At 39.9% G+C, this 72,089-nt stretch overlaps 1 long non-coding RNA gene across 1 annotated transcript; it reads right to left on the bottom strand.

The window, feature by feature from the left end:
• Nucleotides 1-34,843: 34,843 nt before the first annotated feature.
• Nucleotides 34,844-39,767, bottom strand: LOC144589653 (uncharacterized). The gene is made up of 2 exons (XR_013545901.1): nt 39,630-39,767; nt 34,844-35,712 (listed from the first exon to the last, which is right to left on the bottom strand). It is a non-coding gene; the product is annotated as an uncharacterized LOC144589653 (long non-coding RNA).
• Nucleotides 39,768-72,089: the final 32,322 nt, after the last annotated feature.

Below are 72,089 nucleotides of genomic sequence, written 5' to 3'. Positions count from 1 at the left end.
AGAGTGGTATTTAAAGGAAGGTTCGTTTAAAGAGAGTAGTATTAAACTTATTTTCTACTTATGTCTCACAACTAGCACTCAGCCAATTTTGGAGCAGTGTCTTCCACCTTAGAAAGGAACGCAGATCTCATGTGTTGGCCGAGATGAAAAGACCGTAAGCAGTGTTAGCATGTCCCCAAAGGGCCTGTTGCGAAATCTGTCCTTTATTTCCTCCTCACCCTTTGCTGTTGGACACAGGCAAAGAGCATTCCTCAAAGAGTTGTACATTATAGTAGAGGCCACGTGATTCAGGTGGTTTTAAAAGCAAACAAGTAACAGCAAAACCAGTTCTGGGCATTAAACAACACAAAGTATGTATTAAAGAATGCAAAGAACAATCAGGAGGTGTATTATGTACAAAACTGTTTGGTATGCAACGGTCCAAACAGGGAGGGCAGTTTATGATTCCAGGTAGGCCCATGATCTTTGTTCAATGAGGAGGACTGAGTTAGATTAAAACAACTGTATTATTCTCTTCAGGCTAGAGAACCATTCTGGAAAATTTGCTAATGCAAGCCTCTCTGTCCTGTATTTCACTCTTCAATACTGTGTCTGCCATACAAGGCACTGTTCCTCCCTAACCTCTGTGGAGGATTGCATTTCACTTCAGTCTTTGTGATTTTCAAGTTGGAACAACTTTGGCAAAATTGTGAGAGCTATGTTAACAGCTGGGTAATTAAATTAGCACAGAAGAATGCATTCATTATTAATCCATTTTGGAAGGATTCCGGGAGAGCAAAATAAAAGTTTAACAAGGATATTTTCATGGAGAGAATCTGAAAGGATTGCTTTATTTTCTAATCCCCATTTCTGTTTCCAGCTTTACCTCTAGTTACTTGTTCAAATTTGGCTTATTTATTATTTAATGTGTCATCTCTATGCTTCCCCAAAAACAGAGTAGTTGCTATACAAAATTTAAATGTCATGCTAGGGTAGTACTGGAGAGAGAGAACTCCCCCTAACCTTGGGGGTGAGCCCCGCCAACTCAGTTCATAAGCAGCTCCTGGCAACGTGGCAGTGTTCCCAATTGGTGAAGTTGGAAAAAAGTGGAGAAGCCACTTCTTGTGTATCTCTCCTGCCATCCTCGCAGTCTGCATTATGCACAGAAGGCATGCTTGTATGTTTCTCCTCCATTCCTCCTCTTTCACCCTCGTAGTAAGACGGTTTCTGCTACCAGTAACAATGCCAGCTGCTTGACTGAGCAAAGCAGATGCAACAAGGACAACAGAATTAATCACAGTCACGCAGTGCACATACGGAAATATATTTGATCATGGGGGAAAATGCTGATGGTGCCATAAAACCACTTAGAGCACATAAAAGTGATGCACAAATAAAGTGATGAGATCATATTTTCCTCTGCCTTCTTTGGATAAGATGCAAACACCCAATCCATGTTTATACAGCCAATTTGAGGGCAAATCCTACCCATACACAGTGTGGAGGAGCTGCCCCAAGCAAAATTCGCTGTGCATTCTCTCCCGATTGCCCACACAGTTTGTTGCCATCCATTCAAAGGCAGCACTGCAGGAATCCCTGCCTCATGTCCTCATCTGAGGAGCTACCTGCTGGAGGAGGTGGAGAAGGGAAGTCTGGGCTCCTGCGCATCCTGGAAGATCACAAGGCAGGGAGGGAAGGAGCAGCGAGTGGAGGTGCCAGCGAGAGGGGTAGGGGAAAGGAATGTGTGGCAGCTGTGCTGCTGTGCAGACAACTTATGACAAAGGGGTATGGAGTACTTCATGCCCATCTCTACTCAAGATGTTTCTCTAACCTATCACAGATAGGATTTCTCATTGAAAAAAAAATGACTCATGAAGCAAATGGGAAATCAGGCAGCCAACCAAAGCTAAGGTTTCCAACAGATATTTTATTTATTTATTCAATTAAAATATTTTTACCCCACCACTCTCCTTAAAAGGACTGAAGGTGGCTTATATCATTAAAAGACAATATTAAATCTAAAAACAGTGAGTATACAAATAACAATAAAAAAGATCAAACAACTACCATACTAAAAAAAAAACATAAGCAATATCAAAATACATTCAGAGCAGAAATTTACAGCAATCCATTTCAAGCAGCCACAAACTTAGAGAAAGCTTGCCTGAGAAAGCAGCTGGCATTGCTACTGGTTGCCCAAGAAAGCTTGCCAGAGAAAGCTTTCCACCTGCTTGTGGAAAGACAGTGAAGATGAGGCTGGGCTAGCCTACTGTGGGAAGGAGTTCCAAAGTCTTGGAGCAGCAAGAGAAAAAGGCTTCTCCCATGTACCCACCAAACACAACTGTGAAGGTAGTGGGGTCTGGAGAAAGGCCTCTCCTGATGATCTTAAGAATTGAGCAGGCTCATAAGGGGGGATATAGTCCTTGAGGTAGCATGAGCTCAAGCCATTTACATATTGTGTATGTGCATGCATCACTCTGCTATGATGAACACAAAGTGCTGATGCTACTACAGGGATGTATCATACCCATTTATGTGTTTGAGCAGAAAGCAAGCAGGCACAAGGCAAGTGGCAATGTAGCATTTGATGACACAGTTGTTTGTATCTTGGGGCTTCACACAAAATCTTGAGCGAACCCTTAGGTAAAGTAAAAAACTTTTGATTTATTCAGTTGTTCATCAGCAATGAATAAATCCAGTCAGCATCTGCATGTAGGAATAGTGAAAAGGATGCCGACCTGTTCTTGGGGCATCATGGGCAAGAAATTCAGTGCCATGATACTACTGTGATACAGAATCAGATAAAGTTCATCCCAGATAGGAGGATAAAATGTTTTGAGTTCCTTTCTCTTCTTTTATTGGCAAAAATCTGAAATCTGTCTTCACACATAGCTTGAATCTCTGGCCCTATTTCTCTTCAATGTTCAAATACTAAATTTGTCTCTAGTATGTTAACCTGTAAGTCAAGTTCCAACCTGCATATAAATTGGCAACTTTTTTATTATGGAACATGTGGGAATATATGACAGCTGTAGCTTGGACATGCCCAGCATAACCAGTGCTTCATGATTAAGATTTTGTCCTACAAAATTTATTTCTATTAACAATAAGTCTATGTTCCCTGTTTCTCTGGAACTTGATGGATGCTTCCATAGCCACTCTTAAATGCTAATAATCTTCAGTTCACCAGGGCTAACAGTTCTTAAATGTTGAGTGTTATCAGACGCTAGGGATCACAGGGTGGATACTGGTATCATGTACTAATTAAACAGGAGCATACCTAACAACAAGATCTCTGGTGTGTTTAACAAAAGGTACCAGGGTGGGAATGAGAAATTGATTCCTTCCATCTTTAGGAAGGTGAAAGTCTCTCTGAATTTTAAGGCATTTCTCCAAGTCACACACATATTTTCTTCTCTTCTTTCTTGCCTATAGCTTATGAGGTTTGTTCATGGTTTTTTTAAATTGAAATTTATGTATGTTTTTGTGCATTTTGTCTAATGTACATTCTTCCCATTTGATGAAACACGTTTTGATCCGTGGGTAATGATGTACAAAAGTGCATACATATTGGGGAGGGAGAGGATATGTAGCAAGATATTCAGAATTTCCATGCAAGAAGGGAACCCAGTATGGAACTGGCAAAGAAGGAAAATATCTGTGAAATTCTGGGAAATGCAATAAGAACATCCAGTGGAAACATCCCCAAAGCATAATGTATTGGGGCCCCGAAGAAAAAAGATATGGCTAATGCTTTATAACCCAATTGAGATACAAATCAATTCACTTGGTAAGTCACATCAAAAACCCGTAGCTATATGATTCTTTTGCCAAGCAAGCAATTGTAAGTACCCAACTTTATGCCACAATGGAAAAAGCACTAATTAAATGAAGTAAATGCCCTGCAAAATCAGACATGCTATAGTCAGTTAGACAGAACCATCAGTGAGAGCCATCCATCACTGCTTTAAAATGCTGGATGCTTTGGGCTTCAGTTCACTGCAGTTCACTTTTCAGATGAACTAGATTTTAGATCCCCACCTGTGTGTTCTTACTTTGAACTCATACAATACAGAGAGCTTCCTTGGGGGATGTTACATCTCAAAACCTTGTTGTAACAACAAAAGAAGCAGAGGACAAAGACTTTTTATATACACAGTGGACAGTACTGATGTACCTTATATCAAACATGACATCAATTGGGATGTGCTCCATAATGTGGCTGCAAAGATGAATCAGTTCAGAAATACAAGAAGTACAGTATTACCATTTCTTTTCTGAAAATTCTTACCAAGAAATGTAGTTTTGTTTTAGAAACTTTTCCTTCAGATTAGACAATGGGCAAAATCCTATGGGCTTAAATTTATGCTGGTAGAAACCAATGATTTAATTTAAATTAAATGAAAGCTTCCGATCAGGTTCTGAGCTCCACAGGGTTTTCTTTTGCCCTCAGAAAGCCTTTAATTATCAGTGAAATGGATAGTACTGCTGGACTGGCTAGGTGCTCCTCTCTAATCATGTAGATGAAGGTGGGAATTCTAATAACTGAATTGGGCCTTTCTCTCAGCTTCCATTTGGAATGACTTTTAAAAAGCGGCCAGGTTAACAAAGTGTTCCAGTGTGAAGTTCTGTTTCATCAGTCAGCCATGCCCTCCTCTACAGTAACTCAGTCCCATTCTGTCTGCCACCTGTCAATCAGTATTGTTTATCCACTAAGCACACTTTAGTTTGCATTGGATGCTCTCTACTTACAACATTTTTCCCACCCCTTTTTTTTTGTGGGATGGTGGGGAGTGTTACATACAGTTATGACCTCACCTGTCCGTCACTGCTAAAGCTGTGAGTCATCTACCAATGGTGTGACAGAGGGTGGGACATAAGGGGTGGAGCTGTTGTATAAATGGGAGTGAATGTGTGTGAGAGATTTTAGATAGGGACTGATAGGGCTTTGCTAGGGCTTGGATAGGGTTTAGAGAGGAGTTAGGAGATCTGTGATATATTGTGAGAGTCTGTGTATGCTAGTGCCTTTATTATAGTGATTGAACTATTATTTAATTATAAGTGATTTACCATTCCTTTTATTTGTACCCAATAAACCTGAGTTTTTATTTTGAATCATATTTTGGCCTGAAGCTACTTATTTGAGGGAATGGTTGGTGGCAGTGGAAAAGAAGAGTGATTTAGAGTGACGTAGCGACCCCCCTTTGTGAGGCAAGAGGGAGGCCGTTACAGGGAGAATGTCTGGTGAGCCTGTTCATGCTTCCATCTTGTGTCCAGTTTGCCCTCTTTTAAGTACCTAGGGAACTGGAAGTCTCCCCCAGGCACCATGTTACTGGCTATGCTGCTGTGTGAGCCTGAGAACTATAGTCCAAAAAGGAGCATTTGTTATCTCTGATCTACAGTACATAAGCACCAACATTCGTGGATGAGTGTCAGAAACAGAGGGAATGATGGCATGGAAATGATGAAATAGAGAACAGCAATGGAATTAGACTGGTCTCCTTCCCAACATTATATGGAGATGTTGGGGAATAAATGAAGTAGATACTCTCCTGTACCATTGAATTACAGAGTATGTAGAATAAAAAGAAAAAGAGGAGGAGAAGAAAGAACAACAAGGATAAGAAACAACTGAGGGGGATTCTACAGTTGGTATTTGTACTGCCTTTTTCTGCCCACCTCCCCCCCCCCCTTGGCACTTGGTTCTGAGAGAGCATGGGATTTACTCACATTTTCTGGGATTCATACCAAACAGTTTTCATATTTGCACATTCCCAAAGTGAAGAGCAGGCAGCTGTGCTTCCGTGCAGTATTTGTGCACTGAATTAGAAGTGCAGTTATAGGTCTGCTGTCACCTCTCACTCACTACAATCTTTGTCTTCTCAGCAATTCAAGCCACAGGCTATGAGCTCCTCAACCAGCATTGGCTGCCAAGTGCTCCTAATGCTGGGTCATCTCTTTTTTTCTGCAACTTGACACCTGGCTCCTCTCATCTCCCAGATTGTTTTTGTCATGGATTGTAGACTGGGAAAACTCTAGAGCACTAACTTTCCGCTCTTTTTGGATGTAGGTGGCAGGTAAGCTTCGGACTCAGAAAGGAAGCAGCACAAAAGGGGACAAAATAAACAAAGAGGTTTGGAAGGAGCATTAAAATAAAATAAAATAAACCCGAGAACTTCTGGGGTGGGGGGAAACTGTACATACTTGTATATCAAGATAAGGGAGGGGAATGGTATCTGGTTTTTGGAAGAATTTCTATTAAGATCAGTGCTTGATATGGAATGTAAGGAGGTTACAAATGCCTATCTAGAAAAGTCCAGGTACCAAAGTTAGCTTGTTTGCTGGTTTTTGGTGATGCAGTCCTACCCATTTTGCTGAAAGGTCAGTAGGAAAGGACATTTCCTCCAAGTAAATAAATATATCTAGACTCAGGATGTCTTGGTGGGAAGAAACTGTCTTGTTAGAATGGACAATTTCCTACTACATGTCATTCACACTTTCAAACCTAGAACACACTAACCTGGGGACAGCGCTATCTGAACAAAGGAAATCCCAGTTAGGTTAGAATTTGATTATTCATATCTGTTGCACAGTGCAAAGTCATAGATGTGTGTTAGATTTGTTTTGTGTTTTTTCACTAGGATTTCCACATTGAAATTCATCATGTTAGTTATGCTGCCTCTCGTGCAAAAGAAAGGTATAAATTTTGCGTACTCTAGGGTCATGTTTCTAACACTAATAAGTCAATTGTGTCTTAGCAGCAACTTAGAGGAAAGGAAGATACACTTATGGACTATGAAACATAATCCAGACATAGTTGAACACATTAAATTTCCATTTGGTAAAACATTGTATATCCATTTAAAATGGTATAACTTACATAAAGTGTGGAAAGTCCTTAAATGCTGACTTACATGTCGTCCTCATTGAAGAGAACCTCCCCCTCTTGAGTGTCATCATTATCACTCAGAATATTTTTTTTCTTCTATATAGCTCTTGAATGTCAAACAGGAAAAATAATTAATTATAGGAAAATATTGCATCTGAAAAGCTTTTAAGTAATGTTTTAGCTAAAATGCAATTTATATAAGTGCTGAACCTAATCTCAGAACTTGATTCAATGTCCACAGTCTCCTTCTGTCAATTTAGGTTCTGTAGGAGAAATGGCATTATCTGCAGTGGTATGACCCAGAATCTAAGTGGGAAATTCTTTCATCAGCATCTGCTGATTACAATCCGTGAGCATATGCAGCAAGGGATTGCAACAGGGACTCATTGGAAGCCACTAATGAAAGAGTTCTCAGCTTGGATTTCAGGTTGTGCCACTGCAGCTGGTGTCATTTCCTTTACGCCATATTAAGTTCATGAAAGAGGATTTTGACCAATGGGTTTACTCCAGTTCGGACTAGCAATTGGTTTTAGACCTCCTCTAGCCACCTGCTTCAAAACATTCTGTAATGTCATGTTTCTAACACTTGTTTATTTAAGACAAACTTCTTATTAAGTATTGACTTCCTATCCCATCACCCACTGAATGTCCTGCTCTAGCTGTTCATATAACCTTGCTGTAGTCGTGCCAGCTGTATCCTTAATCTGACAGACGACAAGTAGTGTACAGGGGGTCATGTCTCTGCACTGCCTCTCTCTGGTCATACATTCCAATTTAGCTGAGATAGGACAACACAGAGGCATTTGTTGATTCCATCCAACCTACCACATTCCCGATGGTTTTGACTCATCCTGGACTCCAGACTGCAGACAAAGAAATAACATGCTCTGAGAGAGAACTTACTGCAAAGGTTCAGCCCCCAAATACATGGTTTAATCATCAGAAATATTAAACAGGCCAGCAAGCACCTCTTTAACTAACCCAACTTATATGAGGTAGCATGTGGAAAATGCTGAGCAGAACTAATAGGAAACATTGGCTTCTGCTCATGTCACTCAAGCATGTTGGATTCAGCCCAATAAGAATGCAATAATACGTCTAAATATCTTCCAAATTTCAGCAGCAAGTGTCTTTTCACCCTCTATTTTGTGTCCTCAATTCAGGCAGCTCTTGGAAAGTTACTCTTTGGAGGAGAACCATAGGTACCCACAGTGTTGACTGGGGATTCTGTGGGTTGGCATCCGAAAAAAAAAAAAAAACTTTTCCAAGCATTGAGTTCAGGGAAGGTAGATGAGCAACATATATAGTAAACATATCAGATCATAAACTTTGCATCTTGCAAAGACAGCATAAATTCTGCCAAATGTTTCAACACACGAGGGAGGTTGCTCTGATTTAATTGTCTTTAATTGGTACTTCTCCAGAGTGGAGCCTTATCCAAAATCCTCTGATGAAAGGGACAATGTCTGTACTTAGCATAGATATAATTAGTGTGCATGGTTTAAAACTGCATGGAAATTATTATCAGCATAAACTAAAAGTAAACAGCAAGCCAGATGGGAAGCAGCTTTCTAGTAGTACGAAGAGTTGTCTGACTTCTTTGCACCTATTTGCCTGAAATAAAAGTGAGAGGGCTTTTGGCACATTCAAGACTAAGAAGAGGAACCCAGCACAAGCTTATACAGACTGCATCCCATCATGGTATATCTCAAATGAACCTCATATGCTATACAGCTTTTGCAGAACTGCTCTTTTTTTTTTTAATTAGTTGCTTTTACTTGCTTCTTCCATAATGTAGTAGTAATTAAAACACAAACCATGGTGGGCATATTGTATGGAATTCCAGCAGATTTATCATTATACCCCATGGAAGGAAGAACCAATGAAATAAATTATAAGGATGCTTGTGGGTATTTGAGCTCTGGCTTTCATTAATTTCTCAGGAAAGATTTATATAATAAGCAGCCATAAGTAATATAATATGTCTGACGGAGATTATGTTTCTCACCCAGACGAAGAGGAGCAGAGGTATTGTGGACGTCCAGGAAATTATGAAGAGCAGATGCAGTCCTTCAAAGGCTCCCAATGAGTCACCATGATCCCCCATCATAGGGGAAAAAAAGTCCCAAACACCCATGCCTCCAGAAGCATCCAGGGGTGCAGTTTCCATTTTAAGGTTATTGACACATGTTTGACCAGAAAATAACGTTAAATAGCAGCTGGAAACATAGATTGATGTATACTACAGGAATCAAAGATGGGGGATGGAGAATGGCATGGGGTGGTTCCTGGTATCTCTGCTGCTAAGTACTCCTGATTTAGACCTTGCAAAAAAGAGGAGAACCTGTTTCATGCACCTGGTGGGTGCCTATTCAGGACACGTCAATGAACCAGAAGTAGATGTTTTTCTGGAACTCTCTGGCTTTCTCCATAATCCAGCGCATGTTAGCAATTTGGTCTCTAGTTCCTCTGCCTCTTCGAAATCCAGCTGGTACTTCTGGGAGTTCTTGGTCCACATACTGCTGAAGTCTATCTTGTAGAATTTTGAGCATATCCTTGCTAGTGTGTGAAATGAATGCAATCGTACGGTAGTTGGAGCATTCTTTGACACTGCCCTTCTTTGGGATTGGGATGTAGACTGATCTTTTCCAGTCCTCTGGCCACTGCTGAGTTTTCCAAATTTGCTGGCATATTGAGTGTAGCACCTTAACAGCATCATCTTTTAAGATTTTAAATAGTTCCATTGGAATGCCATCACCTCAACTGGCCTTGTTGTTACCCACACTTTCTAAAGCCCACTTGACTTCACTCTCCAGGTTGTCTGGCTCAAGGTCAGCAATCCCATTATCTGGGCTGTCTGGGACATCCAGATCTTTCTGGTATAATTCCTCTGTGTATTCTTGCCACCTCTTCTTGATATCTTCTGCTTCTGTGAGGTCCCTACCATTTTTGCCTTTTATCATGTCATCTTTGCACAAAATGTTCCTTTAATATCTCCAATTTTCTTGAACAGATCTCTAGTTTTTCCCTTTCTATTATTTTCCTCTATTTCTTTGTACTGTTCATTTTAGAAGTCCCTCTTGTCTCTTCTTGCTATTCTTTGGAAGTCTGAATTCAATTTTCTGTAACTTTCCCTATCTCCCTTGCATTTTGTTTCCCTTTTCTTCTCTGTTATTTCTAAGGCCTTGTTGGACAGCCAATTTGCTTTCTTGCATTTCCTTTTCTTTGGGATGGTTTTTATTGCTGCCTCCTGTATAATGTTACGAACATCCATCCATAGTTCTTCAAGCTAGTTCTTCCACTAAATCGAGTTCTTTAAATCTGTTCTTCACTTCCACTGTGTATTCATAAGGGATTTGGTTTAGATTATACCTGACTAGTCCAGTGGTTTTTCCTACTTTCTTCAGTTTAAGCCTGAATGTTGCTATAAGAAGTTGATGATCAGAGCCACAATCAGCTCCAGGTCTTGTTTTTTCTGACTGTATAGAGCTTCTCCATCTTTGGCTGCATATAATCAATCTGGTTTCGATATTGCCCATCTGGTGACATCCATGTGTAGAGTTGTGTTGTGTCCTCCCAGTGTCCTTTGTTTATTTTCCCTAAACACAAGTCCCTCTGGATGCATTTCCTCTCTTCAAGCTGCCACCAATCAACCAGTGAATCTTATCCACACTATACCAAATAGATGTTATCTTAGACACGTGCTGCCAATACAACAGATTTATTGATCTTATAGTTGTTATGCAAATCACAGATGTAAATCACAGATGTTTAGGATCATTTATTAAATAGCATTTGCATCCACGTTGGTTTGTCTGTGTTTTTATTCACTTTAACAATCTTCTTAGACTATCTATTCTTTATACTTTTAACTCTTTTATCTCTAGCAATCCAACTTTCCAATCTCTGTCTTATTTTTCTCAGTTCATTCTCCTAACCCTCTCTCTTCCATTCTCTATCTCAAAACCTCTTTTCTCCAACTGACCCTCTAACTGTCTACCTGTCTAACTGTTCTTTTGGTTCCTCCCCTTCTGCCTTATCATAGGCTCCTCCCTTGAGCTCCCCATGATGGACAGGCATGACATGGGGCATTCTGCCACATACCTCCCCCCTTGGAAAGTTATTTTCATGGGGTAAAATGTACAGTGGTTTACCCTCATGAGCAATGTAGGTATTGGTTGTTGTGAGTTTTTTGGGCTCTTTGGCTGTGTTCTGAAGGTTGTTCTTCCTAACGTTTTGCCAGTCTCTGTGGCCGGCATCCTCAGAGGACAGCACAATAGTGGAACCAGTAGCTGGTGAGTGCTCCAACACTGAGGCATTCAAGAAAAACTTAGATAATCACCTGATATATATGCTTTGATGGTATTCCTGCATTGAGCAGGGGGTTGGACTTGATGGCCTTGTAGGTCCCTTCCAACTTCACTTTTCTATGATTATATGATTCCTTTGAATATGTTTTTGTTGTTTTTGTTTACCGTTTTTAAGTGTGGTGTTTTCTTGGGGCTTTTCGGTATTTGCATACTTACAGTTTTAAATTTAAATTTTGTCTTTTAATGATGTAAACAGCCTTTGGTCCTCTTTAAAAAGAACAGTGGGGTGAAAATATTTTAAATAAATAAATGAAATAAAAAACTGGCGGAGAGTCATCATTAAGGCCAGTTTGACAGGTAGCAGTATTTCCAGCCCAAGCAACAGATGGGCAGGTTTTAATAACCCCAGAGGAAAAGTAGTAGCCATGAATAACACAGGGATGAGTTTAATGCCTCAATGATTTATGCTTCAGACTGTGGATGGGAAGACACTGGCTTAACTGGTTTTCAAAGAATGCTAATCAAATTCTTGGGTATGTTACGACTGAAGGAAATCAGAGGTAGTAGGTTCCTTAGTTTCTGAGTGGCAATAGCAGGTTAACCTATTAAGTTTTTTTATGAGCTGCTTCTTTAGAGACAGCAGGTTGACTTAGGGCCAACTAGCAGTTTTGGAACCCAGGACAAGCTGTGCAATCTCTCATCTGTTCTGTCTTGCGGCATGGTTGCAAGCCCCAACCCCACCCCACCCAAAAAGAAGGCGAAAGCAGTGGCTCCTCAGAGAATTTTAAAAAAATCTACTTTTTTTTAATAAAGGAAACTGAACATGGCCAGGACATGTTGCTGCTTATTTCTATTCACCTCTGGATTGTGGTGCCATCTAAATTTTGCTGCTCTGGGACAATACCCTTGTTGCTGCACTCTAATTAGATACCTGGGTTGACCACTGTGAGAAGCAATATGTTTAACAAAATGCACTTTTATCTGATCCAGGTGGGTTTCTCTGACTTTCCTGACATTAAACCCTGAATAAGAGATATGGAATATAATCTTCATCTTCTTCATAATCATCAAAACTGCATTTGTAAAAGTTCTGTTGTTAGCTTTAAAGGTCTTCAGAAAATATGTGTGATGTTTATCAGCAATGCAAGAAATGTACACAATCTATGCAACCATCAACCATTTCTAGTTTATGGCCTGCATTTCCTCTCAGGCATGAACTGACACAAAAAATATCAGGTCAGTTGTGGAAGATATGTCATCTGCTAAGCACCTGCTTTTATGAGGGAAGCCAGGTGCTTCCTCTGCTTGGAGGTACTCCCATTTCTCTGTAGGTCCTATTCATTATGTATCTAGTGTGGAAGAATTCAAAGTAAAGATAATATATCAAAACTGAGGAGACATTTAAACATTAGCAACCTAAGGGATATGACTCTCACATATTACACATTTTAGATCTAGGTAGACCAAACACATTATTTCTCTAACTGGTGTGACTGATGCTGACTTCTAAATGGAAATTCAGATAATGGGTCAGATAAGTGTACATTTACACTGTTCAAATCGAAATAGCACACATTTAGAGTGATCTTGGGGGCTGGGTAAAATTTGCTATACAGATAAAAATGCCTTATGCAATGCAAATCATTGGTTAGGAAATATGACCACCCTCAAAACCTGTGTTTTTAGACTGAGAGAAATTTCTGTACTGTAGCTAACAACCCCCCCTCAAAATGTCATCTGTATCCTCCTCAATTATTCATTTATTTATGATAGTTTTATCCTGCTGTTCTCCTTAAAAGGACCCAGTACATCATTATTTAAATGCTAAGAACAAATATTTTTTTAAAAATTAAACAAGTATTACGTTTAAAATAGTAAATAAAATAAATACTAAAAACACATTTAAAAGCAAAAGAGCACAACTTCATGACTAATCCTTGAATGCCAAGGGAGAAAAAAAAAATTTCTGAATAATTGTGCTGAATAATTATATGTTAGCTTCTTGCAGGCCTTTCTCATAAGGGAAGGGCTCATACCTCAGTGCAAGGGCAAATGTTTTGTGAGTGACAATGAAAGGCCAGTTGCTGAACCCCTGACATTTCCAGGTAGGCAGGAACAATTCTGCTTTGAGGGAAGGCAGGGAGTTGCCCTCTTTGCTGTTACTGCCTCTGCAAAATCTTGATTCATATTTTCTGTCTCATATTCTCAGTCACCTTCATACAGGACATAATAGTTTATTTCCCACTTCTCCCATCCTGTTCTCATTTCTTCCTGCACTCCTTCATAATGTATAGTTTTCTGAGCTGTTTTTATTCTTTGGATACATTTTCACATGTGCTGAGTGTGTTCCCCCAATGACTGCACACCTTTTCTAATATATATCAGGCAAGACATTTGGGTGATCTGATCTGCATGTTTGCTACACAAGTCATGTAACCCACTCTTCATCCTAAAGCAGTGCTTTCCAACCTTGGGTCATCTAGGTCAGTGGTTCTTAACGTGGGCGATAATGCCCCCCAGGGGGCAATTTCATTTTTCAGGGGGGCGGTAGAACGAAAAGGGGCAGCAGTGGGGCGCTGGAGCAGAAGGGGGGCGGTAGGGGGCACTGGAGCAAGCCAAACCTGTGAAGATGGCTGCAACCTTTTTACAATGTGCATGAATATATATTTTCCTCCAATCTTAATTTAGTTTCAGAGTTTTCGTCTTGAAATTTTTAGTTCCTGCATTGAGGTTTGTTTTTATGCTTTTTTATATTTCTTTTTCTGTCTTAAAATTCGTTTGCAACTAAATCATTAAGTGTTACTTTTGGGGGGCATTTCATTTTCTTGGAATTGAATTTTGTTTTCAAGTGTCATTGGATTTAAGTGTCTTAAATAATAAATAAATAAATAAATAAATAAATAAATAAATAAATAAATAAATAAATAAATAAATAAATAAATAAGATATCATCACTGCGGGGAGGGGGGCAATTATAACTTCCTCAATGGCTCAAGGGGGTGTTTCTTTCAAAAAGGTTAAGAACCACTAATCTAGGTGTTCTTGGACTGCAACTCCCAGAAACCCAAGTGGTGAAGGCTTCTGGGAATTGCAGTCGAAGAACACCTGGGTACCCAAGGTTGGGAAGCACTGCTTTATGATGAAGAGTGGGTTACACGACTTGTGTAGCAAACATGCAGATGCACTGTTCTGATGCATCAAGTTCTGCACTGTTGGTAGTGGTTTCACAACCAAACACCAATACAGTGGTGCCTCGCTTAACGAGTGCACCGTATAGCGATGTTTCCGTATAGCGATCCCTTTTTTGGGATCGCTATACGGAAACATACCCGATCTTCGCAATGGGGAAAACCCGCATTGCGAAGATGGGGTATTGCGGCGGCCATTTTGGAGCCGCCGAACAGCTGATCGGCAGTTCCAAAATGGCCGCCGGAAGCCCGGAAATGGCTGCCGGCAGCCGTTTTCGCGCCCTGCCCTCGCTTAGCGAGGGCACGAAAATGGCTGCCGGCAAGGGGAATCCTCGCTGAACGGGTAAGTAAGCAAGGTATTGGAACGCATTAAACGAAGTTTAATGCATTCCAATACCTTTCCCCTACCCGTTTAGCGATGATTCCGTATAGCGAGGGTTAATCCAGAACGGATTAACCTCGCTATACGGGGCACCACTGTACACAAATAATGAACTATAGAAGTCTCATTAAAATTCTTAGAGCCAAACTATTTATTTTGGTTAGCGCATCAGTAGACACTAAAATACAGTTGGAATTCCAGACACATGATTCTGGTACATCTGTTCACCTCCTGAGGACCAATCACAAAATAAAGCAACCTGCTTTCCGTACTGCAAGAGGTGTGACAAGCTTGTTCTTGATATCTAGACACTGCTCAGCACTGCTCAGAGATTTCCCTGCTCTAATAATGCACTGTAATCTGTATGAAATTTTTGCTGCCACATATGGAAGCACAGTGCTCAACAGCACATAAAGCTTTTTTAAAAATATGTTTGTGTGTACCTAGAATTTAAGGAACACAACTTGAATATTTTCACACCATACACAGAGGCATAGAATTCAGCCTGACTTTTTAAAAAGCCTTTCAGGTATCATGATTAAATCTTGTTTTGAATTTGAATTTTAGAATTTGAAACAGCTTCCTTGAAGGAAAGCAATGAAGCAGCCATATATTTCCCCCCACTAGATTCAGTGGGAGAAATGTAAGAACATGCTGAAAACATTCAGCTGGTGCTGTTTTTTAGTGCAGATATGGAGTGAGGAAAGAAACTTCTTCAGTCAGCTTTTTCACTCTACATCACACCAGTATCAAGTTATTTCACTAAACAAAGCAATGTAATCTTTGAAAGTACCAGACATTCTTTAACCTTCAATACAGTATCATACTATATGCCAGCTACAACAAATGAAGTATAATTCAGAAGTCAACCCTAGTTGGCACTGGTAAATTAGCCGTGAATGTCAATAAACCCTTAATCAGAGGATTAGAAAGTAATGTGGAAATAATTGGAGAATCATGTCTGGAAAATTCAATTAGGATAAACATAAAAGAGATAGGCCATGGATGAAAAACAGTTGTTGAACTGCAGATATTAATTAGCTACCCCCTTGTACAGCACATATCCTGAGAAGTATGAGTCAGACATCAAGAAATGAAAAGCAGTATTGTACTATGGACTTGCTCAAAGAATTTTCTCAGCAATATTAGCCACTGTTCTCATGTCATAACATGCAAAGACATATAAGAATTCTGGAGATGGGGGGGGGGAGTGAAAATGAGCTCTGTTGATAACTACTTCCAATATTCTTGCATAAACTCTTCAGGACTTGGTTTCAAGTCAAAATATTTAACATCGGGTTTGTTAAAGTTCATCGCATGAGTCCGAATGTTTACTGTCCTGAAAAATTATGATTCAAGGAGGATCCAGAGCATGAAAATAGTTACTTTTCTGAACAATAACCCTGCATGGCCACTACCCATACTGCCTGAAGGATTCTGGGAACTATAGTTAAAAAAAAAACTTTTCCAGGCTTTAGGATTTACAAGCCTGATGTAATGAGTTGCTGGCAGTAATCCATTTTGATCTTTGTGAAAGCCATCAGAAAAAAAAGTGGTGTAAAAAGCACACCGATTACTGTTTAGAAAGCAAGCACATCAGAAGCCCCAGAAGGATGTGTATTAGAGATGGGGACGAATATAAAAACGGATCATTTTTTCTGATGAATATAGCCGATTCATTAAATATTTGTTGATCCGTATTTGTGGGTTCCCGAGACCCTCCATGAATATGAAGAGAAAAATATTCACCTGTTTTTATTTGTCCTTTGTATTAAAAAAACAAAAACAAAAAATACCATTCTGCCTACTGGCCGCTGGTCAGCTGATCAGCTGATCAGCAGCAGAAAGGCAGTCACCACCCCACACAGCCACCCAATACCACAGTCTAAACCTCCACCCCTTTTTTCCCTACCATAGGCCCCATGCCACCCCACCCCTGCAAGGTCTTCTGGCCTCGGAGCCACACATGTAAAAATGGAATTTGGCTGCCCTTTGCAAAGATGGCGACTGTGACTTCATTTATGGTAGGGAAACTGCAGCTACCATCTTTGCAAAGGGCAGCCAGTCTCCCTTCTTACACACCATGGCTGTGAAGGCCTGATGGAGACCTCAGCAGCAGCTATTAAGGTAAGGGGGTGTCGGTGGGAGTGCGGTGAGGCCTAAGGTAGGGAAAGGAAGGAGGTGTGGGGGTAGGCTGTTGGGGTAATGGCTGTGGCGGTGGTGGCTGCCTATCGGCTTCTGATCAGCTGATTGGCGGCCAGTGTTTGTGTTTAGTCGTTTAGTCGTGTCCGACTCTTCGTGACCCCATGGACCAGAGCACGCCAGGCCCTCCTGTCTTCTACTGCCTCCCGGAGTTGTGTCAGGTTCATGTTGGTTGCTTCGCAGACACTGTCCAGCCATCTCATCCTCGGTCGTCCCCTTCTCCTCTTGCCGTCACACCTTCCTAACATCAAGGTTTTTTCCAAGGACTCTTTTCTTCTCATGAGATGGCCAAAGTACTGGAGCCTCAGCTTCAGGATCTGTCCTTCCAGTGAGCATTCAGGGTTGATTTCCTTTAGAACTGATAGGTTTGTTCTCCTTGCAGTCCAGGTGATTCTCAAGAGCCTCCTCCAGCACCACAATTCAAAGGCATCAATTCTTCGGCGGTCTGCTTTCTTTATGGTCCAGCTCTCACTTCCATACATCACGACAGGAAAAACCATAGCTTTGACTATTCGGACTTTTGTTGGCAAGGTGATGTCTCTGCTTTTCAAGATGCTGTCCAGATTTGTCATCGCTTTCCTCCCAAGAAGAAGGCGCCTTTTAATTTCAGGGCTGCTGTCTCCATCTGCAGTGATCATGGAGCCCAGGAAGATAAAATTTGACACTGCCTCCATATCTTCCCCTTCTATTTCCCAGGAGGTGATGGGACCAGTGGCCATGATCTTAGTTTTTTTGATGTTGAGTTTCAGACCGTTTTTTGCACTCTCCTCTTTCACTCTCATTACAAGGTTCTTTAATTCCTCCTCACTTTCTGCCATCAGAGTGGTATCATCTGCATATCGGAGGTTGTTGATATTTCTTCCGGCAATCTTAATTCCGGCTTGGGTTTCTTCCAGTCCAGCCTTCCGCATGATGTATTCTGCATATAAGTTAAATAAGCTGGGGGACAATATACAGCCTTGCCGTACTCCTTTCCCAATTTTGAACCACTCAGTTGTTCCATGACCAGTTCTAACTGTTGCTTCCTGTCCCACATATAGGTTTCTCAGGAGACAGATAAAGTGGTCAGGCACTCCCATTTCTTTAAGAACTTGCCATAGTTTGCTGTGGTCCACACAGTCAAAGGCTTTCGCATAGTCAATGAAGCAGAAGTAGATATTTTTCTGGAACTCTCTGGCTTTCTCCATAATCCAGCGCAAGTTAGCAATTTGGTCTCGAGTTCCTCTGCCTCTTCGGAATCCCGCTTGTACTTCTGGGAGTTCTCGGTCCACATACTGCTGAAGCCTACCTTGTAGGATTTTGAGCATAACCTTGCTAGCGTGCGAAATGAGTGCAATTGTACGGTAGTTGGAGCATTCTTTGGCACTGCCTTTCTTTGGGATTGGGATGTAGACTGATCTTTTCCAATCCTCTGGCCACTGTTGAGTTTTCCAAACTTGCTGGCATATTGAATGTAGCACCTTAACAGCATCATCTTTCAAGATTTTAAATAGTTCAACTGGAATGCCATCACCTGCCAGTAGGCAGAATGAACTTCTGTGCTGCGTGGTAAACTCTCCTGGGAGGACCCAATTTGTGGATGAATAACTCGGATATCTGATACCCAATCTTCACCAAAGTTGGCAGTTGTGTTGGCGAAAGACATAGGAAGCTTTGTCATGATTCTGGATTCTAAGTACCTGGGGGGAGATTTTGGGGGGTCCTTTTTGTGACTATATAACTTAGGGGTCCATAATCCAATGTTCACCAAACTTTCAAGAGTTATAGAAGAGCATCTGAGGAAGTTTCCCTGCAAATTTGGTGTAAGCTCTACTTATGGAATTAATCCATATTGGAACGGTGGCTGCAGGTCGAAAAGTCTGTAGGTTGAGTCTCCATTGACCTACAATGCATTGAAAACCGATTAATCCGTAACCAGGCATTTTTGTTCTGTTTTTGTTCCATTTTGGTTTTTTTCTGGTCTGTAGGTCGATTCTCCAGCTGCAAGTTGAACCTAAATTTTGCGGCCAGAGAAATCTGTAACTCAAAAAGTCTGTAAGTTGAGCCGTCTGTAAGTCGAGGGTCCACTGTATCTAAGCCATTGGAGGCCAGTGTTATAACCATTTAAAATGCAGACAAATCAATGGATTGATCTGTCGATTCATCAAAGAATATTTGTATATTCGTATTCATTGATCCGTTAACTTTGACAAATAACGGATCAAAACAAATCACCATTTTTTAATTGTCCCCATCTCTAGTGTGTATCTTTGGTTTGTGATTAGAGATGACCACGAATCACTGCTTTGTGTTGGTTTGTCCATTGGGCGAACAGGTGTTCGGTGCATCGGTGCTTCCCAGCCCCACCTCCTCAGGTGGGCACTCACTCAGAAGTAGCACCTGGAGGAGGTAGGGTAGGGAAGCTGAGTCACTGCCTCTGAGTGGAGACTCACTGGAGGAGGGCAGGACTGAGATCCACCAAACACCGGTGTGTCCAAAGGACAAACTGGCACAAATAGTAAAACAGCAGTTCATGCCCATTTGTAGTTATGTTTAAGGACTATACATTTATTTAGTGTACTTTTAGTTCACCTTTAAATTGCAGAGCTACTAAAACAAAACTACGTGGGGGTTCCCTTGAACCTGACCTGGAGACTACAAAGAGTCCAGAACACAGCAGCCAGACTAGTGACTGGATTGAACAAATCTGACCATATCACTCCAGTTCTGGCTTGCCTGCACTGGTTGCCCATTGTATCAGGTTCAATGTTTCGACTCTTACATATAAAACACTCAATGGTTTGGGACCACATTACTTGTCAGAGTGTCTGACCCCAAAGCCAACTGATCCTCCCAGACCAGGCCTCTCCAGGTGGCCAATGGTCAATTACGTTTTCGCCCAAAAAATAATAATGTAGTCACATGAGAGCCAAAGGAAACATAATATATCCTCATTATTTCAACATGATACAGCACAAAGTTATTTTTCTATGTCGGGTTGCCAGGTCAGCAACATCATATTTCCTTTGATTCCACATCCAAAACTAAGGAGCAGATTGTTGTGATGTTACAAGGATGGATTCTTGTGATATCATGGAGATGGGACCGACAAGTGTTGCCCCTCCCCACAAAAAAATCTGTTTATTAGCCAACTGATTGTGGATACAATCACAGGGAAAAGCAGATTGGGGGAGGCAAGAATCTATGTGAAATCCAGGTAATCAGCTAATATGATATCTGTGTAATACATAGCTGGAAATATAATATATTGCAGTTGGAACTTGTGGAAAGTTAATCACCAGGGAATTTCTTTTTGTACTTTGCAACAAGAAGGCTCACAAGTAATGATAATGACACTTCATTCCCTGCCTCAGTGCAAATTATATGATAGGCCAAAGCACTTCTAATAGTTGGGATATCAAAGCTTCACAGAGCCCTCTTGCTAGTTGGGAATAAGTGAAAACGGGCAATTCAGTTTGTGATGAATGCCTACTTAAAATGTTCTCTTCCTTCACTGCAGCTCACCTTGAGATTTGTTCCTCCTCCCCCCACAGATGCTCAGGGGAGTACAGGAGTTCCTTGAGTATTCAGCTAATACCCTGAGACCTGACAATCATATTTATTAGAAAAGCTGCATTTTCTAACAAATAAAATAGCTGATTTTAACGTCCAACATTGGACCATTGGGAAGAGTGATGTCCTAGGTCTATAGAACCATTGTAATTTAATATTATTTTTTTAAAAAGTGGTTACTTTGAATTGTGCTTGAAACAATAACAGCGCACACCTTGCAACACAGGTATAAGATGTTTTTGTGGGGTTTTTTTGCAATATACATCCATCATGAGATGAACTTCTGCTTTCTTCATCAACTGCCATCAAGATTGCCAAAATCCTGTTAATTACACATGCTGCCCTAATTCCATTTATGCAAATTTCAGTTAAGATGTCAGCCTAGGCACTTCAAGGAGTCAGTGTATTATAGCAAATGCCTACCCTGATGCAACAATTCATTCCTGAAATTTATACTGATGAACGTATGCTACCATGAATTTATAAAGAGTAATAATTAGTTTGTGGACCACACCTCAAAATCCCTCAGCCAGTATGAATTTTAAAAATTCAAATGCAAAAGAAACTAAAACAGACAGGGTTTTTAGTGTTTAACTTTTAAATGTCAGGCTTGAATTGCTGTGTATTCAACTTGGTGCTCTTAAAGAGAGAGAGAGAGAGAGAGAGAGAGAGAGAGAGAGAGAGAGAGAGAGAGAGAATTTCCATCTTTCTTAGCTGCATCTTTGGTGCTCACCACGTTGCTGTTGCCGCCACCATTACAGTACCTAGGCAGAGAGTGTTGTCGAGGCGATGAAATGATACCCAAACTACTACCCTAACCTCCACGACTCACAATCAGTTTTTGAAGTCTGTTAGAGTCTTAGGAGTACTAGTCAAAAATCCTATTTGGGTTGCCATAAATTGGAAGCAACTTGGTGACACATCTCGCCTTTCCCGCCCGCCCCGCCCCCCCAACACACATACACTATGTACAACTCATGAACTCCAAATGAAAAAAATTAAGAAAGAGGCCTTCAAGAGAGATGTACAGGATGAATCTATTAAAGATGGGTTGATAGCCCAGCAGTATTTTGTCAAGAGGGCCTATTCCTTAAACGTATTTACTTTCTTTAGTCATTAACAGTCATTACTGATTTAAGATTGTTTCATTACTGGACTGTGGCCTGCATGGTCATATGCCTGGATTATATGGGGCATTATTGAAGGAAAAAGATGGTAAGTTAGGCTCCGTTCTACTGTATAGCATTACTAATTATGACATATAATATCACTCAGTAGTTATGCGATGTTTCAAACTGCAAATACATTGAGGAACTTGAAATATTCCATAAAGCAAATAGGATAAATGTTTCATTTGGTTTGCCATTCTTTATTCATAGCATGATTGTGGAACAAGACAGAACAAGGTTTCCTTGATCTATGGGGATTGTCTCCTTCCTTAAATAATAACTGAAAATATATTGTTTGTTCCCCATGCTCCACTTTTCTAAGAGAGTTCAAACAAATGTAATTTATACCCTTTCCTAAGGCTCTTGCTCTATAATTTATCTAAAATTAGAATCAGTAAGGCAAATTCATAACTAATGTCTAAGTTACAAGATACAGGTTTCAGAAAATCCATTTTTGTGTAAGATTATAGTTTCAGGGTGCAATCTACACCCTGTTGAAGTCAGAATAAACAAGGGTTGATGCTAAGGAATTCAGGAAATCATTGTATATGCTAAGAAGTACAGCAGTATTCTTGGGTGTGCCCCACATGGGGACCCCCTGAAGGAGGGCATTTCAAAGGAGAAATGTTTCAATGGAGACAATCTTCTAAAGTGATCTAGCATTTTACTGTATATGGAGGGGAGTTCTGTGCGTGCCAAGGTGCAGGCAGAAATCTCAGCCAATAGCTATGCTTCCCTGGTTCTCCAAGCAGGGTGAGAAGCACTGATGGTTTAGAAAATTAGTTTTCTGTTTGTGAGATGGCTTTAAGGTTTGTGCACCCATTTCCATCTATTCTCAACTGATGCTAGATCTCAGTGGATCACCGTGAAGGTGATTGTGTATTTATTTACTTCCTACTCAGCCATTTCTTACCTCATTTCTTGAACATTACAAAGACCTATCATGGCGACATTACAAGTGTCTTTCTCATGCTGTCACAAAAATTCAGTCCCAATCTCATGTTTGGCCCTGAAATTTTTTATGCTGGGTAAAAGGTTAGCAACTTCTCCCCCTTAGTTCCTTTTTCTTGTTACTAGAGTCTATATAGGGTCCAGTGTCAAATTGTGTTACAGCTGCTTTTACTTTGTGCTGGAGAAAGCACTATTTTCTTAATAAATGAAAAAGAAAGCAAGGAGCAAAATCTTGCAATTCATTCAATTTTCATTTTGTCAAGAGTTTAGGTGCCTAATGAAGGCACTGGAGCTCTTGTTAGCTAGCCCAGCCATCCCCTTTGAGTTAATATAATCATTTAGCAACAAGTCAAAAGGGGCACAGCTTTATTGTGCCTTTTTAAAACCTGTCCTCTGCTTGCCCGCTATTTCTGTTCAGGAGGGAAATATTAATCAATCAGCAGAGTGTTGTTGTTGTTTTTAGACTGAAATTTACAGGCAATAAAGCTTAAATAATTGTTTTTACAATTATTTTACAAAACCAGAACATAACACACCAGAAATCCCAATAGCTGAGTGATGTGACAGCATATGTTGCTCAGAAACCCATGAAACGTACACCTGGAAAAATGTAAAGGAAATACTCATAACTCCAAACAGTCATTTCATATAGTCTATAAGACCTCTTGATTACTATTTGTTTTCAAAAGATTTTGTTTGTTTTTGGTTTGTTTCTAGATATTTTTGGTATTTTTTAAAGCTGGATTTACCAAAAAAAATTTTTTTGTTTCATTCATTCATTCAGTCTCTCTCTCCCTCCCCCGCCCCCCTCCCCCCCCCCCGTATGTGAGTTTCCTTTCTAACTTACAGGTGAGCTTCCCACACAGAGCTCACCTGTAGCCCAATTATTCTGCTCCATTTCACTTCCATTGTTACAGCCAGTTTGGGGTTTCCTCTGTAGAAGGCTCCTGGCAGGCATTTTAAAAACTGAAGCACAATTTTGAAGTAAATTGAACAGTGAATAAATCTTCCAGGGGATTAACGTAGTGGGAGAAAGGCTAACAAAAGTAGTTCCAGTTTTGTACATGCCCAATACATGTTCTGTGTACTTCCTTCTCTGCAGGCAAAATATACAAACCCACACAACTAGTAGGAGTGTTTTCATGTTCATTGTCACATAGTCCTAACTAAATGGCACACTGACACCTGACCACTTGTACAGTGGAACTGCCTTCTTCACTCTTGCCAGTTCCGCTAACAAAGGAAGCCCATCAGCCCCATTGAATCCTGGTTAAAGTGCTGTTCAATTGACTCAAACCTAGACAACTATATGGCAGTTTTAAGACTAATGGGCTTAATATATCTCGGGTTTCATGGATTGCAATGTGCTTTTTGGATTGCAATTCATGGAAGTTTATGATACAATAAACCTATTGGTTTTGAAGATGCAGCAGAACTGTGTGTTGTTTTGCTGTTATGGACTGAATATTTGAATATTTCGGTGAGGGAGGGTGGTGATCTGCATGTTCAACATGATACACTTTCTGTTTCTTTGTTGTGTGGGACAAACATGTGCCAATATTTGTTAGTTCCCAAACAACTAGATTAGAGTAGGATTCTGTACACAAAGTCTATATCCATATAAATATTATTGATATGAATATGGAAAACATGAGTCAGTCATACATCCTATAATCACCCATTTGTTGGTGTCTAAATTTGGGAATTGCAAATGTCTTCCCTGGGGTGATATAGGAGTGCAAATTTATACCAAGCTCTAAGTAAGTCATCTGTTTTGATGTTCTTGTTGTTGTTTAGTCATTAAGTCATGTCCAACTCTTTATGACCCCCATGGACCAGAGCACGCCAGGCCCTCCTGTCTTCCACTACCTACCGGAGTTCGGTCAAATTCATGTTGGTAGCTTCAATGACACTGTCCAACCATCTCATCCTCTGTCGTCTCCTTCTCCTTTTGCCTTCACACTTTCCCAACATCAGGGACTTTTCCAGGGAGTCTTCTCTTCTCATGAGATGGCCAGAGTATTGGAGCCTCAGCTTCAGGATCTGTTCTTCCAGTGAGCACTCAGGGTTGATTTCCTTCATAATGAATAGGTTTGATCTTCTTGCAGTCCAGGGGACTCTCAAGAGTCTCCTCCAGCACCACAATTCAAAAGCATTGATTCTTTGGCGGTCAGCTTTCTTTATGGTCCAGCTCTCACTTCCATGCATCACTACTGGAAAAACCATAGCTTTGACTATGCGGACCTTTGTCGGCAAGGTGACGTCTCTGGTTTTTAAGATGCTGTCGAGGTTTGTCATCGCTTTCCTCCCAAGAAGCAGGCGTCTTTTAATTTCGTGGCTGCTGTCTCCATCTGCAGTGATGTTAGATATGGGTAAATACAGAAAGCAGATCATGGTTTGATCCTCCTTATATACTATACATATTTTATTAATATTCAAAGCTTCTGAGTAGGTTCTAAATTGCCAGGAAATAAAGTTCTACTAAAATAGCTTTTCATCATGCAGTTTTTCCAGTTGTGAAAAAGAAGAGTTGTGCTTTTGTTTCAAAGTTCTCAATTCTCTTGCCTCTTCTCAGCTCAGTTTATAATGCTGGGTGTTGTGGTCTATGTTTGTTTTTGTTTTTTCTAATGACAAAGTGTTGAACAATTTTGAGCAAAGTTCATTGAAGGCTTTGAAGGTCCTGCTTGTCTGGTTCACCAACAAAGTCAACAGATTGCCTAGTGCCAGACAGAGTTTTTGCATTTGTAGCCCCACATGTTTAGAAAAATTAATATATTCTTGTCTATATCTTTCTTTCAGTGGACCTTAACAAGTGTTTTGTATTGCTGTACATTTTATTGATCTACATGTTTATTAGCCATTTACTGATCTTCTCTAATTATTTTGATTTATTTTCATTTTAGTTACATTCTGGTTCATTCATTTATTAATTTTGTATCCTGCTGTTCCACTTAAATAGTACTCAAGACAGCTAATGATAGCAATAAGATTCAAAACAGATTATAAAATATATAAATAAATCCAGTAAAATATACAGATTGCAGAAACAGATAAGCATAGTTCTTGCCCATAGACAACACCTTATCTCTTACTGGACAGTTATTTGAATCCTATATAGCAATAGTAGCTTGCTAACAACCAGGGCAAAACAGCAAATGTCATAATTAGAAATGGGCATGAACCACCAAACTGGGAGTTCGTGCTGGTTTGTCCTTTGTCTGAACAGATGTTGAATGCTTCCCAGCCAATCAGAGGCTGTGCCCCAGCTTCCCTGCTCCTCCTTCTCTGGGTACTGCCTCTGGGTGGGCCCCTGTCAGGGCTGGGAAGTGCCAAACACCTGTTTGGGTGAAGGATGACCCAACATAAGCCACCAGTTCAGGGGGTCATGCCTATCTGTATTTTTAACAATAAATATAATAATCACCAGAGAATTATGGCATAATGGGGTTGGAGGGGCCTATAAGGCCATCTAGTCCAGTCTCCTGCTTAAGTCGAAATGTACCTGACAGATGGCTGTCTGGTTTTCTCTTGAATGCCTCCAGTGTTGGAGAGCTCATCACCTCCGAGGTAATTGGTTCCATTGCTGTTTTCCTCCAACAGTTAGGAAGTTTTTTTCCTGGTTTTCAGATGAAATATGCCTTCCTGTAACTTGAGACCATTATTACATGTCCTGCACTCTGGAATGATCAAGAACAGATCCTGATCCTCCTCCTATGACAAAATTTCAAATATTTGAAGAGTGTTTTCTCAGGGCTAAACATGCCCAGATCTTTCAGTCTTTCCTCACAGGGTTTCCACTTGCCTGATCATCACTGCTGCCCTCCTCTGATTTTTTTTCCAAGTTTGTTGGCATCCTTCTTAGAGATTTATTTATCAATGGAATCAAAGTCCACTGATAGCAATATGAAGCAATCATATACTTTCCAAATCCCATGTTATTTAATACCTACATGAAACTGCTATGACAGATTGTTCAGAGTTTGGGGGGTTGTTGTCACCAATATATGGATGACATCCAACTCTATCTCTTTTTGCCAGCTAAATCTGAGGAAGCTGGTTTGGCTCTAGATCAGTGTCTAGTATCAGCAATGAACTGGATGAGGGTGAATAAACTGAAACTTAATCTAAACAAGACAGAAGTGACTGACAAGGTCAGTCGAAAGGCAGATCAGAGAGCAGGAATGTAGCCTGTGCTGGATGGGGTAACACTCCCCCCAAAAAACCCAGGTGCATAGCCTGGGGGTACTCCTGGAATTATCTCTGTGTCTGGATGCCCACGTTTTGGCTGACACCAGGAGTGCATTTACACAGTTAAAACTAGTGTCCCAGCTGTACATGTTCCTGGCAAGGTCGGATTTGGTGACAGTGACATATGCCTTAGATACATCCCAGCTGGATTACTGTAACACACTCTACGTAGGGCTGCCTGTGGAAACTTCAGCAGGTCCAAAATGCAGCAGCCAGATTGCTAACTGGGGCTGGGCACAGGGATCACTCGAGCCCCTTGTTAAAGCAGCTCCATGGGCTGCTGATTCATTTCAGGCAGAGTTCAAATTGATGGTCAAAGCCCTAAATGGCTTGGGCCCAAGCTACCTTAAGAACCACTTATTCCTTTATGAGCCTGCCTGGGTGTTCAGATAATCAGGGTTTGTCTTTCACAGGTGTGTTTGCTGGAGACATGGAAGAAGGCCTTCTCTGTCTGGACCTCCCTCTTACAGGCTCCCTCTTTGCTGTTCTTCTGGAAGCAGGCAAATAACTTTCTCTTCAGCTTTTCCTGAGTGAATGACTGCTGAGTGAGGGTTTTTTTAAACTTCAATCAATCAATCAATCAATCAATTTATGAGTGACATATCAAAGGGAGGAGGTGTCAGGATAGATGTTAATCCTCCAGTTTCCTTTTCAGGATGAAATGTATTTTAATATGTCATTTTCCCCCTGTCTCCAATAACTAGTAAAATGGGGTGCTGGCATACCTGCTTGAATAGTCTAAACAGGGAGTGCATTGATTCAGGATAGCAGTTTCTTTTTTGTTGTTCAAGTTCACTGATTGTTATAGGGGACTGCTTTACCAGAATTCATTAGCTCCATAATTAGCTATTAAATTATATCCAAAAACCACACAGGTCAACAGTTTTAGATGAAATCTTAGCTTTCTCCTCTCTTTTTAAAGACATCCCCAATGAACATTTTAAGCTATGTGTAATATAATGAGGTATATCATTTCCTTCTTGGGTACATGGGGATAGTGAAAAAGCAGCATATGTACTAGATCTATGTTGTGTGCATGCAGAATTTCTTATTCTCACTCATTTTTTGACCATCGCTATGCTTATACCTCTCTACTGAGTCTTCCCCTGCTCAAGCGAAATTTCCTGGCTTTCTGAAGAAAAGGTTTTCACCTCTAATGCCCACCCGCCATTTTTTGCCAATTGTTCTGTACAGACAACTGCCAGGTTTTGCACAGCTTAATGCTCTCTCTGGGGACTCTGGCAGGAAATATGCCATTCTATGTAGTAATTGTAATAATCTAGCTCAGCTTGTCATTTCTTCTGTCCTTTCCAGGTGATTCTTGTGCAGGGACGTGGTGGCGCTGTGGGCTAAACCGCAGAAGCCTGTGCTGCAGGGTCAGAAGATCCGGCAGTCATAAGATCGAATCCACGCAACGGAATGAGCACCCATCGCTTGTCCCAGCTCCCGCCAACCTAGCGGTTCGAAAGCATGCAAATGCGAGTAGATAAATAGGGACCACCTTGGTGGGAAGGTAAACAGCGTTCCGTGTCTAAATCACACTGGCCATGTGACCACGGAAAGATTGTCTTCGGACAAACGCTGGCTCTATGGCTTGAAGAGCGGGATGAGCGCCGCCCCCTAGAGTCGGACACAACTGGACAGAAATTGTCAAGGGGAACCTTTACCTTTACCTAGCTCAGCTTGTCATTTCTTCTGTCCTTTCCAGGTGATTCTTGTGCAGGAAAACTGTCATTCTGGGCAGAATTGGTAATTCTGCACAGCTTGGCATTTCTTTCAGCAAAAAACCACTGTAACTTTCAAGAAAACTTTAGTTTTAAGTGTGTGTGGATCCAAACTTGCAGGTATTCTCCATGATATATCCATGTTAATGTTGTAGCACCACAAGTCTTCTGATTTTAATTGCTAACTTCTGTGGGGCATCAGCTGAATGTCAGTTTTCAACAAAACAGACATGTAAACATATATCTGAAACTAATGCTTTTTTTAATCTCCAGCTCAAGGAAATTACTAAGATACCAGACTGTAGAGCTGTCTCAAGAGTAAAGAAATTGTATTCTGCACATTACATGCAGCAGAGGGGGGAAGAGGCTCCAGATGTTTATCTGCCAGGTTTCACCAGAGTTGATGAGAAACAGTTCAGAGATCCAACATCAGCAAAGAGGAACCTGCAAACTAGAGTGTGCAGACACAGTCTGCTGGCCTAAAACTCAAGTATCAAAGACAGACTTAATGACAGAAGCAAGTTTACCTTTCTCCTAGGTTCTATGAGGCAAACTTGAAAATGAATATTACGAAGTAATTACAAAAGCTATATGTCTAACTCCAGTGCCAAGCAGTGAATAAGCAAAGGGAGTAAAGGGAAGCAGAACAGCCTAAGTTAAAAAAGATCAAGTTCTAGAAGAAATGAGTAGTTGAATGAATGAATGAATGAATGAATGAATGAATTTATTACGGTCTGGTGAGCAGCTCATAAAACATATTATATGGCTAAAATATACAAAGTGCAATTTAAAAAGTGAAAGGTAAAGGTAAAGGTTTCCCTTGACAATTTGTCCAGTTGTGTCTGACTCTAGGCGACGGTGCTCATCTCTGTTTCCAAACCATAGAGCTAGCGTTTGTCCAAAGACAATCTTCCATGGTCACGTGGCCAGCGTGACTAGACACGGAATGCCATTACCTTCCCACCGTGGTGGTGCCTATTTGTCTACTCGCATTTTACATTTTGCATGCTTTCGAACCGCTAGGTTGGCGGGAGCTGGGATAAACAACAGGGGCTCACGTGGATTCAATATTACGACCGCAGGTGTTTTGACCTTGTAGCACAGAGGCTTCTGCGGTTTAACCCACAGCGACACCACTTGTACAACAGATAATTAATTGTGTACTAGTTATAATATACGGGGAGAATCAGTTGCAGCAATTTTTATAGCTATCCTTTGTACCATTGGATTGTCTAGGACAAACTGGTTTAGACAGGCACTTTAGTCCTTCCTACATATTTGTAAACATTTCGTCCCTTCGATTGGGACCACAAAATTTCTCTACGCTCAACAATAAACCACGCTCATGCTAAAATCAGTCAACCTGTGACCTCAGGAGACTATAAGGGAACACTGTGCCATTGCTGCTGCACAAAATTTTACTGCAGAGCATGTAATAGTGGAGTATTGATTGGAAAGAAGTAGCTTGATGTAAAGTTCATCAGGTCTGCCTGGATATCTGAGAATAATTGGGCTCAAGACATTGGTGTGTAGATATCTGTTAAAAAGACAGTACAGTAAAACATGACCTACAGTTTCCACTTGGCCATCGTTACATGGACACAGGCAATCCGAGATAGGTATATGTTGAAATCTTCCCTCCATCACCTTAGAGGGTAGAATGTTAAGTCTCGTTAATGTGAAAGCTGTTCTGGGCTTTGTTGTCATTGTGCTCATCAAATATGAAGATATTGTAACAGCATTATTAATAACAACACTGTATTTGCTGGACTTGTTTGAGTGCTGTTTTAGCACCGACATGACCCATCGCCAAGTAGTTAGTAAATGCTTAGTCTAGAGCACATTTCTAGACTAAGCATTTACTAATTCTACATACTCTAGACTAAGCATTTACTAACAAGTAGTTAGTAAATGCTTAGTCTAGAGCACATTTCCCCTTCATAGATTGCTGCCTTGTCATGGCGAAGGAGCTTGAGTAATTCAGAGAAGCTATGGGCTATGTCGTGCAGGGACACCCAAGATGGACAGGTCATAGTGGAGAGTTCCGACTAAACACAATCCACCTGGAGTAGGAATTGGCAAGCCACTCCAGTATCTTTGCCAAGAAAACCCCATGAACAGAAACAAAAGGCTAAACGATATGACACTGGAAGTTGAGCCCCTCAGGTCGGAAGACTTCCAACATGCTACTGAGGAAGAGTGGAGGACAAGTACAAGTAGCTCCAGAAATAATGAAGTGGTTGGATGAAAGCTGAAAGGACGCTCAGCTGCGGACATGCCTGGAAGTGAAAGGAAAGTCTGATGCTGCAAAGAAAAAATACTGCATAGGAACCTGGAATGCTGGATGTGGTCAAGCAGAAGATAGCAAGAATAAACATGGACATCCTGGGCATCAGTGAACTAAAATGGACAGGAATGGCAAGATTCAATTCAGATGATTATCATATCTAATATTGTGGGCAAGAATCCCATAGATGAAATGCAGTAGCCCTCATAGTCAACAAAAGAGTGGGAAAAGCTGTACTGGGATACAATCTCAAAAATGATAGAATGATTTCAATACAAATCCAAGGCAGATATTTCAACATCACAGTAATCCATGTTTTCTGCACCAACCACTGATGCTGAAGAGGATGAAATTGACTATTCTGTAAAGACTTACAACACCTACTAAAATTGACACCAAAGAAAGATGGGTTATGGAGAAAGCCATAGAGTTCCAAAAAAAAAATCTACTTCTGCTTCATTGACTACGCAAAAGCCTTTGACTGTGTGGACCACAGCAAACTATGGCAAGTCCTTATAGAAATGGGAGTGCCTGACCACCTTACCTGTCTCCTAAGAAATCTATATGTGGGACAGGAAGCAACAGTTAGAACTGGATATGGAACAACTGATTGGTTCAAAATTGGGAAAGGAGTATGACAAGGCTGTATATTGTCTTCCTGCTTATTTAACTTATATGCAGAATACATCATGCGAAAGGCAATCTTAATTCCCAAGCCAGAATTAAGATTGCCGGAAGAAATATCAACAACCTCCAATATGCAGATGATACCACTGTGATGGCAGAAAGTGAGGAGGAATTAAAGAACCCTTAATGAGAGTGAAAGAGGAGAGTACAAAAAATTTGAAGCTCAACATCAAAAAAATTAAGATCATGGCCACTGGTCCCATCACCTCCTGGGAAACAGAAGGGGAAGATATGGAGGCAGTGACAGATTTTACTTTCTTGGACTCCATGATCACTGCAGATGGTGACAGCAGCCACGAAATTAAAAGACACCTGTTTCTTGGGAGGAAAGTGATGAGAAACCTAAACAGCATCTTAAAATATCACCTTGCCGACAAAGGTCTGCATTTTCAAAGCTATGGTTTTTCCAGTAGCGATGTATGGAAGTGAGAGCTGGTCCATAAAGAAGGCTGACCATGGAAGAATTGATGCTTTTGAATTGTGGTGCTGGAGGGGACTCTTGAGAGTCCCCTGGACTGTAAAGAGAACAAACCTATCCATTTTGAAGGAAATCAAACCTGAGTGCTCACTGGAAGGACAGATCCTGAAGCCGAGGCTCCAATACTTTGGCCATCTCATGAGAAGAGAAGACTCCCTGGAAAAGACCCTGATGCTTGGAAAGTGTGAAGGCAAGGGGAGAAGGGGACTACAGAGGACAAGATGGTTGGATAGTATTAGCGAATCTACCAACATGACTTTGACCCAACTCCGGAAGGCAGTGGAAGACAGGAGCGCCTGGCGTGCTGTGGTCCATAGGGTCAGAAAGAGTCGGACATGACTTAATGACTAAACAAGGAGCACAATTCGTAAAAAAACTTAAAAGTTTTATTATGTGGTCATAGACCCGATTATACAAAGATAAATACATATAATAAATGCATAGTATAGTATAGTATAAAATCTTGCTATAGTGTTTTGTGAATTCTCATAGCTGAAAATAAAAACTTAGCTACTAACTCTGTTATTATTTTAGTCTCTCTGGACAACAGAAACTTCAGATAACCTGTGGGAAGTAGACCAGTACATTTACTCATGATTGAACTAAGATATTGAATACATTTGTTCCTATATAAGCTACATTCTACAATGATGTGTGCCAAGGTCTCAATAATTTATTTCCACATTAGGAGAATCTTCTCCCTAAAATTCATGTGGGCCAGGCTAGAGGTCAAGCCAGAGGCCTACAGTCTATAGATCCAGATGGAGCTACATTGTCTCCCTTCGACACCTGATCTAGTGCTGAATCAGCTCTTGGGGAACAGAATACTGCTCCTCGATAATGCTGTTCAGCCATTAACATGCTGGAGTCTGGCTGGGAGGAATCACATTTTTTTACCCCATGCATTCCAATATAAGAGCAACAGGATGTCAGATGAATGCTAGCTTCCTTGGTTAATCTTTCATTACATCTAAACTTGCAGTGGAAACTTCAAAAATCCCTCCTATGTCACTTATTTCACATTTTCATGTCCTATTTGTCTGAATCCACTTTGAAAGATGAAATCCAGGATGATCACAACTCTAAGATTGCAACTCCAAGAATTGTCTAGCTTCTATGACCATTGGCTATGCTGGCCAAGGAGATCTGGGAAGAGATTTGCATTCCAAAAAAGTAACATTTCCAAACCCTACAAAACTGAAGTTTCAGCACACATACAGGATATTCAGGGAATATTATCTGCCCCATTCTTGGCAATGTTTGAAAATCTTTTGTTGCTACAGTGGATCATTCATAGCACTGGCACACAATGCAAGATGAATGATTCTCCAGAAACAGCTGGGTCCCTCTGAGAAGCTGTGACAACCTTTACGAAGAGTATCAAAGAAGTCTAGAAAGAGAGCAGAGACTGACAGAATATTCTGAACTTCATATGAGTAACTTTAAATGTATGTTCTTAAAGAATTGTCAAAACTATTTTCTACAGTATAGTGACAACCAGAAAAAGCAAAAACTTTATTCTTGTATTCAGAGTTTCAGACTGTGGGAGTTGTAATCTTATTACAAGTAAAAATTGGGTGGGCACATATGTTCTTGGAAGATCATACAAAAACCAAATGTATCTAAAACCAAGGCTTTTATTTTGATTGTTTGTTTTGGACCCAAGCCTGCTCCCCTCCCACTGCTAAAAATGTCATTGATTGCCTGGTTTGTTGAAGTTCTTTTAAACACTTTGAAAGTTCACTGTAACCTTTCAAACTTACAGTATATTCTTGGCAGCCAAATTTTAATTTTCCTGCTAGTAAAAACATATATATACACACAGATATATAGATAAGACTGTGTTTTTCTGTGTATGAGATTCCCCTCCCACTTTTTTAACCCAACATTTCTTTGCAAGAAAGTGGAGGGGGAAGGCAGGGATCAAAGCACTTTGATTCCTGCTTTCCCCCTGCACTTTCTTGGGAAGAAAGTGCCTTCCCTCTCCACTTTCTTTGCAAAAAGCTGCTTTCATGCTCCACTTTCTTTGCAAAAAGTGGAGAGGGAAAGCAGAAATCAAAGCGCTTTGATCCCTCTCCCCCTCCTTACTACCATGTATAAAACGACCCTCAATTTTCCCCTCTAATTATTTTAGGAAAAACTGTCATTTTATACATGGAAAAGTACAGTATGTACTGCAGTCTACAAATTCCAGCTGGGCCAGGTTTTTTTTTTTTTTCAGTTTTTTTTCCAGCTGGGCCTCGTACTTATGGAATTCATCTGGAAAGTTCAGGCTTCTTTGTAAGTGCCTGGGAAAGGATGTCTGGGAAAGATTGCGGTTAGTATCTGCCCAGTAATGAGAAGAGGGTAATACCTGCAGCTTATTTCTTGTGAGAGCAGCCTTCAAGGCCAAGTGGGCTTGTTCTTTGGTACTGCACTAGTTGGAAGATGATTTCAGCTTTGAAGGGAGGAGCAGAAAGTGCTCTTGGATTCATGAACATTTGAGGATTGAAGACCATCCGGAAGGGTCTAGAATGAGATGTTCAATATATAAAAAGGAGGTCAGCCGTTACTTTAGATGTATTCACGAAGGCTTTCACGGCCAGGATCTAATGGTTGTTGTGGGTTTTTCGGGCACTTTGGCCGTGTTCTGAAGGTTGTTCTTCCTAAGGTTTCACCAGTCTCTGTGGCTGGCATCTTCAGAGGACAAGAGTAGCACTCTGTGCTCTGGTGCAGTTTGTTTGGGAGTTGAGTATTTATAGCTGTTGGATCAGCTTTTGTCCTTTTCTGGAGATGAGTGATAATGGTGATCAGTGTGTTTTTGTTGTGGATGTATTGTTGTGATAAGGAGGAGAGATTATCTGTCACTGTGATTGATGGGTGTCATTAGCTGGTCTTTTGTGTGTAGTGATCACCAGTCCTTGTGGCTGGGTAGAGTTCATTGACCTTTTGCACACTGTATTTTTCAGTGCTGGGAGCCAAGCTTTGTTGAATTTTAAACCTTCTTCTTTCTTGTTGAAGCTCTGCTGGTTTTTGTGGATTTCAATGGCTTCCCTGTGCAGTATGACGTAATGATTGCTGGTGTTGTCCTGTATTTCAGTATTTTGAAATAGAATTTCATGTCCAGCTTGTTTTAGGGCATGTTCAGCTACTGCAAATTTTCCCAGTTATTTTAGTCTGCAGTGCCTCTCATGTTCTTTGATTCTCATGTGGATGCTTCATTTTGTGGTTCCAATATATACCTGGTCACAACTGCAAGGTATCCAGTATACTTCCGCAGTGGTGAGGGGTCCCTTCTGTCCTTTGCTGACCGTAACATTTGTTGTGTTTTTGTGGTGGACTTGAATACAGTTTGTAGGTTGTGTTTTTTCCCCAAAGTTTCCCCATGCGGTCCGTGATCCCTTTGATATATGGCATAAATACTTTATTTGTGAGTGGTTGTTTTTCTTCTTCAGTTTGGTGTTGTTTTCTTGTTTTTATGGCTCTTGTGATTTCATTTTTGGAGTAGCAATTTGCCTGTAGGGCCCAATTCAGTTGGTTGAGTTTGGTGCTGAGAAACTGAGCTTCACAGTTCCGATTTGCACAGTCTACCAGTGTTTTGATTATGCCTTGGAGTTTTTGTGTAGGGTGGTTTTCTGTAAACCTTGTGTCCCAATAGGAGGTCAGGTTTGCGTACGACCATGACATCTAAGAAAGGGACAAACACAAAAAAATTATTTATTTATATTATTTTATTATTAGTTTTATATGTTATATACTTTTTGTATTTATCTACTGATCATTGCCTAGTATTGCTATTCTTATTAATTAGAAATATTATTATTCTATTAAAATTATTAATATTCAATTATTATCAATTTATTATTCTGCTAGGCTAAAAGAAATTAATACCAATATTACTACTATAAATAAAATGCATACTCTATAGAAAACCTCAAATTTATTTATATATTTATTTATTTTATTTAAATTTTCTCTCTCTCTCTCTCTATATATATATATATGTGTGTGTGTGTGTGTGTGTGTGTGTGTGTGTGTGTATGTATATGTATATGTATATGTATACACACATATATGTATTATTATTATTATTATTATTATTATTATTATTATTATTATTATTATTATTATTATTATTATTATTATTATTATTATTATTATTATTATTATTATTATTATTATTATTCCAATAAACCTATTCCAAATAAAACACTCTTTCAGTGCACCCACCTGCAATTATGGATCTACTAATTTAATGAATATATATTGTACCAAAGACTATGTTCTAAACTGTAACTACTAAATTAATTTCCAGCCTAATTAAATTGGATCAGACTAACACCAATGGATTTATTAACTACAATGAGGAGAGCAATTATAAATTCTGAAAAATTGCACCAAAAACCAATCAAGATGGGAGGTGGGGGCAGGAAGCACACCCACTCGAGTGTCCGAACTAGGCCCCCATGCCCCTTCCTGAGTTAATCACCCCACACAACCAAATATGGATTTGTGTCTCTCTTCTTTCTTCTCTCTCTCTCTTTAAATAACCAGACTAAAATCACACACTCCCTGATTGTTGTGCGGTGTCCGTGCCAGCTGCGGGCAGCTCGGCCCGGTGACTGCGCCTTCCCCATGCTGCTCTTTTCCTCCCCTTTCCCTTAAAACCTTCTAAAGAAAACCAAAATAAGTTTAAAATATCCTGTAGGCACCTGTCCCAAAGTGGGATCGGGTAAAAGAATTCAAACCATGTGTGGGGGGGTACTGATGCAGCTCCCCATTCTCCAAGCGAGGTTCCAAGCTGAACACCAGTGACGCAGTTTGTAAAGCCAACAAACTGCAAGCTCCATTATCCTCTGAAGCCAAAAGCTAAGAGGATGAGCAGAGGGAGGAGTCTCCCTTAAATAGTGAGTTCCTCCCCACTCCTCCCAGGCTGCTAACGTGAGACCAGAGAGTCTCGTTCTCGCGATCCTCTCCGGTCCCTATCCTCCAGGCCTTCACGAGGTTCTCGCTATTCTTTCTTCTTCGCTGCCACCAGATATTAATGCTTTAATATCAAATGAGTACTGAAACACATGTGCTGTCAAAACCTAAGTCTTTTATTTAATCAGGGAAGTTAATGATCAATAAATATTCTTGGGGTAAATTACAGGCTGCAAATCACTTATATTTGAATCAGTTAGGATATTACTTCAAAACTCTTTTAACCCTCTGCTTCAGTTTACACTCTTACAGTTCTCTAACTCACTTTTAACTCACTTTTAAGCCACACACTGTCTCTCTCTCCCTCAGACTCCATCCACCAACCTTTTTATCCTGGTCCCTCCCCCTGGCTCCGCCTTCCGTTCACTCATTGGCTCCTGCATCACTGTTCAGCAGTGACGGGCAGGTGAGGTCACGGCTGTTCGCTACACTCGTGTTATCCAGGGAGGACAATAATGGTGGCCTGACAAGTGAAGGAGCTGGTCAGCGGACCGGACATACAGGCTGGCTCTTCTGTCATGCACAGTGGGTAACTGCACTTGTAATGTCTGCCTCTACAGACAAATACCTAACTCACTGAAGAATCCAACAACCACAGAATGTATACCCTAGTATTGCCTAATATCCTGTTGCCTAAATGTGGAACAGCTGGCTGGATAGCTCAGTGGTTTAGATATCTGGCTGCAAAGAAAGAAATTGGGAGTTTGATTCCCCACTGTGCCTCCCAGGAGAAAGCACAGTCTGTATCGCCATAAGCAAGCTACAAAGTCCCAAGGCACACCTGAAGATGGGCATAGTAAACAATTTCTTTGTATTCTATACCTAGAAAACCCTGGAAAAGGTTCCCATAAGTAAAAATTGACTTGATGGCACACAATTATTATTATTAAATGTGGAGCAGAAGTGAATCAGGTGTCCACTTTGACAAGCTCCCCATTGGGTGATCAGTTGCATGACTGATCTTGCAAATAATGTGAGAACAAAAGTATGGCAAGTAGCCTGCTACAGCAGGAGGAATGTCTGTGTGATTTCTTTTCACCTCCAGATTTAGGCAACAGGATACTAGCCATTCTATTTGAATTTCTGTCTTGATATTTCAGCACTGTGCATTATGTCTTGTTTGGATTGAGTGTGTTTACAAGATGAAATTTGTACAATTGTGTGGATACCAAGGATGGGGGGGGGCATGTATTCCTTCCACATTCTTGGTTCTTGTATCCATAAAGATTATGTCATCCATCCATCCATCCATTCATCCATCTCTCTCTCTTTCCCTGTCCTAATTTATGTCCTGCAAAGTAATACGAAGTAATGTCTAAGATGGCATATCATCATCATAAAACATAATACAGATACTTTTAAAACCAGTGCATTAGAATCCAATGAAAGTAGCTATAAGCATAAAAACCATTAAAATTGGTTACATCTGCAAACATTTAAAGTCATCACAATAATGGTTGTTGTGGGTTTTTCAGGCTCTTTGGCCGTGTTCTGAAGGTTGTTCTTCCTAATGTTTCGCCAGTCTCTGTGGCCAGCATCTTCAGAGGACAGCACTCTGTGCTCTCAATAAGTTAAACAATATGGTCCCATTAAAAAAGATATGACTTTGCGTCATCCCTGAAAGCAGAAAGAGTCGAAACTGGTAATAATTCTGAGGGTAGTGCAGGCCACAGTGTAGGTATCGGAGTTTGAAGGAAGAAAGTTCTTTCTCATGCACTCATCAAGCAGCTGATGCAGCTCTTGGTACTCCTGAAGATACTAATTGATAAAAACGTGCTGAACAGACAATCCAATTTTTGTAAATGAACTTAGATAACAGTATTTTCTTACACCTGGTTTATATAGGATAAAAATTTGTGAATTAGAAATAACTGAGTTTTTTGTTATGCTCTGAAATGAAAGGAAAATAAAAGCACATAATGAGACAGGGTGTGGTTTGGCTATACATCATTTCCTTTACCATCATGCAGTTGAAAAGATGGTTCATGTGTACAAATACCCATATGGTAACATATAATAATGCCACCATGTAGGCCTATTGATGTTCTGAATTAACTACAGCTTGGGAAACATTTTCCCCCTTAAGTATGCAAAGTGAAGAAATAGGATATTATGTGGAGTCTACAATTAATCTGATTTTGCCCCATTTGGGGCTTTCTGGAATGTATTTTAGCAGGTTGCTATAGTGACATGCTGTTGAAGATGCAAATTGAAATCTTCATCCATTAAAATTATGCCATGAAGTAAGTTTAAATGGATCCCATTTTATTTATGCTGCATAATGTGCTTTTAAGAAATGGAAGTTGCTGAAGAAACACAGACAAAATTGCCTCAAACTCTGTGTACAGGCTTTATATTAAAAATGAGACAGTAGCACATTTGACAGTGATAGCACAAGAAGTGAACTTCATAAATGAGGCTGAGTTCAAGGTTTTTTTTCCCTTTTGCATCCTTACTCTGAATTGATTATATTCTAATGCTGGCAGCCTCTCCAGCATCTCAACCAGAGGTTGTCTCCTGCTGTGGTATAAGATTCTTTAAATGATCATGGCAAAAATTTAGGTGCATTTAAAATATTCTTTAGATAGAACATATGTAACATTTTTTCTTTGTTAGCTGACCTGATCAGCTAAAGAGATGCACATCATCTGGCAACATTACATTTTGGACTACAACTTCCAGAATTCCCAGGCCTCTGAAAGAGAGAGAGAAAACAAACATGAGCACACAACTATGTGAAGAAGTCTGAAAGGTTATGTTTTATTAAAGATGCTGAAGAGGTCAAAAAGAGCAAAACAAAGTTTCAAAACAATTTTAGAAGTTTTAAAATGAAGATAAAAAATATTTTAGAGCAAATAACCAATTAAAAGCTTGAGGCTTTTAGCATTCTGGTATAGCTTCAGTATAGTCTCAGAGCACACACAAAGCACATTCCTTGCGGCAGGACAGCAAATGAGCATAGCATCTTACAAGAGGAAGCTAAGTAACTTTGATCCTATTTTTATATTTAAAGCTTCTACTTCTGAGCTCCTTCAGAGGATCTTCCAATCAGCCACAGAGTTACCATGAACATTCATGAAGAGAAGAGCAGTTTCTGCCCCTTCTTCTCACTCAGCTATAAACTATCTTCCCAATTAGCTCAGGACTTAAGAATGAGCTGGCCTTGAAAGCTGCTCTCATACTCAGTAAGCTGCAGGTGTTCCGCCCTTATTAGTGGTAGTCATTACCTCCTTTCCCTCAGCCAGTTCACTCCAAACCTGAATTTTCCAAAAGAGCACCAAAGTCCATGATTTGGAGAAAGGAAGAAACTACCAACCAGTTGTTCACAAACTATGTTTGTCCATTCTGCTCCTAGCAGGCACCAATTCACTTTTTCTAGACACCAAAAAATTATAAACAGAAAACTAAGGAAGAAATAGTTCTTGTGAAGATGGCTGAAAGCATACAAAAGCCATTAACTGGTTCTCCAACTCAGATGGAAAATGTGTTCAAAAGGGTAACTATATTAGCACTAGAAAAAGAAAGTACATTAGTGAGTTGTAAACATGATGTCATTAGGATCAAAAAATAGCATGATCTGAAGAAGGTCTATGTCCCCACAAACACATTTATAAGAGGGCTTTTCAGAAGGGGAGATGGAGGTACATTATCTCTCTCTCTCTCTCTCTCTGGCACATTGATTTCAGACACAACACAAATGGTGTGTGTATGTGTGTGTGAATTTGAAAGAGACTGCATGCCCGTCTGATTTAATGACCCATAAATTGAAATTCAGAGAAGACCTATTAGGTTTCAGGACGTTACTCATAGGCAAATGAGTATAGCATGTTTTCTGACTTTAGATTTAATGAGCACCATTGATTACAGAGTAGTATAATCGTTCCATGCAAAAGGGTGCTCATATGACAGGTATTATTGGGGTCTGTATTATAGAAAAGCAATTTTATCTTTATGAAAAAAGAAACATTTGCAATATAATGGTGGATAAAATTTGAATTCAGACAAGGTACTTACAATTTTGTACTGCAGTTATTTTGACATTGTGATACGAAGTGTAAGAGAGAAGATTCAGGAAAAAAAAAATCCTTTCCACTCCAATTCACCAGTCATGTTTTGTTCTTTATCTGTGAGGCAGTTTAGTTTCTTAGCTTAACCTTTTAGTCAAATCTTTGCTGATAAAAGGCTTGTGACATGAAATGAGCTGCTGCCTTCCTTTATAAGTCAATACTGGATTTCATATAGGCTATAAGATGTTGAAGCACTGATCTGACCCTCATTAATCTCCTTCCTGTCAATAAGAGGCAAGACATCTAAAACAGACATCTGAGCAGACCCTCAGGTGAAACAAACGTGAGTATATCTCATTTAACTCCATTTGCTATAAGGGCACAAAAATTTTCTATGCATTACATATATACAGCTAAGCCCCCTCTTGCTTTGCTTGCTCTGTAGAAACTCTTGAATTTGTGTGACTGATAAAGGATTCATCAACATTTTTATTTTGACAGAGTATTGATGCTGGCTTAAGAGATGGTTGTAGTGTAGATGTTGGGAGCACACTCTCTGTAAGGGCACAGCTGCCTCTACATTTGTTCCATTCTCTTTCTGCTTCAAGGCTTTACAACTAAAGCAAAAATGTACAGCAACTTGTTTTGCAAAAGGATCAATGCTGTTCAAGGATCCTTTAACACTGCATTTAGAGAAGGGATGGGTAAGAATTTCAGTTAAGTTCATTTTTCATAAGAATTTACCCAACTTTATAAATACAAAGAAAAGAAGTTGAGTTTCCAATAAACATGAATGTTTGTGTGTGGGGGGGGAGCAAACATTGTTAAGTTCAGCTCATAGGAAGAGATTTTTTAATGCCTAGTTTTGAACACATTGGTGTTAAAAATCCTATTGCTTAGTGTCATAAATCACTAGAGAAGGCCCATTGAGTCAATGGGGATTTGGTGAGTCAATTTCTCCATACGTTCCATTAATTCAAATAGGGCCGCCACAGGATATGCCCACATCATATGCTCAAAGAACCATTATCTCTGCTGTATTATCAACATTTCTCTCTAAATAAACAAAGTGGAGTCCAATATGTCAGAACCATTCATTTTTATGAACCAAGAGCAGCTTTAGATACAGATATTTTAGGCACTGAAGCTAGGGCAGATTTCCTTGGTTAATTTGAAATGGATAGTCCAATTCTTTTTTCTATTTCATTCTCATTTCATTAGTATAAAATTGAATGCTTTCTAATATCACAGTGTGTTTGCCAATTGTTTTGTGCATGCTAAAAGGATCGCATTACAGTCTATTTGAAAGACAATGCAGACCAAGCCCACTTTAAAGGAAAAGGATGGAGAACTTGCTTGTACTGTGAACAGCATTTGAATAGTAGACTGGAGCACATACCCATCACCTGACAGGAACTTTAGGTCAGATACAGACTCAAATCTGAAAAACCGAATCAACCTAGCAAAAATAGTGAGTGAAAAACTCAGTATTGAGTGAGTAAAAACAAGGAGACAAAGTGAGTGAAAAAGAAGGAGACAAAGGTCCCTCCCCACACAAACTTCTTGGGTGCAGCATTAATTTAAATTAATTAATTATTTGTAATGCTTTTAACTGCTTCTCCTCCCTGTGGTTGAGAAAAAGGAGCACTGTATTGCCCTTTGCTTCAGGGGCAATAGGGAAAAATCTTGGGCCAGCCCTGAACACTAGCCTGCATAGTGGAACATGAGTGAGATGACTTCCACTGTATGGTTTCCGTATTATTGCTTGTTTTGAAGTCTATGAAATAAATAAGGAGCATAAGGTGGCTACAGTCTCCAGATGGCCCACATTTCAGTGCTGTGGGAGTATTTATATCAGCCTGAAAGCAGCCTGGCTCTTTCTTCGGTTTGCATAATCATGTTTCTTTAAAAACTTATTTCCGTATGTCACTGGCTGGAAGCTAATTGATGTATCTTCGTTTTGACTGTTGTTATCAGAGACCAAATGTCTATGCTGTTGTTAAAACTCTCAGCAGTTCCTGTCTTCACCAATGGGAACAAAGGCCAAAAAAAGGAAGGCAGGAGGTACAAATTTACAAGAAAAATCAAATTAAATGTCTAATGAACACCAGTTTACCAATCTGAATCAAATTAATATTAAATATTAATTATGAATTTTTACTAGCAAAAGACAGAGAAACCTATACACATTTCACATTTATTAATTACAATTACATCCTAATTTCAGCCTGAAAGCAGCCTGTTTCCTTTGTTGAGATCAAGTGGTGTATAAACCACTTCTTCTCCCCATTTTATGCTCAGTCCAATCAGGCAGGTGAGTCAAAGAGAAACTGAACTCATTGGGCCAGTCATAAGAAATTTGCATTTCAGAGGGACACTGACCTTGGCTTAACTTTGTGCTAGCATGTTGGCTTTGAGTGTGGGCTGAGAAGAATTTGGATCTGCTGTAACTCACCTCCTTCCCTGTTCCTTCCCTCTTCTGCTCACTTTTGGCTCTTTTGCAAAGTAATTGTGCTGACAGATCCAGTTCTGCCAGCCGACCTGAAATGGGCTGTCACAAGGAGGTTGGGCTCACACAAGGGCAGTTTCTAGTCTTTCAAAATCCACTGCAGCTGGCATGTATTTGAATTTGTAATTGTATCACTCTGTTTGTCTCAGAGTCCCAGTCCAACACTCTAATTAAGATACTGCACAAGGCATATATTGTGCAGAAAAAGTAACATCCTTTAGAATGCAGTGTATCAGATGCTGTAAACATTCCATAAATATGTATGTCCATCTCTACATATTTTTAGTTGTACCTAGATGGGCAGCAGTCTAAAGTTATGTCTTCATTGTCCCACTGAAAATCTCATCTCTCCTGAAGTGCCTTAGTGTTTGGATGTTTAGCCACTCATCATGACAATCAAGAGCAGGTGTAAAGCAATCGGAGCTGTAATGTGTAATCAAGTCCAAGCTGCTGCAAAATCCTTTGCACTATAAGAGACATTCCTCACATTAATATCCATTTACAGCCTGAGCCATCAATCCCAGAAGCTACTGTGAGGATTATAGCTACATCTAAAAGGAACAGGGGGACCTGAGATTCCCTGCTAATCCAGAAGTCTCATTGAATGAACTCCGCAAGCCCTGACCACACTACATTTTCTTTGCTATTTTAATGAAAACATACTGCACGAGTAGCCTATGTCTCGCCAATTTTTCCCCAACAGAGCAAATAGCATCCTTGGGGGACATTTTTAAAAACTGGAAGATGTCAGGGGGGACAAAGTGGTTAATTCTTCCACTCTGAGGTCACATCTGGATCCGGATTATTTATGTAAATAAATAAAGCTAAAGACAAGGGAAAGATTACTTTTTAAAAACTACAGCTCCCAAAATCTGGGGATCACAGTCCTAAAACAACAACAACAACAACAACAAAACTGGCTATAGAAATGAGGACTCATCTCTGCCCCAATGTGCACTTTCACTTCAAGGTGCCATGTGCAACATGACAGGGATTTGTGACGTGTGTCCTGTCCAAATATGTTTTCAGTAAATTAGGTGTGTTAGGGACATCTGACTGCACTCTGACTATTACACTTTAAAAAAATACCCCAAGCTTCCACAATTGCTTCCTTGGTATACAATGTTCTCTTACTATACCAATTGTCAGATGCCTACTGACCTGCTGACTTCAATTACATTTGCATTGCTATTTTGCATTGCTTGGTTCATTTTCCACTTTCTGCACACATCTCAGCTGAGAGAAGTGAATGAGGAGGTCATTTTGAGGGGAAAAACCACCAATGTGTTCCTTTAAGTATAAGTGATGCAGTCAAACCATTTCTTAAATAAGAACTACCATATTGGAATTTTATCAGTCTCAACCTAAAACACAATTTAGATATACTGAATTTAAGATCATTGACAATGGCTTGTGGTTTAACTCAAAATATACTACTTTAAGGCATTGGGCTATTTATAACATAGTTTTTTGTAACATAATCTAAAAGACTACATGAAGCCACCTGCACTGAGTTGTGCAAATATATGAAGTAATAAATCAATGATAATTGAATTACTATTGTCTTAATTCGTTAATTTCATTTTTAGTTAAATGGGAAACAACTGGAATTTCTTCCCCTCAGAATACTTGCTTAAGAGACTGAAATTCTGACCACCATTTAAATTTTTTATTTATTGTATATTCCTGTTATGTTAATTCATTTATAGAGGAACATCATTTATTTCTGTTTTAGTCGAATTTAGACTTGGATTTTATCAGAAAGCTTACAACTGGCTTAGGGAAAAATAATATTGTATAGATATATGGGGTCAGTGCAATTTTGTGTTGCTGTTGATATTGTGGCGACCTATGGTTTTAAACAATAAAGTTTGTTCTGTTCCTCTTATTATGCTATCTTGTGATAATTGGGTGTTTGTACAGTTCTCATTATGGAAAGGTATCCGTAGCCTTGCCTATCTTGTTCATCTCAGTTTCTGCTCCATTTCCTTTCCTTTTACAAAATTATTACATCTGCACTGCACCTTCCTAAGAGGTGGCTATTCATACGAGCTGAGCAAGTCTCTGACAACTTAGCTTTAAGATCTGTTTCCTTTCCTTCAGTGTAAGATAGTTTGAAGGTGACTCCCAAAATAGTAGAACAACAACAACAAAACAGAAATGAGACACATCTAATCAAAGCAGCAGTAGTTCAAAGCATTAAATTAAAATAATTAAAGTAAAAATAATTTAGTTGCAATTCTTTTTTTTAAAGGCCAGGAAATATCTAAAGGGTTTTGCCTGCCAGAGCCAGGCATGTCCCTCCTGGAGATACAACTACAGACATTCCATGAACAGATTGAGAAGGTTCTCTCTCTCAAGTTCCCACCTGCCTCACTTCAGAGGAATGGGCATCCACCTGAGAGCTTCACAAATGAGCCCCATCCTTGGCCTGAGAAATGGATACAGTTCTGTACTGTATTATGGTATGCCACTAAATTCAGAGGTTTAAAAATGTTCATATTTGACTCTGGTGCCTGAAATCATGTTGGCATGACTAATGCCACATAAGGCTGATGATGTCACTAGCACCAGTGATTTCTCAAATATTAAACAATCCCATCTTCTTCCTCAAAGAGCCCAAAGCTCCTGTGTAAACACTTCCATTATCAGGAAGCTTTCAGACTCCATAGAACGGAAGGGGGAAGCCTTTAAGCACTTATATTTGATGACTTTACTAGTGACCATGATTTTCCAAAATTAACAGTTATTTTAAAAAAAAGCCTAATGTCATCAGCCATACAGAACATAAGTAAAAGGCAGCAAGATTTTAGCTAGGATGTCCTTGGATACATGGAAGGGCTATGCTGTAACTTTCGACAAACGCTAATTTTTTTAGTTGATATTTGTATTTTGTGTTGATTTGGTATGCCCAACTCAAAACTGGTATTTGCAAACAACTGCAGATTGGTTCTGCTGCAGTTTGGAATTATTCTGCACTCTACCGGGGGGGGGGGGGAATCAGCATTTGATAGATAGATAGATAGATAGATAGATAGATAGACAGACAGACAGACAGACAGACAGACAGACAGACAGATAGATAGATAGATAGATAGATAGATAGATAGATAGATAGATAGATAGATAGATAGATAGATAGATAGATAGATAGATAGATAGATAGATAGATAGATAGATAGATAGATAGATAGATAGATAGATAGAAGTGATGAAAGGGAACCAGATAGTAACAATACCATAAGGCAGACACTGAGGTGGTGCTGGATGATGAGAAGAGAGGAGACTGACAACTTCACCCTCAGTGAAGACCAGGGTCCTCCAGCCTTCTACAATTAGAGTGGTCTTTGAGACCAAATGGGTGGGGTTTTAAATCAAATAAATAAATAAATAAATAAATAAATAAATAAATAAATAAATAAATAAATAACCCAGAGTTTTGGAAGGGTCCCTGAATGAGGTCCCCTGCAACCTATAATCTCTCGCATACTGTATATGTGTACACAGGAAGGGGCCTGGCCCAACTCTGGTGGCAGTGCATTCCATAATGTTGTGGCCACCACCAAGAAGGCCCAGTTCCTAGCTGTTGATTTCCAGGTGCTTATATTCACTGAGATGACTGGCGTCAATGGCTGTCCAGGGTTCAGGCAACATTCTTTCCTAACACTACCAGAAGATCCATGGTATTCCTGGGAGGCTTCCCATCTAAGTTCTAGCCAGGCCAATCTTGTTCAGTTTCCAGAATCAGATGAAATTAGGTAGGGTGTAAGTGAAGCTGGGTAGGAAAATATCTTACCCCACAATTCTTTTCAATTAGCACTTGACAATTGCAATTGCTTAGAATTCTAGTCCTTGAATGAATGTGGTATCTAATTCTATCTGTTATTCAACTCATATCGCACAGACACTATTTGGTTGCCTAAAAAAAAACTCTTTGTTGATTTTGAATCTTAGCCCCCCCCCCCCTTCCTTCCTTCTCCAATTTTTCTTTCTGCTATTACAATGAAAACATGCCATGGTAGCAGAGATTATCCTAGGCAATAAGAACAGAGTTTCCTTGACAACATGTCAGTTGTTAAGATTTCTCTTCAAAACGTCAAAGATCCACATGCTGTTTGTGACTGCTGCTATAGGCCTTTCTGAAAGACAAATGCACTTTGTGGCTCTTCTACCCACACTGCAATGTGACATTCATGATTTCCTGTCTTGCTGAATGATTTTGAAAATAAAAATGGATATAAATTTTGAAAACTGGTTTGAATTATGTGTAATCATGATCCTCCATTAAAATCAACACACAACTAGTGAATGGAATTCATTGTCACAAGAAGAAAAGTGGGGAAAAAATTTAGTCTCAGCTTCATGGTGCTTCTTTGAATCCCACCTCCTTTCTCATCTCGTGCTTCTTATATGGAAAATACATATACAATTCATGTATATTTCCCTAATATATCTACACTACAATGCTGTCTATGTGGGGCTACCCTTGAAGGCAGTACAGAAGCTGTAAGAGGTACAAAATGCAGTAGCCAGGCAGATCTTACTTATCTTGAGATATGATCATATTTCCACAGTTCTAGCCTGCTGGCATTGGTTGCCTGTATGCTTCTGTGTCAAAGTCCAGGTACTAATGTTGACAAATAAGGCTCTTAATGGTTTTAGACTTCCTTAATGGAGTGCCTCTCTCTGAGATTGTCCAGCCATGCCACCCACTCCAACCAAGCTATGATGCTGTGGGCTACTGCCCCAAGGGAGACCCAGAAATTGACACCAGGCCTTTTCTGTTGTGGCTGCTAAATTATGGAATGCCTTGCCAGCAGAGGTGACCAGGCCCCTTGCATCCTAATAGAATTTAGAAAATCTGCTTTTCAGATAAGCTTTTCAAAACATCCTCCCCTCATGATAGTTTATTACGCTGCTGTGTTTAATTTGTTTTCAGTCTGCTGTCACCGCTCAGGGATTTTTCTTTTTGGGTATTTTCTCTCTTTAATGAGAGGTTTGTTTGGTGGTGTTTTTATGTTTATGTTTTATGTGTGTAAACTGCCCAGAATACTGGCATGCCACTAGATGGGCGGAATAAAAGTCAGATAAATAATTAAAAATAAATAAATTTGCATCTATTTCACCTGGTGTATACATTTTGTATGCATCTTCTCCATTAATTTCAACATTGTGACTGTGTGTTCTACAACTTTACATATGAAGTCTTTTCCACTTGGAAAAAAGGTAAAGGTAAAGGTTCCCCTTGACAATTTTTGTCCAGTCGTGTTCAACTCAAGGGGGCGGTGCTCATCCCCGTTTCCAAGCCATAGAGCCAGCGTTTTGTCCGGAGACAATCTTCCGTGGTCACATGGCCAGTGCGACTTAGACACGGAACGCTGTTACCTTCCCACCAAGGTGGTGCCTATTTATCTACTTGCATTTGCATGCTTTCGAACCGCTAGGTTGGCGGGAGCTGGGACAAGCGACGGGCGCTCACTCCGTCACATGGATTCGATCTTACGACTGCTGGTCTTCTGACCCTGCAGCACAGGCTTCTGCGGTTTAGCCCGCAGCGCCACCACTTGGAAAAGGTATGTATTTTTGCTTTCTCTCAAACACATGGCAAATCTTGTGAATGTTCAAATTTCTGAGTCAAAGTACACACAGGCTGGGTGAGAGACAGTCCCATTTGCCCCAACTGCCAGCATTTTTAGTCTCACCTCAAGATGCAGGTAGTCCACTGACTGCCCATTAGCTAGTCCTGGATTCAAAAGACTAATTCATAGTGGCTTGACCTATGGAGAGATATTAGCCATAAAAGATAGGAGGGAAGTTTAGATTCAGAATAACGGCTAAGCTGAATAATGTGTGTTGCTTAAAGCAGCTGATTTTCCCCCAATACTTTACAAAACTGTATTTTAAAAAAGGAGGCTTGCCTACAGGTTTGCAGTAAAATGCCGAGCGTACAGAAGGAAAGGAGAGAGAGAGAGGAAAGGAATAAGAAGAAAAGGAACAACTATGAGTGCTAGTTCTCCGTATAGATTTCTATTGCATCCCACTGAGGGAGGCAGATGTTTCTGGGAGAGGAGAAGCCATATCCCTTGTTTCCTGCTGATCTGGTGAAAAGGACCTTGATGTATCTCCAGCAGTTTCCTCCGATACAATGAAGTGGATTGGCTATCTGGAGGGCAATGGTAACAATGAAAAATTCTTGACCCAAAAGAGTAAAAATCTAATTAAAAAGTGCAGTTAAATCACTTTATAAGAAGTTAGCCATTATTTTTCTTATTCTGGAAAAATTAGAAATATCATTTTAGCACAAGGTTAATTGTATTGAACTTCAGCTTTTAAAGCAAAATTCTTGACCTTATCTAGGCAGCATGTGGAACTATTTTTAGTTTCACATGCTGCCTAGCATGTTTCTTATTTGAAGGACACTGAGTACTGAAAGAATTAATCATTTTTATTAGATGTGTAATATATTTTGTTTAACCTCAACACTCGCTTTTTAAAGGAAATGCCCTTTAAGAAAAACTATGGACGACATAGATCCCAGCGTCAGGTTTCTTCCAGAATACTGTCCACATATTTAGTTTAGAAACATGGTGGAGAATCTGTGGCTTTTCATATGATTTGGACATCAACTCACATAATCTAATCCTTTATCACTGGCCATGCTAGATGGAGCTAATGAGAGCCATAAGCTTAAACAGAGGATGGTTGAGGATTCTCCACCCCTGCTAGAGAGATAGTGGATGTTGCCCCTTCTATTCCTGCCTGGTCTTGCAATCAGACAAGAAAATCAAACTAGTAGTGCTGTCTATAGAAGAGGATGGTAACTCGTGACCCTCCAGGTGCACAGCATAGCCAATGATAAAGGACAATGGAGTTACAGCAACCGTCTATAGAACCACCGGTTGGCCAACTCTGTTGGAGGAGCTCTAACTTCTGAGAGATAAGGGGAGCATGTAACAATATTTTCAATTCAATCTGGCAGCTATTTCAGAGTTTTCATGCATTTTCTGGTAAGACAATTGAAGAAGGAATACAGTATTGGTCATTGATGGTACAGGAAACTGATAGTTTAAAGTCATTTACAGTAAGTGGTATGGCAACTTGAATATAATATGAATTAAATTACTATACTTTACTCTTCAGTTATTTGTTAAAATTATCAGATTTTATCCAGAGGCTTTTATGACAGCACTACTGTCATAATAGCCTCTGCACAAATACCGCTGGCCTAACATGATGCAAGAAAGTGGAGGAAATGAGGGTCAACCAAGTTAAGGTTTTCTTCTCCAGAAATCTGTTATTTACATAGTCTCTCTAAGGCAAATTCAGGTGGAATTGAAGTGGTTACTTTTCATCTTTAGGAGCAGAATGGTTTCTCCTCACCACTGGCATACATATTCAATGGCATCTGTCTGTTTTCATCCCAGCAGACCTTCCATAGTTAAGCATCACTAATTACTGACAATTAGGGCTCCTTAGGGACTGATAACTGCTAATAAAATAAAAATCAAAGCAAAATAGATAATTGCAGTGTTTACACTTACAGAGCACTTGACCTCAATTACAGACTGAATGCTGGCAGGGTTTTAGAGGAAAGTAGAAAGCATATGTTGAGAATTAAAGGGACCCTCAACCCCTGCTTCCTTAGTAACAATAGCTGAAACCACAAGGACCACACAGCCATGTTCTGATTTTTTTTTAAAAAAAAAAATCCATAGTAAGTCATAGGTAGAATGGGTCCATTGAATCAATGGGGATTTGGTGAGTCAACTTCTCCTTAAGCTCCATTGAGTCAAATGGGTCTCCTCTAGTTGTGACTTACTAGTGGGTTTCAGCTGGCATATACTTGCTGTATGTACCTTACTATTCTAATTGAAAATGTTCACAATGGGACAGGGATACCTGTGATTCTTGAGATGTTAGAATGCACTTCCTACCATTCTCTAGGCTAGCTATACAGAGGCTAGAGTTAATGGGAGTTACAATCCGAACATGTTTGTTTGTTTACACAGAGAGAGAGAGAGAGAGAGACAGACAGACAGACAGACAGAGACAGACACAGAGACAGAGACAGACAGACCGACCACCACCACCACCACCACCACCACCACCACAGCTATACAGTGGCTAGAGTTAATGGGAGTTACAATCCGAACACATTTGTTTGTTTGTTTGTTTGTTTGTTTACATACACACAGAGAGAGACAGAGACAGACAGACAGACAGACACACACACACACACACACCACCACCACCACCTAGTAGAAAACCACTACTCTGAGCAGTTTGCAGCCAGACAGAAACTCACCCACCCCACCCCCAACTGAAGGATAATTAAAAATATACAAACACAAATTGAAAAAAGAAAGCTCCTATAGTGATAGTTGAATAGAATTACAGATTTAAGCACTGTGGACTAAAAACATCTTCTACAGGGGAAGGATGTTTTTAAAGTTTTCATTGTAAAGCTCTCTTTTTTTTTTAACCAACTTTCTGAAACTTAAAAGGGAGGGGTCCCAGTGCACCTCCACGGGCAAAGTATTCCAGAAACATTGAGGCAACCACCAAGAAGGCCCAGTTCCTAGTACAGTGGGGTCTTGACTTGAGAACTTAATCCGTATTGGAAGGCGGTTCTCAAGTCAAAAAGTCTGTAAATCAAGTCTCCATTGACCTACAGTGCATTGAAAACCGATTAATCCCATAACATGCCGTTTTTGTTCCGTTTTGGTTTTTTTCTGGTCTGTAAGTCAAATCTCAGTGTGCAAGTCAAACCTAAATTTTGCGGCCAGAGAAGTCTGTAACTCAAAAAGTCTGTAAGTCAAGCCGTCTGTAAGTTCTGCAGACCTCCCTCAGGGTGGCCACTTATAACAGTGATGCCTGAGAGGAGCAGGTAGCATTTTAACCCTTGCTGAAAGAGAACATCCCCCACTACCACCATTTTAAACAGTTACTTTCTGAACTTTTTGCAGGACTCTTCAACTTTATCCTGCTATGAAGACACATCGGGATAAAGTTGAAGAATGTTGCAAAGCTGGGATTTCAATCCATATTGTTGTAGTCAGAGTAGCTGTTGATCATGGTCATGATTATTAATATAATATTTTACATTAAGCCTAACTCAGTCTCAGGTCTTGGGTAGCTTTGCCATGATAGTTCCAGCATTTATGTGACTCCAGTAAGACTGAGATATTATATCACATTTTCATCATGTCTCTTCTCCTTGCAAGCCAAAACTGATGAAATTTTGGTAACAGGTTGATATAATGTCTATGCACCAATCTCTCACATTTTCCAGTGCTGTCTTCATTGGGTTTATTGAGTTTTAAGTATGCCATTTTTAGAGATAGTTATGGATCCTGGTATTGTTAAGAGCAAGTTTTTTTTCATCACAGAGCCCTGAGATGCTTTAGAAGAAGGGCTCTGAGTGTGGCAAATGATCATGTCCTACTTTTAAGGAGGATAATGCATTGCACTTTGCTTCAAGAAAAGCTGCATGTGGCATTGAGAAATATCGCTCTTTTCTGGCAAATGACATTTACTGATACTACTTTACCAATATAAGAAAAGATTTCTGACATTTTCCAGTTAACAACATTGCTGTTCCTTTTGCTGCTGTCAGTAGTAGATACATTCTGTGGTAGCACCTAAAACAAGGTGCACTTATATTGCTACAACTGTAAACTGTGGTAGTTGTACTGATTAAGTTTTCTTTTTAGACAAGGAACAATGGAAAATATTAATTATGGCATAATCATATGCATATGTGTATCTGTCATTGTTGCATACCTTCAAGCTATTCCTGAATTATGACTACTTCAGTAAGATTTTTGAGAGAGGTCAGATGTTCAAGGTGTGATTTACTATTGTCAGATTCTCTCAGTGGATTTCCCTGGACAATCAGGGATTTGAACCCAGGTCTTGTGAGTTCTGTACACAGCATTTGCATAGCTGAAGGAGAATTCTCATATGGAACATCTCACATCAGGATTGTTACTGGAATCCTATTTCAGTCCAAGGCTCAATAAGCTTATCTTCAGTCATCCATAGGTGGGGGGGGGGGGGAATGTAACTTGTGATCAAAAATTCTCACTCAGCATGTAGCTGCAGACATGTCTGGAAACATTGTAGACTTCAGCTCCCATAATTCTCCAGGAATTCCCTGAATTTGGAAGTTCCAACCTAGACACACCTACAAATACTTTCAAACATCTGCCCAATCCACTGATGAGCTCTTCGGCAGTGTGGGCCACCATTATCCCATTCCTGGTATAGCACAAGACAGGGAGATCTCACAAGAGTGATTTGAGAAGGCAGAGGGAGAGTATTTAAATTAGAGCTCCTCCTACCACTGGCATCTTCCTTTTTGGCAACCCACCCCGCCCACCTTGAATGCTAGTGTGAGTCTCACTGGTCGCCTGTTGGGGCTGGATAGGATTTTGACCCACACCCTGATTGGCCTTTGGAAGCAGGGATTTTTCGCCTATCCCACACTGGCTGAGGTGCGCTGACATATTGACAGGTGGTCGAATTTGGTCACATAGGTGGGTAGTGTGGATAAAACAGGTTTTGGTGAGTCCCCTCACAAACACAGGTAAGGTATAGCTCATCTGATCTCCCAGTGCTGCAGATCATGCAGTTACAGTGCTTGGGGGGAGAAGATCCGCTGGAGCCAATCCCAGACCAGCAGTCAACAAGAGGGAGGGGACTTGAGGTCCGGGGCTGGTCAAATTTGGGCCTGCCAGGTTCTTGCTGTCTTCATGACTGCAAGATCTTGGAGCTCGGCACTCGCCCATAGTTTGGTAGGGGTCCAGTAGAGATCCCTCTGCAGAACCTGATTCCACACTACAGCAGACCCCCCTTTTTTCCATTGAGGTTAAATATGAATATTTAATAAAGTGTGGGCCATGTTTTATTCCATAACAGTTGTCTCATGTCTTATTCCAGGGTAAGGGGATAAGGTATTGTGCTCATCTGGATATTCATACAGGTTTGGGGCCTACTTCCTGTTATTAACATAGAAAAACTGAAGCTGTCACAGTACTTTCTGGGAATTCAGTGTCACTGCTCTTTGGGCTTCATAGAAGGTGCCTCCAGAAGAATTATGATGCTCCGAAAGTACCATGGCAAGTTCCACCTGGGGAATTCCTGGAAAATTCTAGGAGTTGGCATCCAAAAAGTTCAAATGGCATATCCCTAACTGTAACCAGTTCAGTTCAATATTTCTCTCCCCCAACCCTCACTTAAAAAGAAAACATGCCATTGAGCACAGGAATTTTAATAATCCTATGCAATGTGGCCTTCCTTCCAAAATAAAAATAAAATGAAGCTTCCAAAAAATCCCATTGGCAGCAACAGACAAGACCATCTCCCATGTACCCACCAAACACACCTGAGAAAATGGCAGAACCGAGAGAAAGTCCTCTCCTGGTGATGTTAATATGCTCATAAACGGAGATGCGGTCTTTGTGATAGCTTGGACCCCAAAAGTCTAGGTTTTTATAGATTAGCGCAAACAGTAGAGAGGGGGGCTGTGTATTCATATCTTTTATTTATTTATTTATTTATTTATTTATTTATTTATTTATTTATTTATTTATACCCCGCCCATCTGGTCTACAATCTGGTCTGATTACTTCCCACCCCCAGACCCCATCAGACCACTTACCACATGTGGCCAACGTTATCTTCTGCACCCCGATCACAGCAGTAACTTGGCTGCATCAGCTCCATCTCTCTTCTCGCCTAGCCACTCCATGGCTGAGCAGGGAGACTCATCCTCCCACTCCCTTGCCAGAGTGGCTGGGCAAGCAGGGATGAGGGGCTGCAATAGTAGAGCTACTGCTGTGATTGGGGCTCAGAAGATAATGCCAGCCATGCGTGCCATGTGCTGTATGGTAAGCAGTCCGGCGGGGTCTGAGAGTTGGAGGTAATCAGGCCAACCATCTGTGCAGGGGGGGGGGGTTGTTCATATTTGTATATGAATATGAAGCCCCCGTCTCTAACCAACACTTTAAATTCTTCCTGGAAACAGATTGGCAGCTAATGGAGCTGCTGTAACACAGTGGTTATGTAGTCCCTGAGACCAGCAATCTAGCTGTTACATTTTGGACATGCTGAAGTTTACTGACACTTTGCATCAGCAGCCTCACATGGAGTGCATTACACTAATACAGTCAGGATGTAACCAAGGCATGTGCCACCGTGGCCAGATCCGATCTTTCCAGGAATGGGTTCAGCTGGCACACTCATTTGTGCAAATGCACTCCTGGCCATCACTGAAACCAGACTCGGAAACAAATCCTGGACTATCCCCAAGCTGGGCTCCTGTATTTTCAAGAGGAGTGTAAACCCATTCAGCACTGGGTGAATGCATATCTGTTCCCTGATCTGCCTGACCCAACACATTGAAGGATAGAGCCTTAGAAGTACCTTTAGAAACCATCTTCTATTAACAGTGGAAAAGGTCAGAAGATTGTTAGCTAGAAAAAGGAAGCAAAATAATGTAATGAGAAGATATGGTCTCTGAAGAAGAGGGGAGATTTAATTTACAGGTTCACCGTTGCCTTGTCATACCCTCTTATATTTACTTTTCAAAAAATGTAATACCTGCAATTTATTCTGCCTTTCCCCATCCTGTTTGATAAACAAACTCTACTTTTACCTCATGTGTGCCTGGAAAGATTCCCAGTCTGCAAATTCTATTGAGGGATATTTTAATTTGAACAAGACAGCCACATGGCACCACTTGTTTACTCAAACTGAGATAAGCAGATTACATGCAATGCAAATTTAAGGCAGAGCCCTTCAAGTGTAATCAAGCAAGGATAATTCCAGGGGAAATGCTTTTTAGACATTTTGGAGAAAAAAGTGACACACATTTAAAAAAGAAACACAGTTAATTATTAATCCCCACCCTTCCACTGCCTCAAGACAAATGTTTGGCAATTTATTGCCCTGAGAAGAATCACAAACTGTAATTATAGCCTAGATTGTCTTTCTGTGGAGAATTCTTTGTTAAATACATCAATCATATTTTTTTCCTTGCCTAAATGGTAGATCATATAAAAAGGTAATAAAAATCAAATAATGTAAAATATATTATACAGTATTTAGATTTTTTTAAAGTTGTTGATCTAGAAGAAGCTCCTGTGAAGTAGACTATAACCAGAACAGTGTGATAATCTCATTGGATTAGGCAAAGTTCTATTTATATACATGAACCATAGCAATATATAGCATCTTCCTGTATAACCTAGCTCCCCTATGTTGAACAGGGAGGTTTGCAGGACATTTCTGCATGCAGTCTTCTCAAAAGAACAAGAATCTGACACAATAGGGGAACATGATAGAATAGTTTCTGTTTACTGTTTTCTGTTTGTTTTCAGGTGAATACAAATGCACACAGATTTTGCCTATAACAAAGTCATAGATAGATATTGACAACAGGGCTGGCAAACATGGGCCTATTCTACTGTAATATACTGCATTCAGACATAAAGCTGGACCATCTCTTTCCTCTTAATACCCAACAGCACACTATTATAACACTGATTTTGCCGTATAGCTCCGTAGCTTAGTGAGATGGTTGGGAGTTCAATTCTCCACTGTGCTTACTTGACAGGGGCTGGACTCAATGATCCATGGGGTTCCTTCCAGCTTTGCAGTTCTATGATAATGATGATGATTAAAGATTTCAGGCTGGTTTTTTTTAAAAAAATCTAGAATTGAAATAGGAGCCCTACCAGGGGCATCATTTATGATATTATTTAATGGAGTGAGATCAATAAATCTTGTGGCCTCTAAATTCCCCCATTCAATACTTAACTTGTCTGTCCAAATAATTCTGGGCAGCAGATCCTAGATTCAAGACATGGAGAACGTTCACCGAGCAGATCCTACAGTGTTAAGCTCTGATGAGCCACTAATGTGGTCTCCAACTTGGATGTGATACGGCACTCAGGCCTCATTATTTCTACCTTGACTATATTAAAAGCATTCATTATCTCTGTTCACTACATATGAATCTGCTCCTTGTACATAATGTGAAGATAAAAATGTGTGCTTGTCCAGTTCCCACTCTTCCTGAAAGAAACTGAGCTTGGTGGGGACAGCCAGTTCTGTTTATAAGCCCTGCCAAGTACAGAAGCACAAGGGCTCTCCACCATAATAAAACTTCAGCGAGGTTGTCTGTTATCTGGTAAGCTAATAAGGTTAAGTAATAATTGGTTAGACAAATATTGATGGAGGTTTAGTTAAGAGACAAATCCTTTGTGTGTCAGCTAGTACTCTACTGCTGGAAGGTATGAATTATCTTCTGTGTTTTAGAGCAGTAGTTTTCAACCTTGGGTAAGCCAGGTGTTCTTGGACTGCAATTCCCAAAAGCCTTCACTACCAGCTGTGCTGACCAAGGTTTCTGGGAGTTGTAGTCCAAGAACATCTGGGTTACCCAAGGTTGGGGACCACTATTTTAGAAGAATGATTATCTTTTTCATACTATTCATTGGACCTTAACAAAAGAGATTAGAAACCTGAGCTTTAGATTTTCCAGTGAGATAGCCATGTTAATGTCTTGCAGAACAAACAAGAAACAAGGCCCACAAGGTTTCTTTTTAGAGCCACACAGACATTTTGAAAGAAAGAAAAAACCTCACTTCAGAAAAGTTTGTTCTGGTTTTGAGATCCAACCCACCCACCAAGACCCACTCTGTGCCTAAATATAAGGCTCACAGATTAAGGCTAATCCACTCTGTGCACTTTTCATGACACCCTGATGAGATTTTTATAAATGTCTGTGGTGGCATTTCTGTGTGGGAACATATACAAGGCGTGGGAACATATATAGGTGGGCAATAACTTTATTACGATTAAGCGCAACTGCACAAAATATGCAAGTTCTCAAACTCCATACACCTCTTCACCAGGTTATACAGCAAAATATTTGGGGAGGATGGAAAAAGCATGACAGTCTGAGTACATGGGTTAGATATTTCTAGCCATGGAAAATTTCAAATATAGTCCTAGTGTAGCTAGATATATTAAACAGTAATGCAGATTATCATATGGTTCTGGCAAGACCCATTGATGAGGGAACAAGGTATAAATAAATTAATCTTCTCTGCAACTACAGAGAATGGCAATGTGGATCTGCCTTAACCATGGGCAAAATATGTAGGTTTTTGTAGGTATTCTGGAATGTTTGTTTCTTTGGCCAGACCTACAAAATGCAACAGGCACAAACTGAACCACGAACAAGAAAAACTAAGGAATCGGGCTGGTTTATGGTTCAGTTCCTAATCTGGTTCAGGGGTCCCATTTTGCTGAAGCTAAACAAAAAGCTTAACTTTTTTCTCTCTTTGTGCTTTGTTTTGCTTTGACAAAATGGAATGCCAACCTGCCCTCTTCCCATTGCCTCCATGACTCTCTACCTGGTCCTGCCAGTACCACCTCAGATGATCTTCAGAGGCAGCAGACCTGATTTCCCTTCCCAAAGCCAGCCTGCTGCCTCTCTGCATGCAGGGGTCTGAGTATCCAATGCCATGATAGGAAAGGTCCATCACTAGATATCCAAACTATAACATCACCTGATGTAAGACTTGTTGATTGAGTGACCGCTCTGATACTTTCAGTGATATACACTTTTTCAATCTGCCATCTGACTGTTTATATTCCCAGCTGTGTTGAATGCTTCGCCCAGATGGAATAGAGATAAACTTTCATCCATTTGAACAATAACCTTACTAAGTACTTCAGGGAGGGTGATTGCATGTCGACATGATTGCCAAGACTAAAACAACAAGCAGAAATGCTTGATTTTAATTGAGACACTCCTTTCCTTTCAAAATACTGTTTAAAAGCTGTCATGAAGCTTGGATGAAATAGGAAAATATAATTTTAGAAAGTGTAGCATATGTCCATTGTATACAAGAAACTAATGGCAAAAATATATGGAAAAACAACTTGATATTTGAGACATATCCTAATTAGGACATTTAAATGAATTGGAATGTAGATTTTTTTAAAGAGCACATTTGTTGCTTAAATCATGACAAATAATAACATTTGATATCGCTATTGAAATCTTAATATGTAAACATTCTATATACATTTTCCAGTCCTTTTTGTCAAGCAGTGTTTGGTAAGAAAGTTTGACAAAAGGAAAAGGTTGAGAAGTTGGCAAACTCACTCTGCATAAACAACATAAAGTCCTTTGAAACGTAAAGATGAAGATACTTATTATAGACTACATTTCCATGGAATTTAGCCCATTTGATCAGATGCATGAAAGTTTGTCCAGAACCTCATGTGTATAAATAGCACAGTACATGTTTAGCCAGTAGGGACAGAGCAAAATCAACAGACTGTACTGACCGTGAAAATTAATATTGCATTTTCACCAAGCTATCCTGTAGATGAAGAATGTCACAGTCCAGATGTTGCCAGACTGCAAATCATATGACTTCTTATCATTAATTGTGCAGGCTAGGACTGATGGGAGTTACAGTCCATAACCACCAGAACTTCCATTACTGATGTTCTGAGTGTGTGAAGGCTTTGCCATCAGAGCCCCCCATGAGCCATTTGCTCATTCTTCTTACCTCACTGAGAAGCAGGCACTTAGGACTCTTAGGAAGGCTGGTAGGAGGGGAGCCCAGTCTACATTCAGATGCCATAGATTGACTAGATATTGCAATCAGTTCTTGTATATCCCAGTTTACTTTCACACTCAAGTGAAAGTGCCCTTCTTATCCTTAAAGTATTCAATGACTATCTGAAGGACTTGCTCCCTCCTTTACAAGGCTGCCTTTTGCTGTCATCATCAGATGGTGCCCTAGTGCCCATCCTCCATCCAGCTACAGCATCACAGGATATAATTTCTTATCTACTTCTCAGGGTTATGGAATCTGCAGCTCCAATTTTATTCTAGGAGAACAACAATATTATTATTCAGAGCCTGAACATATGAAGTTGAAATGCCGATTACAGAGTCTAAACTGTTCCAGAGGAACAAGAATAATTTCTGAAATCCACTTAAGTGAAAATATTCAGATGGCCAGTAAGAGGACTGATCATATCTAAGGCACTGGTGTGGGTGAATGTATGCTCTTGCACTAAACTGTTGCTAGACTGTTGCTTGATTATTGTTTGCTGCTGTTCAATTGCTTTCGATTATAAGCCATATGGACAGAAGGTAAGGGATCCTTATCATTTACAAATAAGCAACCCTCACAACCTGTTCCAGATAAGCCACAAATAAAGGCACAGCTATGGAGAGTAGTTGGGATGATGGCCATTTTAATCAGAGGCAACAAAAGTAGCTATGGTTTTAAAGTTGAGTCCTCTGCCTCAGCCATCACAGTGTTCATCACATGCAGATGAAAACTCAGAATAGTGGGAAGAAAAAGCAGCATTCAATGTAGCGTCTGAACCTTAAGCTACTAGCATTTAAAACTTCAGGTCAGATCATTAGCAGTATTGCTTTCAGTGATATTAACCACCTCCAGCTGTCCTCCAGATTGTCCCCGTCTTTTCAGAAAGGGACCAGGAGTAATGTTTCAGCCTGAATTACAGATGCTGAATTTTCACAAGGCCAGCTCTCTAAATTCTCTTCCTCTGAAAGAACAGTGCAGCAAGACTCACAGAGCCTTCTTTGTACCCTGTGTTATATTTCCCTGGGAAAAAGAAACTGAATCTAAAAATAATACTTTCCATTTTCAGTCGACTCTCAGCACACAGATGAGGAGGAACTAAACTTGAAAAAAAAGCTTGGGAGAGGCTGAGATTTATTTCATTCTATACACAGAACTAATAAGGGTGAGAATTTTGCCTTGAAAACATGGTCCAGATAGAAAACAATATCCTCTTGATTACATGACCTGAAAAGTTGAGCTTGAGAGAGAGTTTGAGAGAAAATTGTTATTGTATATATTTTGTTGATTATGGCAATCAGTAGAGGGGAATAGTCTATTTGTCATGCAAATTTCATTGATTAGTATTCAGGATCATTACTCATAATGAAATAATTGGTAATTATTAAACCTTGGTAAATATTTGTTTGGTGCAGGCTCTTAAAAATGCAAGGATATGTCTCTTCCAAATCCTGTGAAAGCTTCCAGTTAGTAAGGCTTTTCTTTGGAAGCTCACATGGAGGCTTTGAGCCAGCCATTGAGTTCTGCTACCAGCACAAAGATAGATCTACTGCTATGCAATCATATGTCGGCAGAATGTTTAATTGAACTTGGCTGGAGTTTTGTTTTCTTGTTTTTAAAGCCTGCTCCAGTGACAAAAGGATGCTGTCAAGTTTGTAGCCAAAATAAGCACTGACTGGCTTAAAGTCTTAGGAGTTTTAAAGATTTACCTGTTGAGGTTGTCATTATGGTTGGAGAGATTCAAGACAGATTTTTATTCTTGTGTCACATCCATCCTAATGGAGCAATACTTATTATACAAGACGTTTTGGAGTTTTGTCTAAACAGCTCAAAAAAGACCAATTGCTAAGGTCAAGGTAAGTTTAAGGAAATCTGGGAGAGGTAATAACCGGGGAGAAATGTATTTGCTATCAGTTAGTTGCAGGCAGGCACACAAGCCCAAGTTGCAGTGTTTTGTCTCTGTTTTAATCCACCATGCTGCAGTCACTGTGGGCATCTCAAGGGCTGGGCATTAGTTCTCATGATGGGAACATTGTGCCCTGCTCCTGGGACACTTTTAAAAAAAAAATTTAAAGCTGTTCATATGCATCTTTGGATGTGCCTCTGCATGTGTGCATGGAGGTACAATGGAAAAAGAAATATCAAAGACACAAGGTGGTGGAGAGAAGAACAGGAAAGGATAGTGAATAGGGGAGGTGAGGAAGGGGTGAATAAGCCAACTAGCAGGGGAAAGGGGGTAATTCTGTATTACTCAAAACTGGGATATATCCATAAAACCTGGAGCAGATAAGAACCATAACTGGGCACCTTTTTGAACTGCATTACAGCAACAGGAGTAGCTGTGGATTCATTCTAGTTTTTCCAGAGAGTATAATTTCAGCCTAAAATAGTGTTCACATAAGTTTAGGGTTCTTCCACACAGAACATGTTATCCTTTAAGTGCTGAGTTCTGCACTGATAATATCAACATTTGCCCAAGATAACTTGGAGCAGAGCCTGAGGAAGATGAATTATCATTGAAATTTCACTTTGTTTTTTGTTTTTTGTTTTATTTTCTTAATGGTATGATAAAGGCACCACCTTGTTCCGCACTTGTATTTTATTTTGAGGACCATGCAGCCTTGTCCTGATTTTTTCTCAACATTTTCCCCGCTGTCCACATGAAGTTGCCCTTACTTCAGTTCCTATATTGCTCTTTTCTGTGATTTCCAGGTTCTGTGCAAATCTTCTGAAATGATCGGAATTTTTTTCCTATTGGTTTGTACCTGGGCAGAATTTATCCTTGTCATTATTTGCAAGTTACAACTAGACAAATAAAAAATGAATTGTGATATTCGTCTAAAATCACTGATTTGTTAAATATTCACCCCTTCATATTTGTAGGTTCCAGAGACCCCCATGAATATGAAGGGATGAATATTTTCCCATTTTTATTCATCCCCAAAATGAAGGGGGAGAAAGCCATCCTATGGCTTTTCTATTATGCCTACCAGCCCACTGATCAGCTGATCGACGGGCCGATGGGCAGCCACCCACCTCCACAGCCACCACTCCACAGTTTAACCCCACCGACACCCCCTTACCATAATTGTTGCCTTTGCTGCCAAATTCTCCATCAGGCTCCCGCAGCCACGGCCTGTAGAAAGGGACACTGGCTGCCCTTTGCAAAGATGGTGGCTGAGGCTTCCTTTAGGGTAGGGAAGCTGCAGCTGCCATCTTTGCAAAGGGCATCCTGGATTACCTTAAGTGGCAAGGCAGTGGGGGGTGGCAGTGGGGAGGCAGGGTGTGTGTGTGGTTTTTTTAAGTAAAACCCCCAACAAATTGATGAATAAATTCATTATTCGTTGGTTCATGGGGGCAACTTCGTTATTTGTGAGTCATCAACTTTCGACAACTCACAAAGTAGAATGACTCACCAAAATGGTGAGTCGTCCCCATCTCTAGTTACAACTGATGCCTGTAGTGAGCCTTAGTGTGATTTTTCAGGGTGCTCACAATATAAACCCTACCCCCAAAGTAAGCCCTAGTTAAGTGAAACCCTGCCCGCCACCATCATGCAGCATTGTGCAGCAACCAGAAAAAGAAGACATGACTGTATTTGAATAAATGTAGATTGTTGTATAAGAGAAAAATAAAACATCCCCTGAAAATAAGCTCTAATATGGGCTTTTTACATTCCTACTCATGAAAACTCAGTGTTTAAGAGTTACATCTAGATGCTTCATCAGGCACATTTTTGAACTAAAAATAAAATTCATTGCATTCAATTTTTATTCATATATCTAATTTTCTTTTGATTTTCTTCAACATAGAAATAGCATAGTTTATCAGCCTGAACTGTGGATGCCAGTTTATCATAACGTTCATAACCAACCCTCTAGAGCACCTTTTAATACCAACATACGTAAATATGCACTTTTTAATAAATATACGAACAAAAATTCAATAGTCCTTCAAAATGCACACTTCTCAAAATTGTTGTTTTCCAGTAAAAAATTGTGTACTAAAACATATTCACATCCTGTTCCCATCCAACAAAATCCTGGGACATAATCTGACCAGTCCATGATCAAGGCTTTAAAGTTTAATCATTAAACTAACAGTTCAGTGCTAGTCCTGAAATCATGTAATTAAAGTCAAGAACAAGTCCAAGTTAACTCAAACGACGGAGGTCCACAGCCAAAGTCAATGGGATCCAAAAAGGCCGCAAAGCACTATTGGCATAAGGCTAATTCTACAACAGCAAGTACACAAGAATATCGGCTGACTCAAGGAACAGACTTTAATCATCAGTGATGAAATTTCTTGCTTTGCAAAATATTCAGTTTCCCCACTGAGTTCTCATTATCCCCAGGTTCAAGTCATTCAAACTAAGCTCTTCCAGTGATAATGTGAGATTTTTTTGGGAGGGGAATATGCACAACAAGCATGTGTATTATCAAAATTGGCATTCAAAGGTATTACATTAGAGAAACTCTGCACTCTTTTGAAAAAACTGAACACACGATTGTGAACATACTCGGTCTTCAGAATGAACAGAATTTAAATTTGTGGGGTATAGAGACCAAGAAACTGGAAAAAAGCTGAAAGGGACTATGTTGTTCATCTCTTATAGGGATGTAGTGGTGCTGTGGGTGAAACCACAAAAGCCTCTGGGCTGCAAGGTCAAAAGACCAGCAGTTCAAATCCATGTGATGGAGTGAGCTCCCGTCGCTTGTACCAGCTCCTGCCAAAAGCATGTAGATGTGAGTAGATAAATAGGTACCACCTTGGTGGGAAGGTAATGGCATTCCGTGTCTAGTCATGCTGGCCACTAGTCATGCTGGAAACTGTCTATGGACAAACGCTGCCTCTATGGCTTGGAAACGGGGATAAGCACCGCTCCCTAGAGTCAGACACAACTGGGCAATTCTCAAGGGGAACCCCGTCTATCTCTAGTTGTGAAATAAAATGTATATTTTTGCATGACTGAAAATGATACTACAAGAGTGTACCCTAAAGCAGTGTTCACAAGATGTGCCTTTAGTTGCTGTGTACTAACACACGGCAGAAGTGAATACAGGAGAGGTGAATGGATTTTGCAGCTTGTTTCTATGCTGAATGAATGAAGGTCTGGATTGAAAGCTGGAGCACAAATGAGTTAGAGAATCTTTCCATTTAAATTTCAAATTGAATTCTGCAAATCAGTTGCCTTTGAAATCATTTGACCTTCAGTGTATCCTTTACTCTCAGTAACATATTTGTTATTAAGTACTAAGGAGGGCCACCTGTAAACAAATAAATATGGTAATGGTAAAATTATGATAATTAGGTTAGTAATCTAAATGTGATTATAAGAACTCATTAATGAACAGCTTATTCAGAGGATAAACAATTTCTTACTCAACTGCATAACAGAATAGAAAGAACTTTTCCAAGTTGGAAAGCAAAAGAAAGCACTTTTCTGAGTGGAATCATTCCTAATATGAAAAACAAAATAATTTCCAATTAGGTAGACAGGTAATATTCTCATTTTAAATGATGCCATATAATTAGTAGCATTCTCCAGGTATAGTCGTAAAGATTTGAAATGTGGGATCCGCAAAGTGTGAGAAGAGAATCCAGGGATTTGTTTACAGTGAAACCAAACCTTGGAAATATAAAATTGTGCTTATCATTCAGAAATTGGTCCCTGTTCTCTAGAAAGAAGGAGACACAAAAACAAAACAAAACTTCATAATGATGAAGAAAATTACCAGGTTTTGGAACAGTGGAAATAGATATTTGAGCTACATGTTTCCTATAAAATGATAAGCCTGTGTAAATATAAATTTAAATGGTAAATAAATATTGTACTTTCTAACCCAAATGCTTTGCATATCTTATGTATGGATGGGTAAATCTTTCAGTTGTGCTTTCTTGTATGATGAAGAAATTTATGATGTTGGTTAAATTCTCATGAAAGATTAACAGAATGAAACCTCACTAAATGAAATAGACCAGCCAAATTCAATAGTATGGGAAGTAATGTATTCTTGAAGGCTTTCAAGGCTGGGATCGGATGGTTGTTGTAGGTTTTTCAGGCTGTCTGGCTGTGTTCTGAAGGTTTTTCTTACTCTGTGGCTGGCATCTTCAGGGGACAGGAATCAGAACTCTGTCTATGCTCTGGTGCAGTTTGTGGGATAGCTGAGTATTTATAGCTGTGAGATCAGTATGGGAAGTGTCATTTCATGGATAAAATCTGGTTGCTTTGCATTGTTAAGCCACTGCCAGAGTAGGCTCACTGAATCAGTGGGGATCTCTTGATTCAACTCTTGCAGAAGTCCCATTGATTCTATATGGGTCAGTCAATATCAGCCTGCCCAACAGCTGTTAAAGATGTAATTTTAAAGAAGTAGTACTAATAGGATGATCATAATTTAAGATGGAGGGTAGGGGCACCTCATCCGAAAATTCACAAAATGACACTAAGCAAAGGGAAATCTCAGAAGCTCACTCCTTTTTTCTTCAGTAAATTTTTACACAAAGCAATTGTGAATGGTAGTGATTGAACTCAAGAGGGTATCCTGTAGACCATCTTGATTGCTGCCATTGGTGTTGTCAACATTCAGGTTGTTTTTTGCTATATAAAGCTTGGGATCCTTTTTCCTGCTGGCAATAAGGGCATAAGATTGTGCAACAATATTGGGCCATTTCCTGACTTTTTGAATCATGGATACAGAATCACAATATCCCACGTTCACAAAGTGGAGGGATTTATTTTGTTTTGGTTTGAAAAATTTAGTGTCCTGGCTTTTTTAAATGAAAATTTATGTATACATACAGTATACACACATTCCAACAGAAACTTCAGTCATGTAGTTTCAGTGCTAGAAGACAGAAGCAAGAACAGTTGGAATGTGGTTGTAGTCCCTTTATGCCAAAATATTTTGAAGGACTGTTTTGGACTTAATAAAATGGTGAAGCAAAGGTGTGAGCAAATGCAATACATACAATAGAGAAGCATACTCACTCTTTATCCTTTCAGTAAAGTAATGGTATTATGCCTGCTCCATAGAATGCAGATTTGAATGATATGTTCCAGTTTCCAAGCCCTTTCCTTGAGGTACGCAACCTGAAGACAAAAAGCTATATCAGACCAAAAACTCTATGAACATGTTGTGTGCTAAAGATATTCCCTCTCCTTTTGAATATATCTGTGAAGATTCTCAATCATCCAGGTGAGGTTTCGATACTGAACAATAAAAAACCCACTAATTTCACAGCTTAAACTATTGAGCTTTATAATATTTGTTTCTATTCTTTTTACCATATGTTTTAAAATAATTTTACAATGAAATTTTACAATGAATTTTCATTTTTCAATGAAATCCCTTTGCCAGCACAAATGCCTCTTTCACCAGAAAAGAGTTAAAAAGTTCTCTTCCTGAGAATCAGCTAATTGGGTCCTGACAGACAGGATCAAAAGTTCAGATTGCCCCAGACTTGGGACTGATTTCCCCTTTAAAGACTTAAATCAGAGGCCCAGTTTTAGAAATGTTTACTGAAAGCAGTCAAGGCTGGACAAACACAACACAATGTCTCTTTCTAGAAAACTGTCACTGTGTCACTTTCTTAAAAGCTAGCCTTTTTTAAAAAAGTCTTCAAAGAAAACCTTTCTTTTGACTATTTCTATGACCTTTTATTGCCTTTCAAACATCTCCCTTCCCAGCCACAAAGCTGCATCCACATATCTACGTAGGAACATTCTTGCAGGTAAGCATGTTCCATGCATGTTCTGTTGATAAGAAAATCACTGTATAAAACGTTCATGGGTTTCCAGTTGTGTTAATACACGTTTATTGTTTAAATAAACAAAAAAGTGTATTGTTTAAATAAGATCTCCTGTATGGAGAATTAATGCAGGGAAAATAGCCCCAGAGGGAGACCACAACTGCGATACAAGGATATCTGCAAGTGGGATCTGAAGGCCTTAGGAATGGACCCCAACAGATGGGAAACCTTAACATCTGAGTGTTCAGCCTGGAGGCAGGTGGTGCAGCATGACTTCTCCCATCTTGAAGAGACACTTGTCCAGCAGGCTGAGGCAAATAGGCAGTCCTGAAACCAGCAAAATCAGGGAGCTGGACAGGGGACAGATTGTATTTGTTTACAGTGTGGAAGGGATTGTCACTCTCGAATTGGCCTCCTCAGACACACTAGATGCTGTTCCAAGTCCTCTATTCAGAGCACATTACCATAGTCTCTCGAGACTGAAGGATGTTTAAATAATCCAAGATTTCAATGGCAATATCTTGCACCGTCTTCATCAGGGAAGGCAAAATACCAACTAAAACAAAGAGAACCTTAATTACAACAGGGTACAATCAAAACTAACTGGGTAAATTGTTCAGACCAAATTCAGGCAAATTAACCTTAAAGAACCAGTTCCCCCACACTGGCCAGTATTATATATATTATATAAGGGCAACCTGCCAAGTCTATCCAGTTTCCAAAACAAAGTTTTCCAGCTGGTTTTGATGGGTGGTGGATAAAGGCCTCACAAAGTCACAGCCATCATCATCCAAAAGCTGAGATTAATTTCAGTTAACTCACTAGGTAGTAAATAGCCAAATTAATTACAAATTATTGTGTTGCTTGGTGGGTTTTGCATGTGGATGTTATTCTCAGTTGCAGTCCAGCTTGATGATGTTTAAAGTCCATTAGTCCATGTAGTATCCTTGATGTTGCTGAGGCAGCATTTTCTAGGGATCATCAAAAGTTCAAAAACAAAACGAAACTCAAAAACCCAACAGAGAGAGCTGTGTGGTCCTTTACACAATCTAAATTTAGACCACTAAAAATCATAATTCTCTCCTCTGAGGCTCTCAGATATGTAATACCTAAAGGTTTTGAGGAAAAGTAATCAACAACAAGTACTCCACTGGATGTGTTGGGATGCTGGACATTATTTAGATTTGTTTGCTTCCAAAATGATACCTTGGAGTCTGGTTCCTACCAGGTTATATTCAAAGAGCTGCTTGGCTATATAAACCATGACTAGTGAAAGGGTAAATGTTCCAGGTTTTATATAAAAGAGACTCCATTAAAATAACTTGTGCAGCCTTCAATGGGAAAAAGCCTTTCATCACTGCTCTTAGAAATCAGGGGATCTTCATCTGGAAACACAATTTCCTTTGATGTTCTAACCACTGGACTGATTTATAGCCTCCTATTACGGAAAGTTCTCAAAGGGCTTTTCCTTTCCTTCTTAACTCCTGGGTTAACAACATAGTACCTCTCTCCCCCTCTCTTCCCCACCTCTTTTTCTGGCAGGTTAAAATGCCAGCATATTTTATCTGTAGCCTAGATAAAGCAAATGCGGTTTCTAAGATATTCACAACAAACTGGGTCACATGATTCCCACTGCTTGGGATTTTGCTCCTGTAAGGACTGATGCCTAAGAAGAGAGTCTAGTATATGTTCGCCAAAACAGATCTGAAGAAGCGTTGTGAACGAAGCTGAAGAAGGGTTTTAAGGGTGAATTTGTAGGGGTGAATTGACAAACATAAGGTGATTGACTCTCATAAATATTTCCTCTTCTTCAAAGATCTTTTCTCCACATTTAAATTCATTTCCAAACTGAAGAAAACAGAGAATGCTATCAGACAGCTACAATGGTGTGTGCCTGATTGCACCAGAAAGGGGCACTTTAACAGGAGTGATCTCCCTGAAAGTGACCCTTCTATCTGCCATGGAATCACTGTAGCCACGCTCAAAAAAGCAGTTTCTTTTTTCTTTTTTGTATTTTATTTGATATTAAAACTAAAAGACAAATACAATAATAACTACGTACAATACACATTGGACTATCTCCATCCATGCCACCTTCAAAAAGCAAAGGCTGTACAGCTGGACCAAAAAGATCCAGCTTGGGCATGGACTGGGGTCAGGCTGGGATACTTTTCCCCATGTGTCTTGTGAATGCCAGGAAATAGATCGTGCAGGACTACTCCAGAAGCGGTTCAAATTCTGATCTGTTTCCCTCTGTGATGCTATTGTCTGGGAGTCACAGTTAGATAATAAGAATGATTGAACAGTAGTTACTCTAGAGGTTGCCTTCTGAATTCCCTATTTAGAACCTGAATATGGAATATCATGTGATATGATACTAATATTGTATCTAATTATGCATGCCGGGACTAGCTTAGATACCAGTTTATTTTGGCACATGAGGCATAAAACCTCAACTCTGGCAAAATGAAATAACTAATAATTTTCTGCCCTGTTGCGGGACCCCAAATCCACAGATAGCTCATGGCCAGGGCAGAGAGTGACCCCAGATATTTGAGTGGAGCACACTTATCACAGTCCACAAGCCACCCTGCCCCACACTGCTGCCCTAAGATGGCTATTTCACCCCACTTATTAATAGATTTGTTCCCAAGAATTGTCTTTATAAAGTAGAACACTAACCCATGTTGTCTTTGCCAAGGCTTGTATTGTTTTATGTATCTGGCCATCCCAGAGTAAGAGTCTTTTGGATGCTAAACAGACAAACATGCATTACGATATACTTTAAAAGCAAAGCGTGCTGCTTTAAAGCAATATAAACTGTTATAAATGAACATGCAGTAGATCTACAGAATTTTAAGCTGTGAGTCTTAAGTAGAGATGGGCACAAATCAGAAAAAATGTAATTTATTTCGATTTGTGATTCATCAAATTTGCATTTTTTTTCTGAAGAATTGACAAATCAATTTGTTGATTCATTTTGCCTTTAAAACCCTATAAAATGCCACTCCTGGCACCTAGAGACACCAAGTTGTGGAGAAACTTCTCCTGACTCTCGTCTACAATTCCTTCAAGTCTGGTGAAGATTGGGTTTCGGACATCTGAGTTATACACCCACAAAGTGGTTCCCCCAAGAAAGTCCCCTTTAATAGCTGGTTTGTGGAAAAACCAGTCTTCACCAAACTTAGAGGGATTGTTGAGGAGAGTCAGGTGCAGCTTATCTACAATTTTGATTCTCTAGGTGCCTGGGGAGACCTTTTCTGTGATGCTCTATTTGTGGGTGTATAACTCAAGACATCTGAAACTTAAAATTCATGAAACTTGCAGGCCTTGTAGAGGGGAGTCTGGGGAAGCTTCTCTACTATTTTTGTATCTATAGGTGTCTGGCCAATGAATCAACAAATCAAAAATCTCTTAAAAATCATTCATTTGTACTTGTTGGGGCATCTCCTCAGATGAATAGGAATGGACAAATTAGTGATTTTTGATGAATTTTCCAATTTGTTTTTTAATTTATTCCCATCTTTAGTCCCAAGCAAAAATACTTTTTATAAAAGACCTGGTTCAATACCCTTTCTACAGTATGTACAGTATGTATGTGTTTGCTTAGTACCCAAAGAAATGCACCTTGGATAGACTATGGAATAGATTTTATTTGTTGCTATGGAGTAGCAGTACATTTTATTTCATGTTGTGGTAGAAAATACAGTATCTCTCAGTGCCACCACTGTAAGGTCCTCACTGAACTGATTTCATGGGTCATTTGGGTGATATTTAAGGTAAAGGTTAGATTTTTGGGGGTCTCATACAGCTTGTAATTTGTAATTTAACCCAGCGGAATAGATAAATAGGTACCACCATGGTGGAAAGGTAACAGCATTCCGTGTCTAAGTCACATTGGCCATGTGACCATGGAAACTGTCTACGGAGAAATGCTGGCTCTATGGCTTGGAAACAGGGATGAGCACCGCCCCCTAGAGTCGGACACGACTGGACTAATGTCAAGGGGAACCTTTACCTTTACAGCTGAGATATTTCCAAAAGGAGAAGATGATTCGGTACTTCAAGGTCAATTATGTACCTGTATAGGCTGATGGAATTTACTCAGAGATCCTTTGATATAGAGCTGAATATAAATGCCATTGGTTTGAACTTAATGTGAAGTTGAAC

Source organism: Pogona vitticeps, chromosome 5, assembly GCF_051106095.1.
Source record: "Pogona vitticeps strain Pit_001003342236 chromosome 5, PviZW2.1, whole genome shotgun sequence".
NCBI classification, from domain to species: domain Eukaryota; kingdom Metazoa; phylum Chordata; class Lepidosauria; order Squamata; family Agamidae; genus Pogona; species Pogona vitticeps.
This window is presented reverse-complemented; position numbering and strand designations above follow the sequence as displayed.